This window comes from Filicampus tigris, chromosome 10, assembly GCF_054856515.1.
Source record: "Filicampus tigris isolate MCC_2025a chromosome 10, RoL_Ftig_1.0, whole genome shotgun sequence".
Lineage (NCBI taxonomy): Eukaryota > Metazoa > Chordata > Actinopteri > Syngnathiformes > Syngnathidae > Filicampus > Filicampus tigris.
In genome coordinates this window covers 9,116,818-9,188,694 of record NC_141226.1, presented here as the reverse complement: position 1 = coordinate 9,188,694, position 71,877 = coordinate 9,116,818, and the positions used below count along the sequence as shown (strand labels likewise).

General features: G+C 41.1%; 4 protein-coding genes across 6 annotated transcripts; 2 read left to right on the top strand and 2 right to left on the bottom strand.

The window, feature by feature from the left end:
- The first annotated feature begins 6,951 nt into the window (after positions 1-6,951).
- Positions 6,952-11,575, top strand: LOC147140714 (neuromedin-U receptor 1-like). Its single transcript, XM_086043345.1, has 3 exons — positions 6,952-7,633; positions 8,129-8,362; positions 11,153-11,575. The coding sequence occupies exons 1-3, from the start codon at positions 6,952-6,954 to the stop codon at positions 11,503-11,505; spliced, it is 1,269 nt and encodes a 422-aa protein (XP_085899471.1). The 3' UTR covers positions 11,506-11,575.
- A 6,980-nt stretch (positions 11,576-18,555) lies between these two features.
- cpdp (CPD photolyase) lies at positions 18,556-33,880 on the bottom strand. Its single transcript, XM_086043861.1, has 10 exons — positions 33,563-33,880; positions 33,126-33,436; positions 32,895-33,043; positions 31,361-31,543; positions 31,092-31,250; positions 28,651-28,849; positions 26,459-26,611; positions 25,478-25,599; positions 20,015-20,174; positions 18,556-19,908 (listed from the first exon to the last, which is right to left on the bottom strand). Exons 1-10 carry the CDS (start codon positions 33,583-33,585, stop codon positions 19,760-19,762), a joined length of 1,608 nt encoding a protein of 535 aa, XP_085899987.1. The 5' UTR covers positions 33,586-33,880; the 3' UTR covers positions 18,556-19,759.
- Positions 33,881-34,069: 189 nt separating this feature from the next.
- Positions 34,070-37,754, top strand: LOC147140712 (UAP56-interacting factor-like). Its single transcript, XM_086043310.1, has 9 exons — positions 34,070-34,290; positions 34,566-34,700; positions 34,767-34,903; positions 36,376-36,524; positions 36,643-36,709; positions 36,799-36,854; positions 36,973-37,047; positions 37,124-37,250; positions 37,392-37,754. The coding sequence occupies exons 1-9, from the start codon at positions 34,233-34,235 to the stop codon at positions 37,482-37,484; spliced, it is 897 nt and encodes a 298-aa protein (XP_085899436.1). The 5' UTR covers positions 34,070-34,232; the 3' UTR covers positions 37,485-37,754.
- Positions 37,755-38,352: 598 nt separating this feature from the next.
- On the bottom strand, positions 38,353-70,435 carry LOC147140711 (TSC22 domain family protein 2-like). Of its 3 annotated transcripts, XM_086043308.1 has the most exons (5): positions 68,484-70,435; positions 68,075-68,399; positions 57,993-58,067; positions 43,653-43,704; positions 38,353-42,860 (listed from the first exon to the last, which is right to left on the bottom strand). In XM_086043308.1, exons 1-5 carry the CDS (start codon positions 69,763-69,765, stop codon positions 42,501-42,503), a joined length of 2,094 nt encoding a protein of 697 aa, XP_085899434.1. In that variant the 5' UTR covers positions 69,766-70,435; the 3' UTR covers positions 38,353-42,500. The 3 variants fall into 3 exon arrangements, with proteins under 3 accessions (XP_085899434.1, XP_085899432.1, XP_085899433.1); XM_086043306.1 differs by having other exon boundaries at positions 68,075-70,435; XM_086043307.1 differs by lacking the exon at positions 57,993-58,067 and having other exon boundaries at positions 68,075-70,435.
- Between the last annotated feature and the right edge of the window lie 1,442 nt (positions 70,436-71,877).

The window sequence follows — 71,877 nt, the reverse complement described above, 5'->3', positions numbered from 1 at the left end:
CCGAATCTCCCCTCCCGACAATCGTAGATCGGAGCCGATTCTCGTAATGGCTGCAAAAATCATTTTAGCAAACAATCCTGCCGTGTGTGGTGTGCTCGAACTGATCCCGGCCGCTCGGGAGGACGTCCGACGTCAAGTCGAGGATATTCAACATGTTAGATCGTTTTGGCCCAACTTCGCAACTGTGTGTGGTGTGCCCCGAGGTCAAACGAGCACACAGCCGGTTGACAGTGACGTGCAGGCAACAAGAAAGTGAGGTGACAGGGTGGCGAGGAAGCGCGGTGGTAATCCAAAATCAAAACAGTCATGGCGCAACAGAGCCCAACGTCTTTTCTTTTTGTGTCACTTTTTTCCGCTAAAAATAATCCACAAACTAGCGCCACCACAGAGACACAATCTGAGACCCCTGTTGCCGCTTCATCCGCCATGTTGGTCTACTCCAAAATCTCGTTTAATCTTGAGGGGTTTTCCGTCTGACATGAGAATATCCGTGAATTAATCGGTTCGTGTGTTATGTGTTGATCTTGCCGTGTGGCTGCACACCACACACGGTACGTTCAAAACTGTTATACGGTTGATTTTTTTTTTCTCATCATGTGTGGGGTCTCTCAGAGTTTGGAAATCGGCCGAAAACTCTTGCCGTGTGAACCAGGCTACAGTTGCCGATGCACTTTCATTATTTCAAAATTTCATCCATTATTGAATTGGACAAAGAGTCCAACACAAAACAAAATGAAAATACATCCAAGGAGCATGGACGCTAACACTAAATTTACGGTGTGGTCTCCTGACAGCACTGACTTGGCCACTCCCATTAAAGTCACACATCACGCAAATACTAAAGTGAGTGTGTTTCCATCTGCAGGTGTTTGTGTTTGTGTGTGCCTTTCAGCTCAGTTACATTTTAAAACCAGTTTATTTCTTTACATTCTCTTTCATTATGTTTTCTGTTCATATTTTTTCCTTTTTGAAAACATGCAACAAAAACTGTGTTTTGGGGGGGAGCTGGTATGATTAATGGCATTTCAATTGATTTCAATGGCGAAAACTGATTTGGTACACAAATAATTTGCGGTACAATCTTGAACGGAACCCATTAAATTCTGAAGTCAAGTGGGGAGGATCCTGGTGCCAATGCAACAAAGCATCCCAAATAATTCTTGCAGTAACCAAACACCAATACTCTTCCGTACCACCAAAGATCAAAGATTGAGTGTTCCTTCTGTTCCATCCTTAAATCTTAGCTCACAAGATGCGACTAAAGCTCAAAAGAAGTCAGCAGGTTGTAGAGCATTATTTAGATTCCAGTACTCTGGAACACCCTCCCCACTGAAATAAGACTTACTGTATTTCTACACTCTCAAATTTTCACATTTAGTTAAACCACACCTTCTGTACTCCGATAGCTGCTTGCCCTGCCTCACTCACTGATATCTGGATTTTGGCCTGTTTTGCTGCCGTTTCTCAACCCCCCACAACCCCACCCACCTCCTCTCCTGATGCCATCCATTGCAGCCTGGACATCCCGCAATGAGGGTATCCCTCCGCTTGTGATGTTCCCCATCTGAGAGCGTGTCGGAGAAAGACAGAGAGAGAGAGAGAGAGAGAGAGAGAGAGAGCAAGAGAGAGAGAGCAAACGTATATACCACAATCTGACAATCTGAGGCAGTAGTGGCACACTAAGTCACCAAGAGCACACCATCCTACATTCTGACCTGACAGGAATACCACCATTTGAACTTCTGTCCCATACCTTCGACGTGTGTCCATTTTCTTGAAGACTACAATCTGCAGGTGTGTTTACATTTTCTTCCGCTCTTAACACAAGTTGATCGTGAATCTTGCATGTATTAATAAATGGGCACCTATGCAAGAAGTCTGCATGAATAGATAGATGGCCAGATAGATATATATTGATATTTAATTTCCGGCTATGAAAGTTTTTGCTTCAAATAAGAAATGCCACATATCTATAGGTGTAAGTCATACAAATACACCAGTTGTAAGATGTTTCTGGGGGTTTTAAGGCTCCCTATAATTACTTGTTTAATAAAGAAATCTTGTCAATTTAAATATTACTGTTCTCCATCCACCCATCATCTATAGCGCTTATCCTCACAAGGGTCGCGGGCGTGCTGGAGCCCATCCCAGCTGTCATCGGGCAGTAGGCGGGGGACACCCTGAAATGGTTGCCAGCCAATCGCAGGGCGCTATTACTGTTCTACTGGCAGAAAAAAATACTAAAGTAAAGTATTCCTCATTAGTCATTTCATAACTTTTTTCTTGTTGTGTTAAGCCCATTCTTTGGAGTGAGCAAGAGAGAGTGAGAGAGAATAGTACAACTAATGTGTGGGAAGTATAATGTTATTGAAAAAAGTCACTCATGATGGAGATTTAAAATACAGTCATTATATACCATGTGTTGCATGCACATTGAAATGTTTGGCCTTGAAATAATGAAATGTGGTGAGGTGGGTAAAATGAATGTGTATAATGTTAATCATACGCTAGGCTTGTGAATGTAATGTAACAAACACAATGACACGTTGAAGTGTAGTTTAATGAGAGGGCAGGGTTGTGTAAATACGTGTTAATGAGAATAAAAAATGGGTACATTTGGATTCCACCAGTGAGACAATTTATTGTCGGTTGCCATGGGTGAGTTGCTAGGTGTCTTAAGTTTTTAATTATAGCCTACTTTGAAGGTCTTGGTTTCCTACGATTATCTAATCCTTTTATGAACATGTCATCTTTCCATTTGAGCATCTTTTCCTGTAGGGACTACAGATTATGTACACATTACCCAATCAAACACATTATGTGCACAATGAGGAAATGACATATTTGAGAAGAGATGGATATTTTTAGGATATATTAAGTCATTTTCCTCTGGAGTCAAGGCGCAAATGGCTGGAAAAGTACATGAAATTTGAGTCATTTCCAGAAATTTTAATAACACTTTATTTGGGGAATCTTCGAAACATTCAGATCGACAAGAAGGAGACCATCCATCCGTCAATCCATTTTCTATACTGCTCATCCTGTTCAGGGTTGCAGGGTAATCGGGTTCTATCCCCGCTGACTTTGGGCAGATGGCAGACTACACCCTGGAAGTGTATGTACCACTTACAGAAAATTTGGGCCATTAAAAAAATAATAATAAATACACCCGTACCAAAGACATGCATGTAAAGTAAAAATAAATAATAATCTGACTTCATTGTTAGCATCATTATTTATGTAGTAAATATAAACAACTTTTAATAAAAACTCAGCGTACAGTCTACTACGTTAGGTAAGTTTTACTTGTTCCGTTCCGTAGTCCACCTCCCCCCAATAAAACAGCACACGTTTTTAGATGTTTTGTAATAAGAAAACTAGCACTTTATAATGTATCTCTATATCTGCTGTACGTATATCTCTATAACTGTGCTCTAGAAAAATGTAGAGTAATGACATAATTAAATGGAATGTAAAATTAAACTTTTTTTTTTTACCGTGAGTTCTGCTTCAATTCCATTGACATTATGCTGTTCTTTCTGCTGTGTATACATTGGCCACCTAGGGGCAGTATGATACAGACATATGGATATGCGTGCAGGAGCCAGTCAGAACTCCTCAGTAAATCACAGTAGTATTAGTTGCCCTTTGCAGAGGATAAAGAATATATGCTTGAAAGTATTGCTGTATTATCGGTCGACATGTGTTGCTCCACCATTTGTGTTCAAATATGTGTTGCTTGTAGGTTAATAACACCACAACGCCGATGCTATTCACTCATTCATTGCTGAGTTCATGCATTCATGCACCCATTGCATTCATGGCTGCCTTCGACAAGGAGGAGGGAATTGTGAACAGTTTGAGAGAGCAGCCAGTGTTTGCAAAACCTTCAGGCTTCTCCTAGAAAGATTAAGAAAAGAAAAAACTTCTAGAACAGCTACACTTTTTTCAAACAGAGGCACTTTAAATGGTGGTAGGTTTGTACTGACTCCCAATCAACACCAGTTTAGTACAGTTGATAGTCTTGAGATTTTTCGCACCCATCACAGGTTCAAGGCACCCTGTGACAAATTTAGCAAAGCAGCTCCACAACAAAAACGATGACGAGGGACAGTGTTCTTTTCTTTGTACATGCGTCAGAGGCAAAATTGTTGGTACCCTTTTGTTAAAGAATGAAAAGCCCACCATCATCAGTGAAATAACTTTAAACTGATGAGCCTGAAATTGTAAACTGCTAAAAATGCACACTGACGAGCCACAATGCTTCTGGGACATTAATCTTGTGATGAAAACGTATTTTTAAGCAATGGATTGAACACAAATGGTGTAGAACACTGACGCAGGTAAGGTGTCGGTGCTAGTCTTATTGGATCTCAGGGCAGCATTTGATACAATTGATCATAAAATACTGTTGAACAGGTTGGAAACTTGGGTGGTATTAAATGGAACAGTCCTGAAATGGTTTAGGTCTTACTTAGAGGAAAGGAGTTTGTGACCATTGGAAGTTTTGAATCAGATCGGATGGCCATGACATGTGGGGTTCCTCAAGGGTCAGTCCCTGGGCCCCTCCTGTTCAGTCTGTATATGTTAACTTTGAGTCAAATGCTTCAGAACACCAATATTGGCTATCACAGTTATTCAAATGACACAGCAATATATGTTAATGTCCCCAAATGACACCAGTTCAAACAGCGTATTGTGTCATTGTCAAGAGAAAATTAACACTGGATGACCCAAAACTTCCTTCAGTTAAACCAAACCAAAACAGAGGTAAATGTTTTCGGCAATAAAGAAAAGACGATTGCAGTTAGAAAACACCTGGAGTCACTGTCTTTAGAAATCAAAGACCAAGTCCGAAATCTTGGGGTGCTGATAGGCTCAGACCTGACTTTCAGCAATCATATCAAATCAATGTCTAAAACAGCATTTTACCATATGAAAAAAATACCCAGGCTGAAGGCTCCAAGCAGACCAGGAGAAACGTATCCATGCTTTCATCTCCAGTAGACTTGATAATTGTAAAGGTCTTCTTACTGGTCTCCCTCAAAAGAGCATCAAACAGCTGCAGCTAATTCAGAATGCTGCAGCTCGGGTTCTTACCAGAACAAAGAGATTGGAACATATTACTCCAGTCCTGACCTAAAGACTTTACACTGGCTCCCATTAACTGTAGAATAGATTTTAAAATGTTGCTACTGGTCTATAAATCACTGAACGCTTGGGTCCTGAATACATGTACATGAACGAAATGCTGATTGAATATAAGCCCTGTAGGGCTCTGAGATCTGCAGACTTGGGTCAATTAGTGGAGCTCAGAGTTCAAGGTAAGCCGCATTTAGCTGGTATGCTGCACACAAATGGAATAAGCTGCCAACAGAAGGGAAGTCAGCCCCAAGAGTAAATGCTTTTAAATCCAGGTTAAAAACATTGCTTTTTTTCTCATACCTTTGATTAAGGTCCTCTAAACAATTTCTAATCATTTTTTCTTTTATGTACTGTACTTTAGAAACCCACTTTTATTTCTTTACTTTTAAATGTTTTGAAGGTTTCTGCTAATGTGTTTAAATGTTGTAATTTTGGTACTTTTGTTTTCTCTGCTTTGCTTTTGAATGTTAACTGTTGTGTTTGTAAATGCTTGTAGCTGTTGCCTTTGCTTGTGTGAAGCGCACTGAGTTGCCTTGTGTATTAAATGTGCTATATAAATATAAAATATATAATGTAAACAATTTAAAAATATATAAAATATAAAAATAACTGCCTTGCCCTGCCGAGAAACGCGTAGACAGACAACTCACAGTCATTATTTTTTATAGAAAGTGTCATGAAATATATGATGATGACGATGATGATCCATCCATCCATTATCCAATCCGCTTATCCCCACAAGGGTCGCAGACATGCTGGAGCCTATCCCAACTGGCTTCGGGCAGTAGGCGGGGGACACCCTGAATTGGTTGCCAGCCAATCGCAGGGCACAGAGAGACAAACAAACATTTGCACTCTCAATCACACCTAGGGGCAGTTTAGAGTGTCCAATTAACCTGCCAAGCATGTTTTGGAATGTGGGAGGAAACCGGAGTACCCGGACAAAACCCACACAGGCACGGGGAGAACACACAAACTCCACACAGGAAGGCCCGGGCTGGAATCGAACCCACCACAACTGCTCTGTGAGGCGGATGTGCTAACAAGTCGACCACTGTGATGATGATTATTATTATTATAATTATTAGTATATCCTTTGCAAAGAATGACTAACATTAGTAATGTAGTGAACTGATGAGTTGAGATGCCTATCCATTTGTCTTATCCTGAGTGACTAATTGTGTAGCCGCGGTTCATTTACCTGACTTTGGTGCAGGCAGCATGGGTTCAGTTCCCACTCTGGGTGAGTGTGAATGATTGTCTGTCTCTCTATGTGCCCTGCGACTGACCGGTTGACCAGTTCAGGTTGTAGTCCTCATTTTTGGGACACACTCCTTTTATATACTATTAGAGCTTGTTTTAGTATTTTAGTAAAATTTCGCGGTCAGTTTATCCCCTTCCGCCTGCAGCCGGGGTACCCTCCCGCCGTCCGTCCATCTGCCTTTTTGTCCGGCCGTACCAAATAGTAATCGCCTACAGGTCGTTCCGCCTAGAATTTTACACTGGCTTCTGTTAGCATTTCCGTCTACCAACTTGCCACTCGTTTTTGAAGATGTAAAACTAGGGTTAAGAGAGTCCTCCTGTCTAGTGTTGATTTTCATTGTTGTATTGTTTCCATGTTGAAAATAAACTTACAAAAAACTTTGCCAATCCCTGTAATTTCCTACTACTCTGAAGCCACATCAACAGTCTCACAAAAAAAACAAATATTTAGTGTTTGTCTGACCTTTTACTTTATGTGACTCATTTGTGAAATTGTCTCCTCCTTATGTTCTCTATTGGAATACAAGAACCAACCTGGGGACAATGCTGGAACCGATCTGCGCCTATGCCAGTGTTTCCACAGCTAACATGTCCACTGATGTAGTCTGCCCCAACGCTGCTCTGTTGTGTGGTCTCAACGCCTCCTGGTTCCAGGAGAACGCCACCAAGCAGGATATGGGTGAAATGTGCTTGAGCGAAGAGGAATACATGTCCATGCACCTGGGGCCCCCGAGGTCCCCGGTATTCCTTCCCGTCTGCATCACCTACCTGATGATCTTCCTGGTGGGCGTCCTGGGCAATTCCCTCACCTGTGCGGTCATCTTGCGCTACAAAGTGATGCAGACGCCAACCAACTACTATCTTATGAGCCTGGCCGTGTCTGACCTCCTGGTGCTGCTTTTGGGCATGCCGCTGGAACTTTACGAGATGTGGCAGAACTATCCGTTCCTGTTCGGGGAGGGCGGCTGCTACTTTAAAACCTTCCTGTTCGAGACGGTCTGCTTCGCCTCCATCCTCAATGTCACCGCCCTCAGCGTGGAGCGCTACATTGCCGTGGTGCACCCCCTCAAGGTCAAACACATGACCACGTCGGCTCACGTCAAGAGGGTGGTCTTCACACTGTGGTTGCTCTCCATGCTGTGCTCCGTGCCCAACACCAGCCTGCACGGGATTGTGGTGCTGCCGCCGAGGTTTGGACGAGACTTCCCCCGTTCTGCTATCTGCCGTACGTATGGAATTTCTCTCATATGTCTGGTTGCAAACATACTGACACACTGTACTTACACTACACAAAAAAAAAGGTTTAGACTACATTTACGCTAGGTTATCACAACCAGGGGAAGAAACATGCTCCAAAGCTTCCTTGAGCGTTTCATCCATCGAAAGCCTAGACAGAATGTGACTGGACCATAGTTTGCCTTTGAGACCCCGTAACCCATGCGAAAACTTAGCAAGACTTGTTAAAAAAAGTTTGAAAATGGCTAAAATCCCACAATACACATTGTCTTGGGAAAACGGGTCTGCCATAGTCACCAGAATTGTGTAAACATAGCCAATTATAGTTAAACTAGGAAATGAATTGGTCCATTCATGGATCAAATACTTGGTGTGAACTTTTTCATTCATCTACTTGTTAGAGAGCGGCAAGTTGGGCAAAAATGATTGAATCATCGAACAGTTGGGCATATTCTATTCCTCATTGCTACTTTTCAATCCTCAGAGTTGGTCAAGCCCAAATGGATGTACAACCTGATCATCTTGATTTCCACGCTGGTCTTCTTCATCCTGCCCATGCTGATCATCACCATCCTCTACCTTCTTATCGGATTGCGACTGCACAGGGAGCGGATGCTGACCATGGTGGAGGACACGTGCAGCTTTGGACCAGAAAGCCTCAGCAGATCCCACAAGCAGAAAATGAACAAACGCAACCTTCAAGTCACCAAAATGTTGTGTAGGTATCATAAAACTATTCCTGACGTTTTGATTAAGCAGACAAGTGCAGTGGATTCCCAAGCTTTAGTCAGTCAAGGTACATATTTAACATTTTAAAACTGTCATGGCACAGCACCAAACAAAAATGTTTCCAAGACTTGACTCACAAGTACCCCAATGTGCAAGTTTTTGGAGTTACAAGCATCACCATGGTTTTTGTTTGCTTTGCGCTGCGAGACAAAATTTGAGTTACAAATGAACTTCAGAGACTTTCAGCCATTTAGTAACCAGAGCAGTCAATTACATAAAGAGAACATTCATAAGGAGCTGCTGTAGGCCACAACTCACTGCCAGACACTTCCACACAGACCGACCCAACTCTAGCTCCTGCCGTCACTCATTAGGCCATGCCCCTTAAAGGTTTTATACAACAAAGTGCTATTTATTTTATTTTTTTTAACAAGAAGGCGAAGTCAACGCCCCGAAAATAATTACAATAATATGTTCTACGCAGGGCGGCACGGTGGGCGACCTGTTAGCACGTCTGCCTCACAGTTCAGAGGTTCGTGGGCTCCCTGTGTGGAGTTTGCATGTTCTCCCCGTGCCTGCGTGGGCTTTCTCCGGGTACTCTGGTTTCCTCCCACATTCCAAAGACATGCATGGTAGGTTGGTTGGACACTCTAAATTGCCCCAAGGTGTGACTGTGAGGGCGACTATTTGTTTGTCTGTGTGTGCCCTGCGATTGGCTGGCAACCAATTCAGGGTGTCCCCCGCCTACTGCCCGAAGACAGCTGGGATAGACTCCAGCATGCCCGCGACCCTTGTGAGGATTAAGCGGTATTGATAATGGATGGATGGATGTTCTGCGCAGGATCACTATTGTCTAAACTCTGATTAATATTGTGCTTGTGGAATACGAATTGAGCAGCAACATCCAACTGTTTTTATCCATCTCAAGGGGCTGCCATTTTGTCACTTGCTGTCTACTGAAAATGATATCACAGTCGCTCAGGGCTCAGGTAACGGCCATCATGGCTCAGCTTAAAAAAACAGGTGAGCCATCATTGGTTGTTACCTGAGCCCCTGAGCAACTGTGATGTCACTTTCAGTCAACAGCAAGTGACAAAATGGCCGCCCCTTGAGATTTATAAAAATGATTGGATTTTGCTTCTTAACTCATATTCCACAGACGCAATTGCAATCAGAATGCCGTGTTTAGACAAGTGGGGGGCGCATACAACATATTATTGCAAGGAACACGCTTGGGTCGACTTCCCCGTTGGGCCATCCATCCATTTAGTGAACAGCCTATCCTCAATGGCGGTGGTCCGTGGGGGACTGGGAAGGATTAATGGCATTTCAGTCTATTTCAATGGGGAAAACTGATCTGGTACACGAGCAAATTGACTCACAAGCATCGACATGGAACAAATTTAAGTTGAAAGTCAAAGTGCGACTGTACGGTACACTATTAATGATGATGTCTTCTTAATTTACTCACAACATACAGTGTTAAATCTGGGCCTGTTATTTAAACAAAACACTATATAATTCAGTAGTATGAATAACAACATGTTTATTGCAACTTCTGCCATTTAGTCTAATAGCATTTACAGTACAAGTAGTTGTTCTGCCTGCTAACATGCCGCTGGCATAGATAGATGGATGGATGGATGGATAGATAGATAGATAGATAGATAGATAGATAGATAGATAGATAGATAGATAGATAGATAGATAGATAGATAGATAGATAGATAGATAGATAGATAGATGGATGGATGGATGGATGGATGGATGGATGGATAGATAGATAGATAGATAGATAGATAGATAGATAGATAGATAGATAGATAGATAGATAGATAGATAGATAGATAGATAGATAGATAGATAGATAGATAGATAGATAGATAGATAGATAGATTGAGTCACTCAGACCAAGTGAGTGAGTTATGCAGCACAATGATTGGGAGTGACTGTTCCAGTCACCCATTGAGAGAACTGAGTGCAAACCCCCTCGACCTCCTGGGTTGATCATCTGCCATTCACTGGGTATTGTGTGAATGTGTGACATGCCTGTTTCATGAAAGACATCTTTCAAAAGCTCTACAGTAGGCTGCGGCACCTAATTTATAATAATAATCTTTATTTGACAGGGACAATGCAGTCAAACATAGACACAAACTTGCAGCTGATGTGATGCATGTAGAGGTTATAGCTAATGCTAGTTCTCAACTCCGGTCCCCAGTCGCAGTACAGTATAGGACATAAATTATACATTAATTAAAAAAGCAGACAACTCAGTAACCAATAGTCAAATATCGCGATTACAGTATATAACATAAAACCTTCACATAAAATAAATAAGAGCAAGCACAACATGTTTCATGATTCAATAAAACCACAATTACATACATTTAATGTATGAGTGTGCGATAATGGGCTTTTTCCATCATTCCATTTTCTATGTATTCAACTCAGGTCGATCGCAGCTGACATTACTACAGCACAACAATATACTCAATTGTACAGGGTGTCCATAAAGTCTCTTTTCAATTTTAAACATTTAGTGCAAAAACAATTGATGATATATGTTAAGCATAATTTTGGTTTTATGTAGTGACAGTTTTCAATCACACAGTGTGTCAAACTAAGTCAAACATTTCTAGACCGGTCATTGGACGGGATGGCCAAATAGGAAAACCCACCACTGTCTTAAGGCTAGTGTATTTGTGACCCTCTCCCCTGCTCCCCCCCCCAGGGGACCCCAATCTGAGAACCCCTGCTCCATCTCCCCTGTGTCCAGGTGTACTGGTGATAGTTTTCGGCCTGTGCTGGGCTCCCTTCCACGTGGACCGTCTGATGTGGAGTCTCATGGACATGTCCCTCGAGCAGCATCTGCAGATCTTTGAGCATATCCACATCGTCTCTGGCGTCTTCTTCTACCTGAGTGCCGCCATCAACCCCATCCTCTATAATCTCATGTCCACGCGCTTCAGAGAAATGTTCAGACACATATGGTGCAACGGCGGCACTTGGTCGCTACGCTCGAGCTTAGAGATGACACCGCGCAGCAGCTTGAGCCAGAAAGCACAGAGAAGCACCAAATGGACTCGAACATCTACATTAAAGCAAAATACATTGAACAGGGATGGCTGAATAATTCAGACAACAGTGCTGGGATGATAAGCGAAAATGATCAAAAGCACATGTTATGACCTTGACAAGAATTTTTGGGGTCCAGGGAGCCCCTACAGGGGAGAAATTTTCCCAAGGACGCCCTCATAACATTGACATTAATTAAACATAACTACCATGTGCACCACGAAATACAAAGTGGATTATTTATATTTTGTTCAGTTGACTTTTGATCCATATTTTTCCAGTTTTTGGTCAAACTCCAAGTTGCACTATTTGGGGACATTCAACTTTGGAGGTTCCACTGTACATTTTACATGTCTCACATTTTCCTGCATTAGAGAGGACCTGTGATTCTAGAGGGGTTGAGAAGATGATGAGAGAAAAATCACCATACAAATGTTACATCATCATTTCAAATTACCTGGAACATTTACCAAAATATTGTGGCGGAAATGAATCATTTCTGGGGAACTGAGTGTATTCATTGTATATAGTGCCTAATGTGACATTTGAGACCCTCTTATAATGGTGGCGATACTTGTATCCAACCAAACATATAAAGACAATCAAGTGTGGACTGAGATGTGCTTGTATTTATTGTATTGTTGCTGTTGTTATGATACAAAGTAATAAGAACAACTGTCATTGTCCTCCTGCAGCCAGTCATTGTCCTTTATCCAAGACTGTATGTATATTTTCTATATTTAAGGCATATTAATTTAAAAATAATGACCAACTAGTCTCACAGTATTGTGCAATTGCATGCCGTTTGTGCTTGAGTTGAACTTTTCAATTATAGCATTCATTAAAATGTATCATATTTTTGCCAGATATGATGAACGCCGTTCCTGCATAGCATTTTTGTTTCAATGACTGAAAGCATATATGCTCTCTGGCCTTGGATTTATGGTTTCATGACCTCCCTTCTAAACATTGGTGCAGCTGGTGGGATAAAGCAGAAGGTTTATTGCTCTTCGGAAAGCAGTTCTGCATTAATGAGCCTTGGAACTAATTTTTATATTCACAGTGCAACCTGCTCCAGGATGAAAATGCCTCCTGCACAAAGCTGTTGAAACTCGACTGGCGAAAGGACTTAATTATAAGTACCTTTTCATCAGGCATTTTCTTTGCAACTCTCTGTGCATCACAGTTTAGAAATTGTTGGAGCTCCAATTATGTTAAAGCTGAATGGACTACGAAGGAGAAGAAGCATGATGAAAAGTGACATCGGTCAACAGCCATCATCAGCAGCTAATAAAGTATAAACGGATTACAAATAAAGCCAACAACATTCCTCAAGGGCACAGCCTATGAATTTGTACTCAGCTTATGGCCCCCGCTTCCCGTTCCTCCATGTTGCCGCTGTTTGCTTGTTTCCCGCTTTGGAAGACACCAAGATCTCAATCAGTCAATGAAAATGTGGCCCGTAAGTGACTTAACCGCTCTCTATTTCCATCCTTTCCATGTAGTGTCATCGTCAGTGGAGGTTGAACAACATTATGAGACTAATAGACAAAGTAATCAGTAGAAAGTATACGTAGTAGGCTCATCTGTTTTCATATGTATGGAGTAAAATTTTCAGAAAATTAAATACTCAAGTAAAGTACAGAATACAGCCATCCACCCTTCATTTAGTGAACAGCCTATCCTCAAATATCTAAAAAAAATATAAGATCAGTATTTGTATGCTACTAAGTTCCAACCATCGCTTTTTAGACAATAACAAATCCAAGGACACCACACTGAAGTGTGATTGACTAATTGTTGTCCTCAAACGACCGACACACCTGAAGATTAACAGAGAAATAAAAACAGAAGGCACACAATCCAATAAACTCAATGGAAGAAAACAAAAGTGTTCTCCCCTGTCCCACTAATTTTGTAAAGCGATCCCCAATGAAATGACACTGATGATCCTCAACCCACGCATTATTAACTCCCAGCAGCCTGAGCAAGGACAACTCCAATAAATTTGGGAGATAATTACCACCCCTCATCACCATTATGACACTAAGCATTGACTCTCCTCCGTGGAACAGGAAGTAGCCTACTAACTAACAGATGGACAAAAAAAACAACTCACAAATACAGAGTTGAAGTTCCAATGTTTTTTTAGTTTTGCCTTGATCGGTGACATGTGCTTGACTCAATGACATTCGTCTTAAATTTGCTCATACCCAGTAGCATTGCCAAATATTAGTACTGGTAGGCCTAATCAGTATCATTCGGACAGACTTGTTAATATGTTCATATTGTCTTCTTTTATGTTTAATAGCTTTGCTTGTAGTTTTTGAAAGCATCAAATTCTGTTGCCCATGCCAATGGATCGGTTGATGCAAAACTGCCGCCTGGCAAGACATTTTCCTGCCTGGGACTGCAGTTCAGCAGATTTATGGCCGTCACATTGATGTTTTCAACAGCGGCGGTTGTGGCAGGCCTTCTGCTGTGTGGTTTGGAAAGAACAGATCCTGTTTCAAGAAACTTGACATGGATAGCATAAATTGCATTATGCATTGGGGCAGTGTGATTAAGCCTCTCAAAGTGGCGCTGAACTGCATTCGTAGGTTGAAAATCTTCTTGCCATGTGACAGCAATGTTGTTCCATGGGGAAAGGGAATGATAAAGGTATGCTATTGTGAAACGTCGCTTTGCCTCACAATTCTCACAGGAGTTTGAACGTAGCTATTCCATTTGCTGTATGCCACAATGGAGAAGAAGAGGGGCTTTCTCCTCTGACAGAAAAAATTGTTTGAACCTTGCTCACCAATCAGCAGAGCTGGGCACTTGACCCTGATTTGCCGGTCCGGCCGCGACCCTCCACCCTTGACCTGAGTACCCTTCCGGCCACGACCCCCCCTTATTCATAAAAATGATCACCCCCCCCACCCCCTTCCGCCCCACCTCACCACCCCCCAAAAAAAAGAAAAACGTGCATGTCGCCGCCACGGGAGAGATGCTAACGGAAAAGGTTTATTTAAAGATCATTAGCTGGCTAATTTACTATTCAAACCCCTGGACAAACATGCTTCAAACACACCACTAGTACTTACCCAGCTGCGTGTGCTTGCTCGCGCCGACGCGGGAGTAGAAAGAAGCCTAAAAAGAAGCCTTTCACTAAGTAGGCTGAGATGAAATTTGGCCGCCTCACGACAGCCTCACACGCATGAGGGCCGATTAGTGGGCCGGACTAAAATCCACTTCCGGCCATGCTTAGTCCAGCCATTTTTTCAAATTTAAAACATTTCATGTTTTAACATGAAAAGTTTCAAGCAATAATGTGATAAGTGATCATGTGACATGGATAGCACTCCTAGCATAGCAAACTATGTTAAAGTATTTCTTTTTATCTTAAAAATGGCTTACCTTAACTAGTGTGGTCATTTGGCCTTCACATTCAGAATTACAAAACAATTGGCAATTGCTTCTAGTCTAGGTTGTTGGCGGAACGCTGTGTTCTTTTTAAATCTTAAAAATCATTTTAAGCACCTTTTTCTTTTTTGGTCTCATTTCCTTTAATGTATTAGTAGTTACGTAGCTAGTAACTTTTATTTATAAGACACAAAAAGGACTCCGCCAGTGACCTGAACCAGGTAATTGCTTCATATTGTTATGCTGATTGAGGAAGCCAAACTTATCGCCATTTAACGTGACGAGTTTCACGTTTTAACATGATAAGGTGTTATATTTAAATGTGAAATGTATCATGTTGTAACGTGATGTTGAACTTTATTTTCGCGGTGCTTCCGTAAGATGTCAACAAAGTCTTTGTTTTGTAAAGATTGCCTTGGGGCAGCTAGCTAAACAACACAAGTATGACAAAAAAAGGACAAATAACCAGACAAATGTTATAACCTATATGCACCTGGCACGAATGACTGACTCCCTAGTAGAGGGAATGGATTGTTTCAAACTGATCCATTTTGAATTGAATGGGTTTTCATTTTGTTTGTTTTGTTCTATTTTTAACAGAAGTACCCTGTAGGAGTGATAACATCACTACTGTGTAATCCTCCGGCCTCAATGTACAGGTGGTGTACCAGAACCTCCCTACTGAGCTGGCGGCGCTGCCCATGATAACAACAATGCAGGGACGTACGGTCATCCCCTGCATGATGTCACAAGGGCGTAAGAACAGACAAGAATGTGAATTGAGGGTATATCCTGTCTTGAAGCGGCAAAGAAATACTTGCTCCGTTGAAATAGACGATTACAGCGCCTCCCTTTAAAAAATACCACCTTCTACCCGATGGTTGTTCCTGTATGGCCTCTTTTAAAATCTATCAGCTACACATCTGGGTGTGGGGTTGTTGTCAAATATCAAAGTTCTCTCTGTGGATGGCAACCACCACTGACGTGCAATCTCCTAATCTGGTGATTTTCTCCTTTTTTTTTTTTCAAACTAAGGACACTTGAATTTAGAAGAAACCTGAGATAAAGGCACACAGCAGTGCTCAACATAAATGCACTTTGGACACTAATACTTAAACTTCCTAATTTTTTTTCCAGTAACGTTGACGATCAGATAGTGTTTTCAAAAGTTAAACTCCCAAGCTTTTGTGCTACAGTGACCAGGAAGTACTCGGGCTGCATCATTTTTTTTGCTGGATGTCTATCCCTTTCCATGGCATGTAGCTGTTGGAAGCTGGATGCGGTATAAAGCTCGACATGCCCACAGATCGCAATGATTATTTTGCCAACTATTGTTTCTGCACACAACCTGCACGGTTCGAGGTGTGTGTGCTGTTTGTGTGACGTAGTCAGTAAATTTTCGACACTGACTGGCGGTCACAACATGATGTATGTTTTGCAGTTCAAATGTCAAGTCAAACACATCAATTGTGCCACCTGGCATGGATTCGCACCTAACAAAGCAAACGGCATTGACTATATATTTAATTTTATCTATATTTAATCACATCACGAGAATAGTTCTCTCTGGTTTGACCATTGCATTAATCTTATTTCTGCCTTTGCCAAAACTGCTCAGGCACAATTTCTGAGAGAACTGCAGTTTCTAGTCATGGTGTTATTTTGAGATATAAATTCATACTGTCACTTTAATAATTGAATCCCTTTTTACTCAACTCAACTCAGCTTTATTTAGAGAGAACTTTGAAAAGAACCATAGCTGCACCAAAGGCCTACAGTGCACGGATCTCATCACATCCAGCTAATTAGTGCAAAACAAGATCTAGGAGGAAATTTTATGTTTCAAAAAAACAGCCCAGAGTAGTTTCAGATAGTTGTTTATGAAATGTGTGCGGCTTGCTCAAAGGTAAAGTTAGCCCCCGCTCCTCCACTTAGTGTAATTAATTAAGACTTTACGAAGGCTAAAGATGATCAGTGTTCACTAAAGCTCCTAATGTAATTATGATGCAACTCACTAACTCAGTATGTGAAAACAACACTCTAAAAACAGTTGGGTCAAAAATAACTATTTTGGGGTTAAATTTGACCCAATTGTTGTGTTGTGTAAAAAAGGACCGACCCAGGCTTGGGTCAATTTGAACCCAAAAATTGGGTTATTCAGTTTTGACCCAACTTTTAGGGTTAAATGAACACAACAACTGCGACTGGCTGGCGACCAGTCCGGGGTGTAGTCTGCCTTCGCCCGTTGACGGCTGGGATAGGCTCCAGCAACTCCCCGCGACCCTGTATAGGATAAGCGGTTTGGAAAATGACATGACATGACATGAACACAACAAATTGGGTCAAAACAATGCAAATTATTGGGTTATTCCACTATTTTATTTATTTATTCATTTTATTTGTAATGCTAAGGATACTGCCTCTTCCCCAAAAATGTATTAATAAAAACAACTGAATGGTTTAAAAAATGTGTATTTATCCCCACGTACATCACTCCTGACATTGACATAATTTCAGCAACAGTAACAGTAGGGGACGATGTACATTTGGTCAGAGCTGGGCACTCCGTCCCGGGGCCGGACCAGCCGGACGCCCATTTTTAGGGGTGACAGGTTTGAAGAATTTGATTAAGCAAGGGCAGAAGTGGATTTTAGTCGGGCCCACTAATCGGTCCTCATGCGTGTGGCATGGTCACGAAGCAGCCAAAGCTCATCTCATCCTACTCAGTGATATGCTTATGTTAACATGGAAAATCTGAATTAAAAAGTAGTGTTTAGAATTGTGGCAAATTGACCCAAACACAAACAATCCAAAAATTGGGTTAATGAAATAACCCAACTGTTTTTAGAGCACCGGTATACACATTGTAGATGTTGAGAGACAGGTGATGAGTATATTTTGGCTACAAAGCAGGCACGGCGCTAGGATTTTTTCTTCCCAAGCTAAGGGGGGACTTGACGATATGTGGGAGGGCTGAGGGAAAAAAATCGATTTTCATGACTCCACTTACTTGAGAGGTTCTCATGTTTTTTTAAAAAAATATAATATACACTAGTGGTGCAGGTGTGGTACCGACGTTATGTGTTTTCCAATATAAGTTATGAATTTGCCCGAAGGTAGGGATTTGGATCCTACTGTCCAAGCGCGGTAATTGATTGTCTTTATCCTTTGCTGTTTTCTCTTGCTCTCATGGGCGAATGCGTGTTGCACAATATTTTGAAGCCTCCGCAGTTAGGAACTGTGGGTAGTGCTACTTCAGGAGTTTGACCTGACTCTTCTTTTTGGTTTGTTTTTTCATTGAATTCGGTAGTCGGAAACACTACTGGAAAGCCCGTTTAAAATGATTGAATCGGCCTATAGATGATTACTATTTGGTCCGGCCGGACAAAATGGCAGATAAATGGATGGCGGAAGGGTACCCGGCTGTAGGTGGAAGGCGATAAACACACCGCAAATATTTAGTAAAATGCTGATCTCTGGTGAGATCTAGAGCTAGAGCACCAATCCGAGAGCGGAGATTATTTCCGAACGCAGCCATAATTCGCATGCAACTGAAAGACTCAAACCCGCCGAAACAGGAATTGTATTGGAACAGAACGGCTACTTGCTTGTGAACTTTAAAAAAAAAAAAAAAGTTTTTAAACTTCAACAAATATATAAATAAATGACTGATTTTCAAATATTTCAGACAAACACTAGTGAAGACTAAAGACAATGTTTTATTGTGTTTCAAACAGTAATAAACATACATGTAATGAAAAATTATACATACAGTCCTTCACAAATTTACTAGACCAGCTCACAATGTGTCAGCATCAGCAATTATCCGAATCATATTTTAGGTTTCTGTTATGGTTAATCCTTCAGCAAAAGCTATTTAACCGACATTATATTTAAAATGCTAATCAATAAATTTTCTAATTTACCGTTTTACAAAAAATAGGAAATAATTAAGTGCTGTAGTGCCTTGAGATACAAGTTTAAATTGTTCCGTGTCCACACCCATAACTCGAATCACCTCAACTCACCTTTTTCCATTTACGTGAATGGAGATGCCATTCATCCATTACAGCACCCACGCCCCCCCCCAAAAAAAATCTTGCTTTTTGTATTATAATGAAGAAATATAGCACTCCATAATATTGCACTTTATAAAAACATACAGTAATGACATAATTCAATATAATTAAAAATAAAGAATTTAACAATTTTTTTGTCACACTGCATCAACGATCATTGGGCTGCTCTTTCTGGTATAGTATAAGAGACCGGTGGCTGGACTATTCATTGAGATGTATCAACTCTTCTCAACTTATCAGTACAGCACTAACATTAGTTGTACTTCACAGAGGGAAAAAAAACAGACGCATGGCTTGGTATTCTTATATCGTCTGTCGACATGTGTTGCTGCACCGTTTGTGTTTAGTTTGACAGCTGCTTGTTGGGAAGTTTGCTGCCACCAAACAGCCCTGTGCTCGCAAGTGAAAGCAAAAAACCCTAAGTCGAGTCACTCGTATCTCAAGGCACCGTTGTACATTATTAGAAAAGTGAATTAAATTCAAAATTTCTCATTCCAGTTCAAAATGGTAAACGCTTACTGAAATTGAAAGAGCCCGCGTTGAAGTAATTCATGAAGCTGTAAAGCCTCTTCTCGTTTTATGACTCGTGGTCTACTAAATGTGTTAAGCATTGTACTGTATATTAATATGAAAATAAGAATAATAAACCCTATGGTCCACATAACTAACTACAGATACTGATACTTACAATAAATGAACATTTGTATCAAAACATCAGCACCAAAGATTTTGACCTGCATGTCACAACATATCACTATGCTCTGTAAACACAGCCAGTAAATCACCTGCAAACAGAGAAAAACCAAAGAGGCAGAACATGCCTCTCAAAGACTTTTGGGACAATATTTTTTCTCAAACTTGGGTACGTCAAACTTGCGAAGGCAGCCTTTGTAGTTCATGTAGCGGATCTTTCCAAAAACCTCTCTCTCTGCCCATCCCTGGTCGTGAATGCCACAAATAGACCACATACAACCTAAAGGGAGGGCCAAAGACACCAAAGAGCGGAATCAATAAAGGAGAGGGCGATTGGCTTAATTTGATACTGTATGTTGAAACGAACAAGTAAAGCTGTGGCGTACCCACAAATCCGTTTGGGTCCTGGCCGTCCAACTCGTAGCGATCGTTGAGGTAGAGAGCGATGGAGAGCGCCTCCTCTGGTGAAGAAGTCCACTCGAGAATCTTTTTGGCCCAGTACATCCGCAGGAAGCCATGCATCTTACCCTCGGAGACCATCTGATACTAAAGAGAGGAGGTAACATTCGGTGACTAAAACAAATACACACAAAATTTGTCATTTCCATCAAAAATTCGCAATTAAATATATTTGCCAATATTAACTAATCCACTAGCAGCCATTTTCAAAACACAGCTCCCCGTATTGCCAGCCATTATAGAACATTTTGACTCATCTTTTAAGAACCATCGAATGCTGTTTTGTAACAATATAAGCACCCAACCTCCAAAAAAATTTGACTCTCTCCTTTCACCAGACACCAAAGTTTGTTTAGATTTTTCTATTCTTCAATAATAAGCAGTAGAACGTTGGTTTGGTTGGTTTCACCAAAAACAGACATTTCTGACCAAAAAGAAGATGAGATTTTTGAGAAAAAAAACAAAACAATGTCAAGCAGAACAGTTACAGAGCCCATAAAGTGACATGGAAGTAAAAAAAACAACAACAAAAAAAACTGCATTCCCTCGCAAAGATTGCGAGATAACGCACATTTTTTTTGCGAGGGAATGCATTTTGTCTTAAATGTGTGTTTATCTACTTTCGGGTCAGTTTGGCAGCTAGCCTAGCCTAGCCTCTAATGCGCGGCTGTTTGAGAGACGACAGTACGTTGGAGACGGCCGGCAAGAATAATGGAGGAGGACTTGGAACGCTCCTTGCGGTCAAGAGATGTCCTTTATTGTTTAGCACTCGCTTCAGATGTCTTTCGCTTATTTGGAAATCGTGCTTAATATCAAAAACTGATTTTATGTCTTTGTATTCCAAGCGAATTCAAAGCAATTCAATTAAACTCGCCTATGGCTGGAAACGCTCCCTTTGTTGCTTTTGTTTGCCCGGAAGATGACCCGTTGACACAAACACGAATTTTAAAAAATGCATTCCCTCGCCCAAAAACTTTGCGTTACCTCGCAATTTTTGCGAGGGAACGCAAATCTTTGCTAGGGAACGCAATTTTTTTTTTTTTTTTTACTTCCATGTCACCTTAGGGGCTCCGTAGAACAGTGACTTTGATGCTATCGTTTTTTTTTTCTTACTTTTGCAACACCTCAAACTATGAAAAAAGACTGAAGAAGGGATTTTGATAGCAAATTAAGAAATGAGCAATGCGCAAAGATCAATGCTGGCTTAACTCATGGCTTTAGTTTGAATTTACATGGTGTACTGTTCACCATTCACTCATTGAACATCTTTTGTTAAGATCACAACACATACTTTCTACAAGGTCTGGGCAATTGATTGAAATTTAATTGTGATGTGGATTTGTCTTTTCTCAATCTCAAAAACATGATAATCAAAGAAAAACAATTGTGGAATGGCGTGATGTGTGTGTCAATTCCTGACTTTGTGAAAGTACCCTGACTACACCAGGCTACCTGCGCAGCAACTGTCTGACGTTATATGATACTACCCTCATTGAGCGTGCTTTAAACTGTTAAATGACACCTCAGTTAGAGTTTACTGTAAAACTAAACACCAGAGGTGTGCATTCCGTCAGTACTGATGAATATTTTGTGAACAATTACTCCCAGTTTGGGTCACATATGCCAGATGGTGTGAGAGAGTCAGACAGAGATTCCTGGAGAGGGAGGCAAGTGCGTAATATCGTGTGATGGACTATTATCTTCGATTTATCTTCTACTGGTTTACAAGGCACACGGCATGTTACAATTTGTTTATTTATTGAACGTTTGAGTCAAACACATGATTGTAAATATTTGGATTGATTCATTTATAACAGACAATAGTGATTTTAGGTCGTTTAATTACCTGACGTGTTTCGGCGTGTTACTTCCGCCTTCATCAGAGTGTCACTGGTGTAGTTGTGACGCGTCTTTATCAGCTGGTGTTCCATGACTTACCTGTCAAAATTGACAGGCAAGTCGGTTCACCCCTGCAGGATGCTGCTCCAGGTGGTAGAGAGCATAAAAGCACCCTCGTCCCTGTTGATGGTCCTCGGGCCTCGCTTGCGGATCTCAATGGTCTCCCTGATCCAGCGCTGATGTTTGTTTTCTTCAGTGCGGATGACTCTGGCATTCTCCCACTCCATGATGTGGTTTTCTCTTTTACAGTGGTCGGTGATGGCTGACTTGTAGTGTTCCTGTTGTGCTTGTTCTTTTATTGCTCTTGTTTGTCTTGTTGCTGTCTCTTTCTCACACTCTTTCTTATGTTCATTTTTGTAATAAAACTCCTTCCTGTCTCCCCGATGTGTGATTTATTGCATGATTTGCACGGAATTTCATATATGGAATTGCATTTATTTTCCGGGTGTATTTTGTCTTGGCTGGATGGATGGACCCTGGATGAACCAAAATCTGGCGGAGGGTTGTGTGTGGTTTGACGGGTGTCTTAATGTTGTATTTTTTCATTGCCCTTTGAATACGTTCCCGTAATCCCTCACGTATGGCAACGTTACCATTCCTCTGTGTTCTTGTTTGTTTTTTCCTTCCTCTCTGTGTTGTGTTATTTTTGTTCTTGGCCTGCCCTGCGCCTTTGCATCCTGGAGGGGTGAACCGACAGCGGGGGCATGACTTGCCTGTCAATGTTGACTCTAACTGACTTGCCTGTCAATTTTGACAGGCATATCACGCCCTCATGGAACACCAGCTGATAAAGACGCATCACAACTACACCAGTGACACTCGGATGAAGGCGGAAGTAACACACCGAAATATGTCAGGTAATAAAATGACCTAAAATCACTATTGTCTGTTATAAATGAATCAATCAAAATATAGATAACAAGGAAGACAAAATGGACTTAATACAACTACCGGTACATGATTGCAAACATTGATCAGAGTAGACACACTGCTTGTGCTGCGAATGCTTGTAACATAGTAAGTAGTACGACAACGGCATGCCACCGAAGAAGAAGATTAAAATGGTCTGATGGTCCTAAAATAGTAGTGACAAACTGTAAATTAGCTATGACAGAAGCGTGGTTAATATAACAATGACGGACTGACGATGACCGATTTGGTCAGTAATGACGGACTGACTTTTTCCATAATTGTTTATAACATTCATATACAGTACATCATCTGTTGGAGCGTCAGGTGCCTAATCTTGCGCAACTTCCAACATGGTGGCATTTTTCCTCCCTCATAATCAACATGACAAGCTGGGATTCACCGCCTAATCTTTACCTTTGACTCATGCGCAGTTGATTTCAAATCCAAAGTGATGCACTAATTGCGGTTTTTCACTATTTGCGGCAGGACTCTATCCCTGTAAGTGTATTGTGCAAACTTTCCACAAATTAAAACATTTCTCGAGTGGTTTAATAAAATGTATACATCAAGGATCAAGAATTCCATCACACCCCTCAATCAAAAACTTCACAGTACATTCCAAGTGTGTAATGGATTATCTGACTCGAATGCTGATAAGACTCTCTGATGCATTTCGATGCATCCAACAACGCTGCAGATCTGATATGACATAAACGTGTCTCTGTGTTGTCTGGTCAGCGTTTGTAAGAAAAGAAAAGTAAAAGTTTGGATTACAGACACATTTTCTAACAGTGGCTGCTCACAAATAAATGGCTCTCTGTTAATTTCACAGTTGATGGCTTGGCAGAAGCTCCAGAGACACAATTATTTGTAAACAAGTTAAATTAAAAACTTTTCCGTGATTGCCATTCATTCAACTTCTATCCTCATTAAGGTCGCGGGCGAGCTGGAGTCTAGCCTAGCTGACTTTTTGGTGAGAGGCGGGGTATACCCTCGACTGGTCACCTGCCAATCGCAGGGCACATATACAGAAACAACATTCATGCACATATTCACACCTGGCGGCACTTGACAGGGTGCTCAGAAAGTATTCATCCCACTTCACTTTTTCTGCATTTTGTTCTGCTACAGCTGTATTCCAAAATTGATTATATTCATTAAATCCCTCAAAATTAACTAAATCAATTAACAAAAATATCTTAAAAAAATACCAACAACAAATAAATAAGTATTACCTTACTGTCACCAAATATACAACAAATATTGCATTACTTGCTCAAATATTTGTTTCTTCAAAAAAGTTGAAATATGATTCAGGCAACTATTTTGTCAAGCTAACAATGGACAAAAGTATACTAATAGCTGCTGCCCTCGCACATTCATGGGTCAGCATGCACAATTTCTTCAATTCATTGTTTCTTTTTGAACCTATTCTCTTGTTATTTGCTGAAAAATTATTTGCTGTTTTAGTGCTCAAGGTAAGGTAATAATTATGCTTTTCCATTAGCCCGGTTTCACGCAGAGACGGAGACAGTGACAGTGACTTTGCTTGGTCACTTTTCTATTGGACTCTATTGGTTCTAAAGCTCATGACGTCTGGGACCGTGTCAACACTGTCACCTGATTGGCCGACAACGATATAGCAAGGGACTCCGCTGCAACACCCATTCCTGGTTTTAGACAAGCGAGACAGAGCCACCCCCCGGCCGTCTCCAAAGTAAAAGAAATACAGTACATACAGTAACCATAATAGTATTTTACAACAACGGTGAACCATATTTACAATTTCATATGTGCTAATAGTTAAAATCCGCAAGTTTGGGGTAAAAATGTTTGCGAGCGCATGCACTGAAGCATGCTAGGAAGTCACTTGTGAAATGTTATTGCAGAACCCTACACATCGCAAATTAATGCAGTGCAAGCTTGCAAAGTTCAGCTGATCCCGCCCCCAACCTGTCCCCTGTGCCTGTTCTTATGGAAAAGCAACGGAGGCCGCGTGGTGTGGTGTTGTTTCGGGCTGAAGGAAAAGCGGCATAACAGTATTGCTTTGGGCCAATTTGGGGGTATCTTGGTGCAGGAGTGAGTTGAGGAGCTTCATTAAGACTAATATGGTCCTTTTCTGCCATCTTGTGCCATCTACAGGTAATTACAGTAAATTATATCTTTTAAGAGGTGCACCAATTACTCACAGATTTCTACTATCCGCAGCAGGCCTCAGATTGCTTTACCCCAAAAACAGTGTCTAAAGGGTTCACAGTACTTTGTTGATGCACCATTGGGGCGTTGCGTGTATAATTTTGAGTAAAATTAATCAACTCAATGATGGAATAAGCCTACAACAATAAAATGTGGCAAAAGTGAAGTGCTGTGAGGAAATTCTGGATGCAGTGGAAAGTCTGCATTTAACCGACCTTTGGGGATTGTTATCGAAAACATACAAACTACACCTAGGAGTACCTGAGCTGAGATTCAAACTCAGCACAGCTTGACTGTGAGGCCAACATGCTAATCGCTACTCTGTGGTGCTGACCTTTCCAGAATATTCCCCCCTTTTATTTAGGTAAAATTTTATACAGTACCTGAGCTGCATTCCACAGCTTATCATGCGTTTTGGCCTTCTCCAGTTGCTCTCGGGTGTACAGATATGGCCTCTTGTCCTTGGCGTGATCTCTCAAGCTCTTTTGAGCCCATTCATAAGCACCTGGAAATATACGGCATAAAAAGAAATTAGTCATTTCAGATGTACTCAATGGACTGACAAAGAAGGAAATCATCTACCACTTAAAAATATGTCAATTTAAGAGATGAAAAACTGTTGAATATTAAAGAATTTACTGAATCCTAAAATTAAGTTAGAATGTGGATATCTTGCTTTGCTTCTTTACCACATTTCAAATCAATGGTTTTTACCCTCAATGCAACAAAACCAAATCATGTTACAAAGCTATCTTTACTTATAAGACGAACATTGTTTGATTTGCATTACTTATATGAACAAACTAATCCCAAAGAGTTTGAAGAATTAAAAATACATGTCAAACAAGAGCTTATGTTAAAAGGGGAATCAAATTTACAGCAGGAGTCCAACAAATCTTTTCCAGGTTGACTTCCAGGTCATTGGAATACACATTCACAGGTATTCCAAACTACCGGTACTCAACATGAGCAAGACCAACGGCGTATAATAAAATGACAATTACGGTAAATAAAATAACTCCATCCATCCATCCACTCTCTGTATCGCTTATCCTAAAGCAATGGTCATCTTGTGGCCTTTTATAATTTTCTAATGTTAAAAAAAGCCTCGTCTGTTTCAACTATTCTCACACTCACATTTCACGATTTATATAATATTACGATGTACAACTGTAATAGTTTTTCGGTATGCATTGGTTCTTTTCTGGTTGTATCGTTCACATTGGACATTTCCTCGGAAATCATGGGTACCCTTTTTCATAGTGGTATGCCCCAAAAAAAATCAAAAATAAAAACACAAAACTCTTGCAAAGTTAATGTTTTACTGCATACTTGGAAACAAAACCTGAAAGATCTCAACTGACCCTCCACGCTGTCGTATTTTTCGTTGTAAAAGCAGAAGTTGTCAGTCAGCTCTCGGCGCACCACCAGCTCTTCGATGAAGGGCGCTACTGACTGACTGGCGTTCTTTCCGCCGCGCTGGACTTGCAGTGCCACACGCTGGGCAGAAAGGTGTCCTGTTAGCAGCAATCACAAAAATCACAATATCAGTACGGAGTATAAAGAGCAGAATACACTGATCCTTTGAGCCCATTCAGAAGCACTGAGGCTTATGATTTTTAAGCGATCCATTTTTTTTAGGGGTTTCTACAGAGTTATGCGCCTTTGGTGTAGTACCACGTTGTGCCACAACATGCCAGGCAGCACCGAGCTCTACTGGAAGACATGCAACAGAATTAAGAGCAAGACGAAGAGCCGATACGCTCTTTGTGTCGTTGCTTGGTTCGTGATGAAGTAGCAGTTGTTTGAAGGTTTGTAATAACCGTAACATCCATGCTAATTTCAGTTAGCCCATCTATGTCTTATCTCAATGTTAGCATTAGGCTAGCAGACTTTCAATAGATGAAATGACATGGATTGGGTTGACAAGTTAGTGTTTAAATGTTAAAATGTTGAATTCTCATATATTCTGTGTCAGTCTTACAACTGCGAGTGACAAGACAGCTTGAGCAAGAATGCTTACTCTCTTATTCAGACAATTTTGCAAGCGAGGAAGTCTTTGTTTGCTCAAAATGATATTATACAATGGTCTACATCTTGACAACAAGAGAGTGACAACAGGCAAAGAATACTTTAAGAAAAAAAGGGTATTTGAATAGGTTAAGGTATGTTTTAATACAATTAAATGTGCTTAGAGCATGTGGGTGGGGTAAAACTATAACAGATTAAAAAAAAAATACCTATTGTATCTATGGTCTCTTTATACCACAGATTTTTACCTATTGCGATTGGATCTGGAACATATATAGGGGTTCAAAGGCACAAGTAAAATCAGGGCCGCGCTTATGCCACGTGGAAGCAAGCGACAAGCACTGGCGCCTCTTCATGATACACTGCTGAGATCAATGGTTCTCTGGAGAAATCAATAGAAGAGCACTGTGACAAAAGCAATCCAGGAAAGGCAGCAGCATGATCACACGGGAAAGTGCCACACAGCCGCATTATGGATGGAGGCGGCGTAGAGCGACCGCAACATCGGCCTGGCTTGAGATCCATTTACACAGAATACGCTTTTATTGAGCGAGCCCCTTTCAGAAGCACTTAAAGCACCATGTGAAGCTGTTTACTTTTTTTTTTTTTTTTTTTGCGCATGTTGGTCGAAAACAGACTTTGGAGTGGAAAAGTTACTCAGTTTCTTTACATATGTACAGTATAAACATCTTGAGTTCCCCCACATATTCGCTACTTGTGAATTTCCTTATTCGTGATTTTTTTTTTTTCTGACCTATCTGCTTTTCAGACCTATCCCTACCTAAAACTCACCTACTTGCAGTGTCTGTATTTAGCTCAAGAACTTTCCAAAATAAAAGCATTACTTTTGTGCCATAATATGAGTGCAAGAACTACATTAAATCATACCCTAGCAATGTCTAATTGAAAAAAGTGCTCTGCATCTTAAGGCCTCTATATGAAATTAGAAAGTGTTTTGGGTGGGGGTCAATATTCAGTATTCATGGCAGAGCTCAGTCTCTATCCTGCAAGCATAATGCGGTAACACAGTACAGTGGTACCTTGACTTACAAGTCAACACAAAATAAAGAGAATTACTTGTGTATTGAAACAAAACACATAAACTGTGCCTAATGAAAACTAGCCTCGATGCTGCGGTAGTTATAACCCTTTACGTAATGAATATTTGAACACAAATGGTGCAGCAACACATGTGGGCCAAAAATATAACAATACCCCTATATTTTCAGAAAAGACGAGACTGTATACTGTATTCTTAATGCTCATTGAAACAAATGAATGGCATTTCCGTTCATTTCAATGGGATAAGCTTGACTTGCGATACGAGTGTTTCGGGTGGAATCAAGGCACTGCTGTAAGTGCATATCTTTGAAATTGTGGTAATACCAGACATACAGAGGTGCATAAATCAACTATTTAAGAAGCTTTATGTTAACCAAGTATGATTAGGGTTCAAACCACGGAGAAGAATGTGTGCAAAGTTGAGCAAGTGTTCAAATTTTCTTTCTTCAGGGGTTCTACTAACCAAAGCGGATCCAAGGGGACAGCTGGCTGAGCGCAGCAACGTTGGGGTCATTACGTTGAGTGCCAAACAGCTTGAGGCGGACGTCGATGAAAGATTCCAACATGGCCATTCCCGACATGGTGCCCGGCTGGGCCCACTCCGGCTCGTCCACGGTTCTGTCCACCTGCAGGGAGGCCACGGTTTTGGCCCAATCTACTGGCTGGGGAAAAAACACTGTAGTATAACAACATCCTCATCTTTACCAAAAAGAAAAAAAAGACCACATTTTTTCCTGGAAAAAGATGTAATTTTTTTAAGGATATAGTGTGTTTTTCCAAGATAAAGTCGCAATATGTCAAATATGAGGGATGTTATGAGTTGTACTTTCTAAGAACAAAGATGTATTTTTTCGGGGTCAAAGTCAGAATGTTTTGAGAGTAGTCATATTTTTCTATGATGAAGTCATAATATTAAATAAATAATAATAATAACACATATCGTGACAATCGATATTAATGTCAAAGTTTAACAAGGGAAGGGATTAATAAATTCTTACTTTTTCTGCCATTTAAGAGTATACTTGTGTTTTTCCAAGATATTCATAATATTGTATTCTATTTAATTTAAAGTTTAACAAGGAAAAAAGTGATATTATGAAAAAAATTATATTTTTGAGGGAAGAAAGCTGTAACAACAACTTAACTCTCGACATATACATTATTATGGAAAAGGACTACTGGTACTTTATTCTCTCTCCCCCAAAAATTACTATAACCTCGAAAATAAAAATCACCTTTTGTTTCCTAAAATAATGGGAATTCATTCCTGTCATAATATGCTTGCTTTCACAACAAAAATGACTTTATTCATGCAGGGATGTTTTCATGTTTGGTCTGCTTTTTTTTTTTTTAAGTTTCATGTTTTACTCAGTATTCTGTCTGTCCCGTCATGATTATTGTGTCCACCTGTGTGCCGCCCACTCCCTAGTGCTAACCAATCAGATCCCTTTTACCTTGTGTGTCTTGTCCAGGTGTTTCTCGTTGTCTCGTCAGTGCTTGTATTTAGGTTGCTAGTTTTTGATCAGTGCTTGTCGGGTCATTGTCGTTGTAGTGTGTCATTGTAGTCGATTGCCGTCGTTTGAACAAAAATCCTCAGTTTACGGTCACTTTTATTTCATTACTTCTCATTTCATTAAAATCTTATAAACTGCCCTCCTGCCTCGCCTCCCTGCGTTTCGGTCCTCCACGCCCTTGTATCATGCTGAACCCTGACAGAATGACCCGACCAGCAACGGACCCAGCAGGCCTATGGCCAACGTTGCTGCCTCCCATGCCCATGCTGGCACCTCGCCGGCTGCGGTCCCCCGCCGAGTCTGAGTCTTGTCAGCTGCAGTCCTCCGGCTCCTCGGCAGATGAGTCGGCCCTCCAGTAGCTCATTGACCACTACCGCCCCTCCCCTGTCGACGCCGCCTACCGGCGGCTCCTCGGCAGCTGCAGCCATGCTCCGACTGCTTCTTGGCAGCTGTCCTCCATTCCCGTCCCGGCGGCGCCAGCGCAGCGGCCGCCCTTTGTTCCCATTCCGGCGGCGCACATCCTGCGGCCGCCTTCCAGTCCCGTCGCAGCGGCGAGTGCCCTGCGGCCGCCTTCCAGTCCCATTGCGGCGGCGGGTGACCTGCGGTCGCCCTCTAGTCCCGTCGCAGCGGCGAATGCCCTGCTGCTGCTTGTCAGGCCTCTGGGACGACTGCCCGACAGCCTGTGTTTCGTAGGCTGTGATCCCGCCTCCTGGCCCCCGTCCGCCCAAACTGTCTTTTGGGTTATGTTTCTGGGGATGTCTGGGAGCCGTCCCTTGATGGGTCACCGTCATGTTTAGTCAGTTTTTTTTAAATTTTTTTTAGTTTCATGTTTTTGCTCAGTGTTCTGTCTGTCTCGTCATGATTGTGCCTTCCACTCCCTAGTGATAACCAATCAGCTCCCTTCCACCTTGTGTGTCTTGTCCAGGTGTTTATTGTTGTCTCGCCAGTGTGCTTGTATTTAAGTTGCTAAGTTTTGTTCAGTGCTTGTTGGGTCGTTGTAGTGTGTCATCGTAGTCGGTTGCTCTCATTTGAACAAAATTACCTGTTGTCCAGTTAAGTCTAGTTTAGTCTTGTCGCCAAGCCTCAGTTTCCAGTCACTTTTATTTCATTACTTCTCATTTCATTAAAATCTCATAAACTGCCCTCCCTTGTATCATGCTGAACCCTGACAGATGTCAGTTTTACAGTATGTGATGATACATCACAATCTTAACAGAGCTTTTAATTGGCACAAGGCTACGGCTGAGAGGAGTATTTAATTTAGTATTTTTGCTTGTTTTATTAATGCTGGTCTCCATATGTAGATATGAATGTTCCTAAATGATACCACACGACTCGCAGACTTCCGGGGGTTCAGTGACTACAATTCGAGAAAAATGGTTTAACTTACTTTGGCCTTTTTTGTTGCCATGTAGGGGTGCTTCTCAACCACGGGAAAATCAGTGAGGAACTCTGGTAAAAGTTTTGTAATTTTTCCCCGGATTGTCCTGGCAGCATATTCAAGTTTAGGAGACGCTACCCAGCATGGAACAATATTGTGGGCATCAACCTGTAGAACAAAATCAGGTGCCCAATTAAAATGTCAGTAAACTGGGTTTAGAAATCATACAGGCAATTCCAATAATCCAATTCCATTTATCTCCAAGATTTTACATTTACCTGAATGAGAGGAACATCATCTGGTAGACCCTTTTTCACATCATCCAACCACTTCAGAGGCTCCCTGAGCGGTGAGAAGTCCGTCACGACCGCCCCAAAGCCGTGATCGGACACAAAGCCAGGTAGCACTTTACCCGCGGAGCCGTGCAGCAAATGGAACTGGATGTCTAAAGATTTGCATTCCTGTTTGATGACAAGAGATGTTTTAACTAGTGGCAGACAGGCTGTGCATTTGGTAACCGGGACTTTGACTTGGGACTTACCCAACTACTTAACACCACCTCATGACACAATGATAGCAAAAATACTCAATCTAATAACATGACAAAATCCTAAAAATGTTTTAAGAAAATGCATCCTACTCACCAAAGATGCTGATTAATAAATGCATTGTGTACAGATCGCTGCAGATGTTTTTCTCATTTAACTTTAAAGACAAATTTTGTGGCGGCACGGTGGTCGACTGGTTAGCACGTCCGCCTCACAGTTCAGAGGTCGTGGGTTCGATCCCAGCTCCGGCCTCCCTGTGTGGAGTTTGCATGTTCTCCCCGTGCCTGCGTGGGTTTTCTCCGGGCACTCCGGTTTCCTCCCACATTCCAAAAACATGCATTGTAAGTTGATTGGATACTCTAAATTGCCCCTAGGTGTGATTGTGAGTGCGGATGTTTGTCTCTGTGTGCCCTGCGATTGGCTGGCAACCAGTTCAGGGTGTCCCCCGCCTACTGCCCAAAGACAGCTGGGATAGGCTCCAGCACGCCCCGCGACCCTTGTGAGGAGAAGCGGTACAGATAATGGATGGGTGGATGGATGGACAAACCAATCAGAGGATGGAAAAACACTGATATCGAGGGCTAGCAGTCTGGGACGAATATGAAACCTGATTGGCAGTCCCATTTCTAATCGAGGTGAAGTTACATGGGCCAGTACTACTGATTATGTGCAGTGGGCAAATCAAATGGTCATGGCAACATATGCATGCTAAAATTTGATTGGACAGAAAACTACATTCACGTTCACATACTGGAAGCAGTGAAGAGAAATGCTACCCAATTAGGAAAATAGACTGTTGGGAATAAATTGATACAATTTCATGGGGATTAAATACAAAACCTATTAATCGCTTGTCATTAAATCCAATTTTTCAACAGGATGGGAGAGTTTGTGTGCTAGTATGGATTCGGCCAAAATAATGCTGCAAGCAAGAGTTACCGTAAAATGGATGTAGTTCACCTTTCCATAACACAGTAGCTCCCAAACCTTTTTGTGGGACACACTTTTTTTCCAGATACAAAATAAATGTTTTGCATTCAAAATAAAACATGCTGCATGCTTTTGGTTCATAAATCTGAGAATTGCTTGTTTATATATTTTTTAGCAATTTTGTGATAATAAAGATATAATTGTGATGTTAAATGTCCATACTGTTTTCCTCTCTAAGTGACACCCACAAATGTTTTCAAATTCCCAAAACAGGCTTGGCAATATTTGCAATGTACTAACTGATCCAGTCCTACATATAAATGTCATTTTGTACCTTTTCTACTTCTTTCAGACCCTTCAGCATGAAGCTGTAATGTCTCAGTGTGGACAACTCGGATTTGGGAACAAACAAGCAGACACAGATGTGCAGAGGCAGATTCTTCATCAGGGCAAGGTGTTGGGCGTGGATCAATGCCCAGTTATCTAAAGAAAAGGAGATGAAATTAAAATGACCAGAAGGAAGTTTCGTTTTTTGGAGGCTCAATGCATGAGATCATGTGTTAACCTTGTATTCTCTGGTCCCTAAGCATCCAATAAAGGACCCCTTCTGACTCCTGCTTTGCCTCTTGTAGGTCTGATATAAATCGAACACGTTTCTTGTTGACTGTCATGTCTTTATTGTTGGACCTGTGTTGTTTGACAAGGTCTTGGAGCCACCCTGCTGCTTTTTCCTTCTTGCCTTCCTTGGTGGAGGCCAACTTCAGCTGCTTGGCACTGGGCTCAGCAGAAGCAGCAGCAGCAGCGGCAGTTGTTGCTTTGCGCTTCTTGTCTGACATGATGGTATCGAATGACTTGGTCAAGAAAGAGAAAAATGAGCTGTGAAATAAGAAGACAAACGAGAAATAATTATTCAGTGAGTACTGTACTACAAAACACTACTGCAAGACAATGCCACAGACTTTAATATATCAGCTATGAGCGGTCACTCATGTTCCAACTTACGTCCTCGTAACACGATGCCTCATATACGGTGAAAAGTAGGTAAGAGGAAAAGACGTCCAAATCGACAATAAGCTAGAATTTAATGAAAATGCTCGCTGTAATTTCCAACTTCACAAGATAAACCCACGTGAGTGGTTTGCGTTTACACAAGCTCATAATAGTGATGGCGTATATTTTGTAACAGCGTGGGGCGCGTTCTATTTGGCTCGAGTCGGCTCCTTGCCTTCAGCTAGAATGAGGGTAGGTCCGCATGAAAATGTTTAAATGTGTGCATATTGTTAGTTTGAAATAAAAAGTGTGTTTTATCCATCTATCCATCCATCCATCCATCCATCCATCCATCCATCCATCCATCCATCCATCCATCCATATGGCAAAGCTGTCGTCCTAGCCTGTTTTTAGTTAGCTATTATGAGCTGAATGGGACGCGACCAACCACACGGCCCGCCCACTTCCGGGTTGCCACGCGAAATACATCGTCCACAATGCAGCAGTAATATTCGCGCACGCGTACTATAGTTTACGTTCGAGGGGGTGGGGAAGGGCCCGGACAACAATTTAGCTTGCAAGGGTTAGCAGAATCAAACGTCACCCCGTATTTTTTGTCTGTTTGTTTGTCCGTTTTTTATTTAATTTTTTTTTCAGGCGTTTATCCGCGCTGTCTATCGGAATGAATAAACGTCATAATAAAAAGACGGTGGTTCGCGATAAGGTGGACATGTCACTAGGTAAGGTCCCCAGCATGGACGCTTTAGCCTAAAAATGGATTCTTGGCTGTTGCTGTCAGTCAGCTGGGTTCAGTTCTGTTACCTTCATTGTACATAGTTTTGCTCCGATGTTTACTTTTCAATTTTATCCGCCATTAGCCAGGTTAGTTACACACACATCCAATTATATTAGACCAGCAAAAACTATGCATACATTTTGATTGGATACACTTCTATGACTTTCTGTGACTCTTCCAGTCTCTGTTGCCATTGCAATTCTGTTTGATTTTTGACAGATGATATCATTCGGTTGAATAAAAAAGATCAACACACAAAAGGGAAACAACCCAACAAAAATCAACAAACACTCCGCCAGCGAAGGACTCCTATAACACAAGGAAGCATGAAAGCTTGGTCCAGAAACACAAACGGTATTTTACATTTCTTCTTCACGCTGCCTTGTCGACACATTATCCGTACCTATTAACACATTACAGGCAGCGTGTTCCGAGTAGGAGGAGGAGCAGCAACTAAATTAAGAACTCGGGTCATCTCTGGTGTGCGGCGAGGTCAGGGGGTCATCGCTGGTCTGGCAGCCCGGAGGAATGCGACCCTCCTCAAGCGATCCACTCAGGTGACTTCTATCAGGATGTAACCTTATTCACATCCTTTCATCCTTAGATACAGTAATAATAACTTGTATTTGCAGACCGCAAAGTTTGGGTCCTTATTCGCGTTACATAACTTGACTTAAGAGTTTAATTTGTTTTGTGACCACACTTGTAAAGAAGACACTTGTATCTCAAGTCATCTTTCCCCATTGAAATGCTATTGATTTATTCCAGCTCCCATGTTTAAAAGAAATAGCACTGTTTAGTATTGTGCCTCTTAAAAACACACAGAAATGAGATGATTCAATAAAATGTAAAGAATTCTAAAATTGATGCATCATTATTTTATGCCTTAGCCACAAGGAGGAAATTTAATACTTAGTAATTAATTCACAAATAAGACAAAAAACAGTTACAACTGTTCCATAAGCTACAGTAATAGTTGTTTTTCACAGAGGATGAACAATGTATACCTGTGAGTCTTGCCTTATCGTCTGTCTATGTGTGTTGCTGCACCATTTGTATTCAAATAGCCATCACTTAAAGGGTTACAACACGTTTGACCATTGATGGCATTTTTGCATTGTATGTTAGTGTTAAGTTAGCATCATGTTGAAAGGCAAAGTTATGTGGTTGTTTTCAATATGTAACATGGAATTTCAGGGCAAAGTACCGCTGAGGTCAAATGATTACTGGTAAGCTTCGAGGCAGAGATTTTGCTTTGGCTTTATTGTATTACATTTTTCGCAATCGAAATACTGTATACCGGTTATTTGATTAATCATTTCAGTCCTAAATCTTACCACATACTCAACTGAGATAGGCTTTTCATCAATTTTGTAGTGAACACAAGAACAATTTTCTGGATTTATGATGATTCACCTCAACTGTGGTTAAATTGTGGCCAATTAAGTGTTATTCTAAAATATAGCCTTCCTTGACTTTCATTGTGTACTGATTTTTGCGACATTGAATTAACTTAGAGTGTCCTCATTTATGTTGAGCACTGTGTAGTGTATTTAGATTATATCCATCCATTATCGATACCGCTTGTCCTCACAAGGGTCTCGGGGGAATGCTAGAGCCTATCCCAGCTGTCTTCGGGCAGTGGGCGGGGGACACCCCGAATTTGTTGCCAGCCAATCGCAGGGCACACAGAGACAAACATCCGCACTCACAATCACACCTATAGGGGCAATTTAGAGAGTCCAATCAACTTACCATGCATGTTTTTCGAATGTGGGAGGAAACCGGAGTACCCTGAGAAAACCCACGCAGGCACGGGGAGAACATGCAAACTCCACACAGGGAGGCCGGGGCCGGGATCGAACCCACGACCTCTGAACTGTGAGGCAGACGTGCTAACCGGTCGACCGTATTTAGATTATAACATACTGCAATATACATTTAATTAAGTCTTACTGAGCTGTGGAAATGCTATTTATAAAGTTTTCTTTCATATGATTTGAAGATTTGTATGTTTTATTTGTTTTAGCGTACAAAGCAAAAGCCCCAACCTTTTCTTCAATACACTCTGCGCGTTGATGGAAAGGTTGGTGCTTCTGCTTTGTATAGAAACGCTGACATCACCAGGACGGACCCCAGTGGAACGCCAGTCAACAGACCATTTCAAGTGGGACGACGGTGAGAAAACCTTTGCTACTCATCCACAAAAGTTGACAACAGGACAACTTGGACTTGTTTGCTGTCCAAAAAGAAAGCATATCAAATGGCATTGATATTCTGTGTTCCTTTCATGAAGAAATCTCCCCTATGTGCATCAGACAGATGCACGCCAGGCCACATTTCTTCATCACAGAGGACTCAAGGTGATGGGATACGAGTGTCTGGTGATGAATCTAAGCATGTCGTGTCAATAACACCGTTTTGCAACTTTCTGTTTTTTGCTCCACATCAGGTTCAAACTCTTGTGCAGAAGCCAAATCCTCACACTCTTCCTGTCAGAACTCGACCGTTAGTCGTCGTTCAATATCGTTGCCGTCGGGTGGAATCCTTGCATTTCCAAAATCACTACTTTTCAGAAATCCCAAAACGCCCGCAGTATGTCTTATCTTTTCTGTTTGTCCACTAGGTGGCGCACGTCAACTAGTAGCACTGGAGTCTTGACTGTATCCATAGACAACCCCACAGCCATGACTCAGCCTGAGTAAGACTCATTCGACACAAACAATTCTGACACGCAGGAGGAACATGACTTGTTCGATCTGCTTTCTCTCCCGTAGGCCTCCTTCTGCTTGGACTCTGCACCCCACGACGGCTCACTTGGCCGCAAGTGACGTGGAAACGGCAGAGAAGAAAATACCTAAAGGAGTGCCACTCCAATTTGACATCAACAGTGTTGGGAAACCGGTAAGTTATAAAGCGTAGGAACCTACATACAACTGGTCCTGGTCACTGAACTTTGGGATAACATTTTTAGAATGAACCTGAAATTCACTTGGTTAGCTAACATCACACTTTTTTTTATTTTTTTATTCCTCCTTCCAAAAGCAAACATCAATGACCTTGAACGAGAGATTCCGCATATTAAAAGAACGACGTGTACAAAAAAGTAAAGGCAGCAGATTTGTTGTGGTGGACTAGACTTGAGGAGGAACTGCAGACAATAAAAACGAGAGCCCACAGAAGCCCAACTCTCCGTGTGCGGACTCCTTTACTTTCCCCCCCAATAACAGGTTGTGTGTCAACTGAGAACTAAATGCAACAGTGTGGATATCTGTAGACTTTTTATACTGTCGTATATTCAACGGTTGATGTTTCTGTCGTTGCTGTAAGAACCACATGTCTTTTTTTTTTAATGAACGTCTTTTGTAACGTTTATTCAATTAAAGGACATTCCTCGTTAAATTGTCATTTGACTCAACTCAACTTTATTTGTAGAGCACGTTCAAAAACAACTACAGCTGAAGCAAAGCAGTATACATAAAACAAATATAAAAGATAAAGTTGACTTTTTCTCATAAAAATATACTTTAAAAAAACGAAACAAAATGAGTACCTATGTTGGCTGGCTGCAAATAAGATTACAATTGAAATTAAATTGTGCCTACATGTGGCAATACTACATTTTGCATCGGCATGGGTGAAGTAATGGTTACTATGTCTGCCTCATGTTTGAGAGGTCGTGGGTTCGGGCCTTTCTGTGTGGAGTTTGTATGTTTTCCTCACAGGTACTCCCATCGGCAGTCCAAGAACATACATGATACGGCCAATTTAGAGTCTTCAATCTCAGTCTCGTAACGACACACACAAAAAAATGTCTTATCCACTCTTAAGTCACAGTAGGCTACTCATATCTCAAGGTGTACGTCATTTTAAAAATGTGACAAGTGAGAATGAATTATCTTGTTAAAAGGAACATCTGTCCGTAAAAATCTAATGTGGTTTTCAAGCACAAATGTTTATTAAAGTTAGATACTCGTCAAAGAGGTTACTAACAACAAAAGCGAACTGGAATTTGAATATTGCTTTTATTTAAATACAATACAATTTGCAATGTAACAAAACTATTGGCATATGAAATTCAAACACCTTTTTAATGAACAAAACATGGCTCACTTCATTTTGTGTGACTAGTGTCCGTAAACACGAGTTTTTATTTTTCTCACTGCTGGCGCCAACTCTACTGTGATTGAACCCCTTTCCTCCCTCATACCCTGCTTCCCACTTACACGGTTCACAGACTGTCTAATAGTAAGAGTGCTCAATAAAAATGAGGTAAGAAAGTGGTTTGAAGGTTACAGAACATGCTGAATGGCAACAAAAATATTTTGTGGTGGCGTCAGAAGAAGAAAAAAGAAAGAAAATACACTACCACGAAAAAGTTAAGGATATTGGGCTTTGGGGTGAAATTTCTGGATGAACCTAAAATGCACTCGAACATTTTCAGGTGAACTTCATTTGAACGTAACATTTGAATGACTCAAGCCACTTCTATGCCTTTCTGAGACTGGAAGAGTCACAGAAAGGCATTGAAGTGGATGTCCTGGGAAATGTTAATGGCTTTGTGCGAAAGCCTACTCAAAGAGTTTGGTGTTTTCAACATTAGTGCGAATAGCAAGCCTTACGATGCATGATTCATCAAGAGCGGATCTTATTTTGAGAAACTGGCCCTGTTTTGTCAAAATCTGTCAGTGGCCACTGAATTTACAGTGTCAGCAACAGGTTGCAACAGAGAGAGTGGAACGGTCACAGAAAGGCCATTTTTTTATTCATCCTGAAATTTCACCAGAAACCCCAGTATATTTCCGAGAAGTGTACATGTGTGCATTAAAAAAACCCCAAAAAAAACGTAATCACTTGACACAGCTTTGCATCTTTGGTTACAAAGTAGGTTGAATGATTTCACAGCTTTCCCTCCACCCCCGCACCCAAGTGAAATGGGCGGAGGTGTGGCAATACCAATTCACTTTTAGCCAACGACTTCGGTTTCAGATGCCTCCTCTGGGGCACCAGATCAGATTTAATATCATCAGCAGGTAAGGAGTCACCTATCAAGGCTTTTTATGATTGAATAACATACATTCATACCGAGTCTTAACTTGAAATTGGCAGTGGCAGCATGAAATTTGAGTTAGTGTTTAACGTTTGTCAGAATTCCATGTCGCTTTTTGTTTTTCACCGCTGCGTGTAAAAGCAGGGGTTCTCAAACTTTCTGGGGCCAGTGGAGAATTTTTTTTCCATTCCATTCCTTTTCATAAGGCTGCAAGAAATTATCCAAGTACACTAAATTGGTCCAAAATAATTCTCTTTCAATAATGTACCTTTTCTTGTCTATGCTAGTGAAATACAGTGACAGGCGGAAAAAATGAAATCTTGTCCACTTACTCTTCCAAGATAGTACACAAACCATGTATACACTTTTTGTTTAGTGGTGTGCCATGAGATTTGTTTTTTCAAATTGGCCCAATAAAGGGTGGGAAACACCGATCTAAATACTATAGGGAGTAAACCTGCCTATTTTCAAGAAATGATATTCATGTTACTAAAAATTCAGTACAAATTCATATTTTCTCTGAAAGGAATTTATGAGAGCAAATGAATATTTTAGAGAAAATTTTGAGAATAATGTCGCATGCAACAACACAAGTTGCAATCATTACAAGAACGGAGATGTATTTTGTCTCCATAAAAAGTAATCAATTAAAAGTAATCTCATGAGTATTAAGTGGTATTTTTTCCCAAAATAGTCTTAAAGTTATCTTAAAAATAAATTCAACAGGAGAAGAAAATCATATTTCAGTAAGTGCATTTTAAAAAGACAACTTTTTTTTCCGGAACATTGTACCTTTTATTTTGAAAAAGTTGCCTTTACTCTTTGAATTACAGGACTATCCAGTGGTACCTTGACTCCCGAGTTCATTCATTCTGTGAGCTCAAATTAATTACTCCCATCTCATATTGCTCTGCCGATGTAGTGGCGTTCGCTGTTGCCATCTATTCACAACAAAAATGTTGGCTCGCAACACTAGGCATAAAAAAAATAAATAAATAAATTAAAAATTGACCAAGATAATGGTCTAATTTATATAGCGTGCTTCTAGACATTACAAGACACTTTAAATGGCTCAAGAAAAAAATGTATATATCATTATTTTTTGTTCAGATTTATCTGCGCTTATAATTGACCCAAAGCTAAGGTAGGGAGGGTAATTGGTTTGTTTAATTGGACTACGTTTCCCATGTTGTTAGCCTAGTAGCATAATTGCCCAAGTCAAAAGCCCCCCCCCCCAATATTTATTTAAAATGCGCATGTGTCATCCAGGTCATGGTAATTGGCAAAGGTTTATTCAAGGCAACTGGACATTGTTGGAATTTGTTGTGTTTCCTGTAAAAACAAATTACTTGAGCAATTTAGCTGTTGAACTATGCACTTCTTAAAAAAAAAAAAAAAAAAATGACATCCCGTAATTGATACACATTTTGCAGACCCAGACTCCAGTTTGAGAACCCCTGTTGTAAAGCATTGCCCACCTGGGAGGGTTGGCCAATTTTTTTTCAAAAACACTGTTGTTTAAAAAAATAAAATAACAGGGCTATTGTTTCATTCAATTAATTTATGAATATAGCAGCCCCTATAATAAATAAAACACTTGACAGCAGAAGTCAAAAGTCTGACGGAAGGGTTGATGTACAATGACAGAGGTGGCGCTCCATAGACGAGACTTTTTCTTTACAAGGATTCAGCAAGGCTTAAATGCCCCCCCATTCCCCCACCCCACCCTACCCTATTTTACCCACATGGATCTTCTTAAAAAAATATTATTTTTTGACAATCATTCGTCCGTTAATGTGAGGCAAAACCCCTCCCTTTATCCTCTCGTTTACGGACTTGTGCAGGTCTCAGATCAGTCTTGGACCCCCGCAGTCGTCCACAAGTTGGGGTGAGGAGGGGGGAGCCAAGTTTCAAAAAAGAAACATCACCCCGAGTTCTCTGATACACGCTGTCCGATTCTGTCTCCTGATGATTGCATTAACACTGGAAAGGCCCACAGTACAGGCACGCACGCGCACACACACACACAGCCCGAGACGAATCTCACACACACACACATAACATGCACACACAAAAAAAGCACTGCACTTTGTGGTCAAGCTGGTGGCTAAAAGGACAAAAGTTTCTTGAAAGTTTTTTTTTTTCTGTAGAATTCACACACACTACAGTGAACCCCCACCTTTCCGCAGAACTCGGGTGTACTTTTGTGCTCTTTCTGTCATCATCTAAGATGCCACAAGGTGGTGCCAAACACCTGGCCAATAGGAAAGTTGGGTTTGGTGTCGAGGAAGCGCATTATTCAAAAAGTTTGGGAGTTTTGGTTTTCGTGAAAATTTTGGGTTAAGCCTAAAAGACACTGTGACTGACCTTTTATAGCTGACTTAATTTCACCCTCTCGGCCACTTCGATGTCTTTCGGTGACTCCTCCAGTCACACTCCGAGCTCAGTGGGCACTCCCCTCTAAGAACAACAGGATATCCTCTAAGGGAAGTGGTTACTTCCTTTTGAGCTTACAATGTTAGCAAGTTGCAACAGAGAAACTGGAAGACTCACAGAAAGAAACAGAAGCGGATATCCCTGAAAATATTGTCTCAAACACCCGTCGAGAATTTTGCTGTTCTGTCCCAAGTTAGATCCCAATTTCCCCGTTTTTTGTGAGTAGTGTACGTTAAAGTGATACATCTTGTCTGAACTTGTCAGGGAGGAGCTATGTTTAGCTGTGGTTGTTAGCGGAGAGTCTTGTTTGAGCTAACACATTTCTCGTCACTTTACTGTTTCTAGTACAACTTTGTGCTGGTGATTGTGGTTATCATTGTTTCATGGATTGTCTCCGGTTTTGTCAAAGCACTTTGTCAACACTTTTTTTTTTTAGAGGTGCTATAAAAATAAAATCATCATTTGTATTACTTCCGGTGCTTTTTGTGTAAATCAAGTAATCCGTAAGCTAATTCATTTTAAGGGCAATATCGAGTTTCAAGTGAAATTCAAGTCTTGGGTTGGCATCATCATTGGCCGCAGGGCTCCGTCCCTATCCCACGTGAATAGCGGGGGTTGACTGTAATTGTAATGCATCTTGTGGTTGTCTACACCCGTTGCACAATTTTTCAAGCTGAGGTGACGTTGGGTTGCTGTTGGCTTGCGTCGAACTGAGGATGAGTCTGCGGGGCCTTCGGATGTTGCTGCTGATGCTGCTGCTGCTGGAGCAGGGGCGGAAGCCCCACCGCCGGCTGCTGGGGGGGCTGCGAGGGCTGAGACTGAGGCGGCGGTGCCGTCGGTGTGGGGCCGGTCGAGGCACCCGCAGATTGGGCGGGAAGCTGCGAGAGCTGCTCGCTGTTGGCCAGAGATTTCAACACGGCGTTCTCCCGCTCCAGCACCGAGTTCCTCTCGAAGAGCTCTTTGATTTGCTCCTTTAAGACCTCCACCTCTTCCCGCACGGCGTACATCAGATGGCTTTTCACCAGGTCCTGACGGTAAACACAAAACACAGAGTGTCTGATACAGTGGTACCTTGATTTATAAGTTGAATTTGTTCCGTGATTAAGCTTGTAACTAAATTCACTCATATAGGAACTCAAATTCCCCTACTGAAACGCTAATAATCTGCCATCGGCGCTAGCTGATGTGCACTACTTATACTAACAGGGCGAACATCGGCAAGGACATTTATACAGTATGTTGCAAAAACGGCGCCTTTTTATCTCAAAAGCACAAGACTTTATTCAAGTAATAATATGCCTTTTGTTCTTAAAAAAAGACTATTCATATAGGAGTGTGAGATTTATGTGACAGCTCACAAGCACATCAGGGCTTTAACCGACCCAAAGCTAAATTTAGGCAGGAGAGCACATTTAAAAAAAATATGACAATTTATTGCAAATGATTTTTGCAGACCTGCCTTAAAGTTACAAAAAAAAATCCTCCACAACTCCAGATTAACTCCTTCTGCACTAAAGTTCCTTGATAAATGATGGGGAAAATTACTAATGAATTAACATTCAAAATAAGTTATTTGAAAATCTTTTTATTTTTAGTTGGATGTGTGAATCTTTCTGTGAATGTCCGGAACCACTCCTGAACACATGCCAGTGTCATGCCACCTTGCAAAGGGGGTTGCCATATCTTGGATGTAGCGTCAACTTCCCAAAGCTGGCATCAGATCAGACACATTTGATTTCCTAACTTGTCAATTATTACATTCCTACAGAATGTGTGCTGACGTGCAAAACCTCAATATCACTCATAAAGCAAGTACTCACCATGGCCTGTTCTATTTTGTTATCAATGGCAACAATATTGGTTCCAGAGGCACTGTAACAGAGAAAAAGAAGGAAAAGAAAAAAAAAATCTGTGAATTTCAACAAAAGTATCATTTTACACATCTAGGTCAGATGCTACTTCCAATCAAATGTGGGTCAGACTTTATAAAGAAACGCAGACTTGGTTAGTGCAAATAATGCACATTCCCATTCTGTGGTGAGAGTCAAACCAATCCAATACATCGTGACCTATACATCCAACAAGTTTGAATCTATTTTGCAATTCCAAAACCTTCATCGCCATTAGGTGTGGAGTCGTGCAGCCAGCATTTAAATACCTGCAATGCCGGCGAGGGGAGAGCAGCGGGCTCGTCCCTCCCCGGGCCGGGCCGGCGGTACAGCATGGGACCTTGTAGGAAAATCTACACGGCATGCTTTGTCTGCCGGCACCGACCGCTTCGTGGGCAGTTGCGGAAAAGAGAGCCACGGTGGCGGACGGGAGGTATTTAGTGGGTGCAAGTGTGACCGCATTTAGAATAAAGAAACATGAACCCACCGAGAGCGAGAGAGGGAGAGAGATTGGCTGAGTTCAAAATCACTCCCTTGTTGCTCTATAGTACCCTACATTGTGAGTTGGACATGTTGTGGTAGCTTTTTACACCACGGGTAATGCGGGCATGTGCCACCTAAAAAAATACATACCTTACCAAGTACCAGCAACATGACTTACATTTAAATACAGTCGGCCTAAGTGTTCATCAAAACCAAGACCGAGGTTAATGATGTAAGTCACTAGGACATTTTGCAGAGTTTCAACATTAACAGTTAAGCCTATAAAATATAATCTCCAACACAAGTGTTTTGCCACTTTTCATTTTTTGCCTGAAAATAACCATTAACCATGTAAAAATCCACTTCACGTAATTGACCAAAATAAGAATACTTAAAGGGTTTAACTGTACATCAAGTTAAAAGCATATTTTACCTTGACAGGAATGTTTTTTTTTTTAATTCCACAGTATAAGGATGCATTTTTTCCATTGGAAAATGCCTTGACTGCTGATAAATGAACCTTGACTGCCCTCTACTGGCCTAAAAATGAACGGTGCAATGGCATGTTGCTATTGGTTGACAGAGGGCAATAAAACACTGCTGCTGCCCAGTAAAGCTGGGGGTTTTCCAGCATATAGAATTTGCAGTTAGCCGCCTCCTAATTTCCAACCGTCTCTGTCTCTAAAACCTCTGACATTATGAAAAAAGATATTATTTGACCAGAGCTGCACTCAGTTGGGTGTCAACTGCTATTGTGGTTTTAGGCCGCAGCCTCGGGGTGACGCTGAATCACTAACATCACAAATGTGCGGGGATCATTTAATAGATTTTCCAAGATATAAATATTGGCTCTTTTGTAACAAAGCGCATCTGATTTCTCAGACAAATATTAAGGCAATATTAGTTGAGTAACGTTACAATCCCATTATCTTGGTGAGTTCAACTAATTTACGGTGATAAGAAAAACATTTATTCCTGATCTTTCTGGATTTCACTTTTCAAATAACAGCAAATGTAATCTTACAATTTTTTCCCGCACATCACCTCACTGCAATGCTTCCTGATCAACATACTCAAGCCAAGTGTAATGACAACTACTGTGATTTTCGGACTACAAACGCACCTGATTGAAAGCCGCAACGGCTAAATTTAACCAGAAAAAGAAATTTGCACACATTGGCTGCTTTGTATTAATAGCCACGGGTCTCCACGTTATATAACATGGGATTTTTGCAAAAAAAAAAAGGTCACACAGATGGACTTTTAAAAATGTATTTACACTTAGATGCTCCCCTGAAACGTCGAACACAGCTATTTACAAAGTGCCGTTCCTGAAACCTCTCAGTCACTCTTGTTGTCGCACATTGCACACAAGTACATGGCAGTGCGGCCTTTGGAAAGGCTTTTGCTATGCGTGTGGGAGATGTAGGGAATGTCGCTCCATGGCCAGAAATGCTGTCCTCCGTAGTCATTGGTGCCAGCAATGGTGCCATCCGGTAGTGAAACAACAGAGAAATGGGGGGCGCACTGCAAAGATAGCTGTATTTATGGCACTCGTTCCCTAGGCTCATTAAACTCAAGATGCTTATTTTCGCGCTATTACTGTATGTATTATATCCTCTATATTTGCTCCTACACAGCCACGAACAGCTACATACAGACTTCCACATTTGTCAGGCAGCCCACATGCGCACTTCCACCACAAATGGCTGTCGAATATTCAGTATGAGAGCAGACTCGGAACAGTGCCACTGGTCCACTGTAATGTGTTTGTTAACCCATTTAGGCCGGGAGCGCATAACCGCGTTTCAACCACTAGAGCCGGGAGCGCTGTTGCGTCTTTCTACTATTAGGGCCGGAAGAGCGTATACGTCATTTTCTTTTTTGGATCCAATTCTCTGTCTTTTAGTTAATGAAATGCATCAGAATATAGACATGACGGTGTTGTGAGCCCTCGGAGGATGTCCCGGAATTTTTTGGAGCCGTAATGGCAGACGAAGATGATCGCGGGAGTTCTGAAATAAGTAATGGTAGTGATAAAAGGCGACACGCTTGTGGACTTTGAAGCGGTGAAACCGGTCGATCGTGATATATGGTTAAAGGTCAGGGTACAAACATTGAAAACTTTTCTGTAACCCTCTAGAACCCCATTTACAATCCATAAGTCATTAAAATGTGATTAGGTCATTGGTAGACAGCAGTTTCATCACTAAATACAATTTAGAATGTGTCGTCTTCCGTGTGAATCTCGCGCCCCTTCATCTTCGTCTTTTTCCGGAGATGTGACATCACAGTAGCCGTAGGATTCAGTGACTACTAATCATGAACGGTCTAATAACGTCCCCTTTTGTCGGCTCGTGTGTTTCAAAATCCTCTCATTCCAAAACATCGCTCGCCAATGAATGTGCTGTTTGTAGCACGTCTATGGTGTGGCGAGCTGTTTAGCTATACCTACGTCACTTCCGGGGGCTAGAGCCACTATTCCTTAAGCTTTTGATTTTGATTTTTTGATTGAAACAGTTAATAATGAACTCTGGCCTGTGTGAAAGCAACATGTCTAAGATTTAAAATTCTTTTGCCTTATGTTTTTGTTTCTTTCTGCTACAGGGGCTGAGATATCAATTCTTTTGTAAGTGTTGAATATCTGGGAAAACTTTAGGTTTTAGAGGGTGACTCCAAAATCGCCCTTAGGCTTTAGAGAGATGTTTCGCCGGGTGATTCAGGCCTTAATGGGTTATTTTCATTGGTCAGATGTGACGAGACTTTGGGTAAATCTACTGGCTGCTTGAAACTGCTTAGTAAAAATTTTTGCACGGTTGGCACGAGGGCTCAGGCTCTATCAAGTAGTGAGGGAACACTGTGTACTGAACACAATGATCTTGTCTCAATTCACTGACATATTTGCATCGTGTGGATTCTGGGCCAGTTGAGTTAAACACAAAGCTATCACTCTTTTGTATAAATGGCAACAGGTGGGGAAATAATTGTACCTTCTTCCATCTAAAGGAAGAGCATGTAATCGTTCAACATATCACTGTACGTCACTGGCATAGATAGGTGAAGAAAGATGCATTATTTGTAGTGTACAATAACGAATTTTCCGAAAAATAAAATTGGATTGGATAATTTCTCGTGGCCCACCTGAATGGCAGGTGGTTAGTTATCGCTGCTCAAATAAAAAGGTCGATTTGGCATACGCGTGAGCAGAATTTTTCTTCAATTTAGCTGCCTAATACCATAACCAGAAATCAAGTCAATCAAAGATGCATTATTTGTAGTCTACAAAAAACAATTTTCCGAAAAATTAAGTTGGATTGGATAATTTCTCGTGGCACACCTGAATGGCAGGTGGTTAGTTATCGCTGCTCAAATAAAAATATCGATTTGGCATACGCGTGAGCAGAATTTTTCTTCAATTTAGCTGCCTAATAGCATAACCAGAAATCAAGTCAATCTTTAAAAAAATAAAAAAAAATACAATTTTGGATTCAGTCAGCAGCATGGAGGTAGATAAAAAAGAAACACATTGCTTTAAAAACACCCAATTATTCTCCCTTTTTGGACAAGATGTTCTGTTCCTTACTGCCGTTCATTTTATGGGAGTGAGGTCAGTAGTGCTTTCATTAGATGGTAGTCAAAAGGCTGCACTGATGGGGCTTCACGATGCTCCCCCATCAAACTGTCACATCATTTGTCTTGAATGACTTCATTGGAGACGACTGCGTGGGCTACGCAGTCATTGCACTGTCCAAAAGGCAAGTATTGCGACTGAGATTTTCAGTGACTCAAACTAAAGAGAAACGCACACACACACACCTAGCATAAATCACATGCAGGAATGCACACTATAGGAGCCACAAGTTCCAAAGTCGGGCCCATACTGCGCATAAAGTATAGTATAGGACCCCCTAAAAGCCCCACAAAGTTGTTACATAACCAATTGTTACATAAACTAGAATTAATACATTTCAAATCATCTTTTTCCATTGAAAGTAAAACGAACAAAAAAATGTAATGTGTATTTTAGCAAAAATAGCCCTCAACACTATTGTCATAAAGAAGCATACATACAAAATTAAATAGAATGTAAGGGGTTAAACCGTTTCTGCATCACTCCTTGGCCACCAGGGGCAGTATAATAAACATGCATATACACAGTAAGAAGACTGTCACAAGTTCTCAATATAGAGCAGGAATGTGTGTGTAATGTTAAAAGTTTATCTATATGTTCTTATTCCTTTCAGAGAATAAACAGTATGCCTAGGAATGGGCGAGTACCATGTATCGGTATCGGGCCGATGTCAGCCTTATTTCAACGTATCAAATAGCGGTCCAATACCAATACCCTCTTGTGGCTGTTTTACTGTCAGGGATTAAATGGCATGCATGGCTAACAACATTTTCTAAGTGAACTGTATCAATGTCAGTCCTCTCATATGCTCATAATGCCATTTCTATAAGTACAGGTATGTGTATGCCTAGATAGTTTATATGAACCCATTAAGGCCTAAAGCGCTGGGAGGCAGCTTTATTTACATAGCACATTTAATACACAGAGCTACTGCTTCACTTGTGTTTATATAACGTTAATGGGCTCATAGTAATGTTACAAGTAGTTTTGAGTTGAAGAAGAGCTGTATATTACAATTCTGCCAACGTCTGTAGCCTTAACTTACCTTCGCTCACTGGACCGTTTGCAATATTTTATCTTCTTACGTGCGTGCGTGAGTCTTGAAACGCAATGCTCTTGCTCAACTCTCGAAGCAACAAGCAGCTTTGACTGCTGTTTGGCTGTTACCCACTGCAGCAACCAATCAGATGGTGCTGTGGGCGGGTCAATGCCGGACACAGTCACAGCCTCAGGAGACAGCGGACAGAGATGTGCGTTGCGGCTATGAGAGCCAAAATAATTGAGTTTTTAATTGATAGCATATCGGCCACTAAATTAATAAAAAAAGGCAGATGCCGATAATCGCCAAAGTGCCAAATATCGGCCCCGATAATTGGTCCCTCTCTATTGCCGATCATTGAAGGGATAGAACGGGGGTCTTTAGCATTATAATCTGGCTTCACTGCGCTCTGATCACCGAGAAGAGTTTCACAATGGGTGGGATTCACTGTGTGTGCCTGTACCGGGCATTTGGGTTTGATCGGTGTATTATTATCAACAATCAGTTTTGTATTTTTTATTCATTCACTTTATTTTCAGATCAGCACACAGTGCATGATTCCAGATTAAGTGTTTAGATTCAAACACCACAGTTGAATTAAACGGTGCCTTCAGAACAAGATGACAAACTTGTGTTGCTAAAACTCTGGTTAAATGGTAGGTAGGGGTGGGCGATATGACGATATTAGATCGTTAAGCGATTCAACTTGTTCACAATCTCATAAAGCCGGAAGATCGTTTGATTGTCTACATGGCACATTCTGTACAGTTTAGCTGTATGGCTGCGCAAAGCTGCTAACGCGTATACCCGACCACCCAATCACAGCACGCACAGTGCACGTACGTGACACTCCCCGCCTCCCTGTTTGTTTGAATAGCAGGGAGCTATAGCGGAAAGTCATCACAAAGCAGAGTTGGTCCCAAAAAGTAATGCCACATCCACAGTGTCGATTTGGTTTGGCTTTCCCTCGGAGAAGAAAGAGTAAACTTTGCAGTTATTTGCAAAGTTTGCAGAGACTCAGTTCGGACGTCAGCGCCGACAGCCAAAGCAAACGGAGATCAGCCAGAGGCAGCCGCTAGCTCCAAGCTAACGCAACCCACGGTAACACAGTCATTTTAACAAGGGCATTCCATATGAAAAAACAAGCAAGCAGTGTAAAGAAGTAATTGAGCCAGTGATTTATTACCTTGCTGAAGACATAATTCCCATTAAAACAGTGGAAAACGAGGGGTTTAAAAGACTCTTCAAAGTACTACACCCGCGTTACGAGCTGTGTTTTTATGTTTACGTTATGTTTACATTCACTGCACATTTTGATAGAAATTGTCACTATTCAAATTAAAACCTGTTCAGAAAGCTTAGCTAGCTTAAAATGTCATTTTTTTCTTTTAGAGTTTTATATACATTTTAAATATGTTTTAAATGTTTAACATGAGGAAAATGGTCAGAAATGTGCAAATTAGTCTTAAAAAACGAAATATGAAATGAAAGAATCATGATAAAATCGTGATCGTAATTTTATTTTTTTTAAATCGTGATATGATATTTTTGCAATATCGCCCACCCCTAATGGTAGGTATTCTAAAATGTTACTTGAAGCACTGTTGTATTCTATTTAATTCTTTGCACGTCACTGTATGCCTTAAAAAGAATAAAACCACATCTTTTGATTGTGAGTTTTTCTGGCCACTGGATATTTGCATTTCATTTGATTTATTTACTTGAATTTATTTTTTGTGTGTTCTATATCGACGCTGTCCTGTGAAAACCGCTTATCTCCAATTTTGAAAACTTTATTTTCACAATGCGATGTCTGTAACGCGGAAACACCATTCATGTAAAAATAAAAAAATGAAAAAAAATGGAGATAAGTGTTTTTCACATGACAGCGACGATATGAAATATGTATTTTATGAACAAATGGGAAAAGCTAATAGAAAATTGCCATTAATTTAATTTTAAGAAAAAATGCTATATTGGAACATATATGTCTTTAAAATTTGCTGTTATTGGTTTAATAGAAATTTTATGGATCAAAACTACTAGCGTAACAGTTACTTGGCACCTTCACCTTTGAGGGGCGTTGTAGCGTACCCCTGGCTACCAACGCTTCCTTCCAAGTTGTTTATTCTGAGTGCCAAAAACATGTTTAATCTGAAGTGACTGATGACATTTAACTACTGTGTAGTCAAGAAATACTGGCTTACTGTTGTCAAAATGTGTTACCACTCATAAGGAGTTTCTATTTCATCACATTTAACGATAATCCCACATAACATAACAGCTTTGTGAGGCATAATTCACAGCGAAGGTACACAGCAACTGATGGAGCTGCTCTACCATTTGACTTAAGACCAAGCTCACTGGCCAAAACAGTCGAAAGTGAAGATCTACACAAGACAAAAACTATGAGCCAGATTGATGTGGGTGCGTTGTCTTTAAAATGATTAGGTATTTGGTTGAAAAGATATTTGAACACACTGAAGCAAATCAGGACAGCAGTCAAGCCAAACCCATATTAGGACAGCATCTGGAACTGAGAGTTGAACTTCCAGGAATAGCTGGCACAAGGCAAAGACTTTTGAATCAACAGCATGAATGACTTGTGTTTTGTAGAGTGAAAGAGAGAACGTCAGAGAGAGCCTGGCAAGACTGCGTCTCCTGACACACATGATCTTGTTTAAGCCGACAGATCTCATGTCAAACTAACAAAGGGCTTGTTTGAGTGGCTGACTTTCAAAACAAAACTCGCAGTGTAACTCACTGGGTCATGGCAATGTACAAAGTAAACAGTGGCCATGCATGCGAGGTCAAGCACCCGCCGCAAGGGGCTACTGAGGAGAGGAGACCGCTAATAAGGATGTGAAGTTTTCCCGCAGTTGATTACGCACAAGCAAGACCTCTCCTTCTATTACAGGCATCAGTGAAGATCATTTCTCATACACCTGTAAATCAAAAATCCTATTAGAGAGATTAGTCAGTACTGTACGTGGGAGCAAAACCATGCTGAAGACATGATATATTAGGCTAAAAAAGTGAAACCTTCCAAAGATAACATTTGTAAAACATTACTATATGTCTTTGTCCATTATTGTGCTGTATTTTTAATCAGAGAATGTAGAACGATTGGGCCAATTTACAGAATGAGCCACTCCCTGTCATTGACAGGGGTGGGCATTTTACTCAATTTTGCTGGTCCGTCATTCGTCATCCGTCACTGGCCTGGGTATCCGTTTGTCATTTGTCAGTCTGTCATTTTTCGTGACGAACCAAATTGTAATCATGAGTTGATCAGTCCGTCAATTACTCCGTCAGTTAAGTCTGTTGGTCCATCAGTCGGTCCCCCCCGCCAAAAAAGTCAGCTAGCGGACGCGGTTAGTGTTGACTACTCAGACGGACGAAAATCCACTTTCGCCAGTGATTAGTCCGTCTTTCTTAAAAAGAATTTTAGATTAGTACCTCATTCACTGCCGTGGATGTTTATATTCGTCAACTGAAGTTTACTGCCACTGCATTCAATATACTTGTATACTGTATAACTCCTATGTGCAGCGACAGTCTATTCTTAATCCGTATTGTGAAGTAAAGCACAGCAAAAGAGGAAGCGGGTGAACTTAAAAACAAACAAACAAAAAATGCACTACCAGTACACCTGTGCCAAACTGATGGACAGATGCCCAAACGGGAGCCTTTTATTTTTGACAACAAGCGCTGTGCATCAGAAATAGTTGCACTTAAGGCCAGTAGGTCAGACGTGAAATAAGAACCACAGAAATGTAGAAGTGCAGATGACTCAAATATAAGAGCAAACCGACCAGGGTAAAATCACTTGAATACAATTCACATTTATTTCCATTGCTGCTCTATTACTAGCAGACTATGAATATCGAATCGAAAGAAATGTTGAAAATGAATGAACTAAAACAAGGCATTGTGAGAGGGTTACGGTTAAGTCTGCAGGGGGAAAAAAAAACAAAAAGGAAAGCGGATAAAGAAATATGTGCCCATGTGACACAGTTAACACTACTAAAAGTAAAATGTAAATGTAAAAGTTTGTATATTTGTGGGAGGCTTCACAGTGGTTAGCGACTGGTTAGCACATCTGCCTCACAGTGCAGAGGTCGAGGTTTGAATTAGGGCCTTCCTGTGTGTGGTGTTAGCATGTTTTCCTCGTGCCTGCGTGGGTTTTCTCCGGGTACTCCGGTTTCCCCCCACATTCCAAAAACATGCATGATAGGTTAAATGAACACTCTACATCAGGGGTGTGCGAACTTTTTGCGAAGAGGGCCAGATTTGCTGAGGTGAAAATGTGGGGGGCCGACCATTTAGACTGACATACTTTTTTTACATGGAACACAAGTCCAAGCACATTTTAGCAAACCAGCCTGCCTTTCGTTTTTGACTTTTTTGACATTTAAATTTCAAGATTCTTAAAGAGAAAGTCAACCCAAACAGATTTTTTTGAAGAATTTGTTGTAGGCAGGCCCACTAGTTGAAACATGACATTCTGACTAATATTGTGTTTGTGGAATATGAATTAAGCAGCAAAATCCACCCATTTTTAGCTATCTCAGAGGGAGGCCATTTTGTCATTTCTGTCGACTGAAAATGACATCACAGAATGAAATCACGGATGCTCAGGGCTCACATAACGCCCAATCATGGCTCAGCTTCAGAAAACAGGTGAGCTGTCATTTTCATCATGATTAATCCGTGTGGCTCCGCCTGGTGTGCACTTCTTGACCAGAGTTTCACTACTAAGTTACGCAGTAAAACTCAATAAAACTAGTCATTTTTTGCAGAGGATGAACATGCCTGTGAGTATTGTTACAATGTCTGTCTACATGTGTTCCTGTACTATTTGTGTTCAAATATTTGTTTAAAGTGTTAAACCATTAGAAAATTGATGCTAGATTCGTTCTAGCATTCGCCTGTCTATGGTGTTAGCTAGGGGTGTAACAAAAAACGATTTGAATCAGAAAATTGGGACTGATTTAAAAGATGGGAGTGCATCAAATCGAACCGAATCATTCCACCTGTAAATAAATCAAGGTACATATTGAATCGTCTCGCACCCCATGTATTGAGACGCGTTTCGAATCGTCTTTTAACGGGAGGGATGCACACTCCTTGTGTTAGCACTAAGCAAGTGGATTTAAATATCCAGGTTATGTGCTTGTTTTTAATACACAATGTGAAAGTCTCTATGGCTTGGTTCACACCGTAGGTCTTAATGCTGTATTCAGACATTTTGAAAAAAAAAAAGTTTTTTTTTTGTGTAAATGTTCATATTACATTATAAATGCAACCTCGGTCTTGTCTGCTGTATGGAACACATGCGTCGCCAAAGTGACCCGCATGCGCAGGAAAGACGACGTCACTCACGACGTATTGTTTACGGAAGTAAATGTGGTCCATCGTGTCGGGGCATTTCTACAGTGAAGCGATTCGCTAGGAGGTAGAAATAAATACAGTATTTGGGTGAAATTACAAGGCCTTTTCTATCTCATTTCATGGAGAGATCACTAACGATGACGTCACATCATAACCGTGCGTAAAAAATGAATCGATCTGTTACTGTTACTCAAAGCAACTTTGCAGAGTCAAGCTCCTTGCTGCCAACACTTTCCCTCTGCCTGCGCGGAGCACATTTTGGGCCCCGATGACGTCAATGTCGGTTATATGACCTGGCCGTTTAGATTGCGGTCGCATTGCAAAAAATCCGATACTTATCCGATGTAGGACCACGTATAAAAGCGGCCCAGGTAAGATATGAAAAAAAATCGGAATTGAGCCATTCAGACTGTCATAAAAAAAAAAACGATCCAGATCGCATATGGGCAAAGAAATCCAATCTGGGGGTATGAACCTAGCCTATGGCTTATGTTTAGTTTACATCAACTTCTCTGTTAAGAATTGCACACTATCTACTAGGTATGGGTTGATGAAATTCTGATGATGTTATGATAACCGTGAGCAAAAATATTGCGGTATCACGATACTAAAATTATAGCTCCTTTTTTTAAATATGTGGGGTTATAAAAACAAGCATTTATTTACATTTAACAGATTCGATTTCATTTTTAATCAAAAAAGAATCAATTTGATAATCAAATAGTTGTTGATTAATTGTTTCACCTCTAGTCTTGTATAGATAGCTGCAATGTAACTATCACTGAGTTCATCAGACAGAAGCACAGTAGTGCATCAAGTTGAGCATTTGGTTGAGAAGTTAAAAGCTGAATGAGCATTTCTGAAAACTGACAAAAACAAGCCGAGGGATCCCAAATAACAACATGAACTGCATAGAGAATAATCAAATTCATTCATGCCGCATGAGCGGTCATATGACCAGGAAGGTTATAAAGGGTTTGAGCAGCTTGCTTACTGGGAAGTGAAACCTGATGCGAGTGCTAAAATTGGACAAGCGTTTTACATGTCATGATTCGGAGCTGCTTCCTAAACTAATCCCCTCTCAATTTTAATGCGGATGCCAGCTTGTTGTGGAAACTACTTGGAACAATGTGGCCATATGCATTAAAAAAAAAAAAAGAGAGCGAATACAATGGAATGTCTATGGTCTAACTAAATATGTTGCAGGCCTTTGAATAGTTTAGATTTGGAAACAATATAATCCATAGGAAATAATGGAAATGGAAATAATCATACCACGGTCCTCTATCCTAAAACTTAGTATCAACCTGTACAAGAAATATTTTATTAAACGTCATATAAGAGTAAAAAAAAAGTTAAACAAATGACGTACATGGTTAAGATGGACTAAAGAACAGCATCGTGACAGTGAGGCCCGGGGGTCTCACTACTTGGAATGCAAGTCGTCTTATTTCACGAAACATCTGGTAAATTGTTCTTCTCTTCTGCTCATACCATTCCTCGTTGAAGCTAGTCATTTGTGAAGAATTACCACAGCAAAAAAAGCCAAAAGAAAATGCAAGACATGTTAATCCTTAGGCGCTCATTGAGCTCCGGCAGATTGTTGCATGATATGTTGCCATCACGCACAACAACGGTCCATCTCTTTTGATACACACTGAACCAGGTGACTTCTTGAAATGATTAAAAACATCCAACATTTAAAGGTTCAGGGGGGTGAGAATTTAATTATCGAAGTTGATGCATATTTATTTTAATAAATGTTTTTTTTGGTTCCTCACTACTTTTCAACCAGATTTGCTATAATCCATATGTGATAGAAAGAAATTTCAGATTTATTTCCACTGACTTTCATTAAAACACACTGGAAGAAACAAGTAGTATAAATTACAATGTAACATTTGGCGACAAATGTTTCTTAGCATTGCAAAAAGCGAACAACCGTATTTTGTAGATATAATTTCTAGTCTGCCGGTTTGGGTTTTGTATCGCACATAGCATTATTGTGATTGTGGGAGGAGCTACAAACAGGAGCTGGGTGTCACAAGAGATATTACAATTCCAAATTCTTAACGCTAACTATAAACTACAAGTTTTTCCCCTTGGAAAAACACACTTTTTCAGCCTTCTTTGTCATGCCTTCATGCACTCCTATAAAGATTTCTCAAGGATCCTCCGCAGCTCCAGCCATCTTAATGTTTAAGCTTGGAGAAGGACACCCAAAAAAAAAAAAAAAAAAAAAAAAATCAGGTTGGCTGAGTAGGGAGGTTGCTTTAGCACGTCGCTGTTCTTGCCAGCCAGGAACTGTCCGGTGCTCACGGTACTGTGAGCAGGCTGTCATGGTGAAGCACCTATGAGATGTCCTGTCTCAACTTTTGCCTCTTATCGCACTGAAGGGGAAAACTCGCAGTTAGTAGTTTGGGTTTGAAATACTGTACTGTATATCTGTTGTGAAACCAGTCCTGGAGCTTTTGTGACCCACCAGCTGTTATATCGGAGTTTTTGTTGTGATGTTGGGACAGCACTCTGTTCTGTTGACTATTTGTAAAAATAGAGAGAATCAAATGTACATCAGGAGAATGTAGCGATCAAATATTCCTCCCACCCTATTTTAAGGTTGACATTATTGCGATATTGTATGTACCTTAAGAAATTACATTTTTATCTGACAATTTTTTTTTCATGCAGCAAAATTAAGCAGGCTGAATGTATTTTTTGCTATTTGATTCGCTAGCTAACTTAGACTTACAATTTTATATATATATTTTAATTTTATATATATTATATATATTTTAAATGTATTTAGTGTTAGTAATGCCTTTAGATGCCGTTCTCTTATTACACAGTAGTGATGTAACAATAACAGTGATATCGCAATAATAAAATTGCCACAATATCGTCATAGTCATGTCACTATATCAAAAGCAGCATATCTGTCAAAAAACATTACCTTACCTTTTGCCCGATTCAGCCGAACACAGCATCATGAACTACATAGACCATGATACTTTGCGCTGCTGAGCCAATAGGAACACATGAAAATGAAAGAACTGGCCAAGACTTTGTCACTGCTGTTATTATGTCCAAAAACATAATGTTGTGCAATTTTTCCAAAATTATATATATATATTTTTTACAATATCATACGTTTTTATACAATATCATGAGATTTTTTTATATCACCAACCTCCCCACAATATCGTTATAATTATCGTATAGTGAGGTTCATACCGTGATAAAATCATATCGGATTGTTTGGATATCGTTATATCCCTATTAGACAGCGGTGCACATTTAAGGTTGCATCTAATTGGTCAAAGTCAGATTAAAAAAAAAAAAAAAAAATTCGTATGAAACTCATTGCACAGGCCACCATCACGAAGATATATATTTTTTTGCTATATTGTGCAGCTCTACTTAAGGTATATATTATGTTTGCAATCAAATTTGACGTGCAATCAACTTTATAGGTATCACTTGTACAACAGCAACAGTGTGTCAGAGAAAGTGCAAGAGGAAGAAAAGTGAGAATATCGCAGCGAGAGAGAGACAAAGATGTCATTGAGAAGTCTATTGGCCAATTCCGCTTTTGCTGCCAAGCTTTTCCAAACTCATTTCATGCATGTGGCGAACAGCAAAACTCCGGGCTACCGAATGAACACTGCACACACATTGCTGCACTCTTGCAAGGCCCCGGTCAGTCCATTCCAGTATAGTACTGTACCTATCACTGTGGGCCTTTGAGTCCCTTAATCTGGTGCCAGACTGGAAGGCCTGGTAGAAAGCCTTGGAGGGGTTCCTGTGTCAGCCAGATTCAGGAAAAGGGAAAAGAAAAAGAAATAAGGACAGATGAAATGGGGAAACAAGATGTTTGTGTCATCGCAAATAAGCTTCTTAGAAATGGCAATTCAATTTAACTGCTTGGCCTAAAATGTGACTTTGGAGAAAACACCTTCCGTGTCATTTAAAAAACTGGACATCCTCGATTTTTCTGCTCTCGCAAAATGTAACTTGTACAACTGTTGACGCTAGTAACCCAATACAAAAGCAGCTATGAGCTGATGTATCTTCAGGTAAAACACGAGGCAACAATTTAGTCAAAGATGACTAGAATGGCACTTAGAGCACAAACCTCCATCTAGGCCAAGCAATACTAAGCAATAAGCATGTTCTTCACCGACCACTCTAAAGGCCTAGATATGCCAATCTGATGTCGGACGTTGGCAAGCGTCGGAGTGTCTGAATGCGCCGTCTGATTGCTGTAGCAAACACCGTCGTAACATCAGACTGCGTCAGGAAGCGTCTGCTGGGCGTTTCAGCATTCGTCGCCAGTCGTGGCATTTGGTCACTCTGATTGGCTGTTAGCTAGCGAAGCAGCACACGGAGCACAATCGGAAAATGACAAACGTGGATGAACATAACGCACAATACTGTGTGCCAAGAACGTGAGGGTTTACTTCGCGTGGGAGTTCGTGAGCAAAAAATATAGCTAAATGCATTGTTTACGGTTTTACAATCCGCCCACGGCCAATATCTCTCCGGTTGTTTTTTTCTAACCGTGATGAATAGTGACTACTGCCCCCGATGGTATGGACGGGTATTACATCTCACTCATGCGCAGAAGGTACTTTAATGGTCAGCGTCGCTGTCTGTCGTTGCGGTGTATTTTTCCAGCGTGACGTGCCGACAGTCAGCCCGGCGCCATAGGGGGTAAGCGTCGGTCACAGTTGGCCAACGTCGGATTGGTCTATCTAGGCCTTAACAGTGTTCTACTTCAGTCCTGTATGTAGCAGTACGCAGAAACTCATTGAAAACCACTCTGTTGGGTTTAACAGCAACATACATCAGTTCTTCCTTGGCTATTGTGTAATGGTTACTGTGTACCTAATGAAGTGACCAACGTGCAGATATTCCTGATGTTTGCCTACGAGAACACTGTGTCCTGCAGTAACGGATGTGTGCTAGAAAAGGGAAAGGAAATCCCCACACTGTCCCCTTAGCCCCAACGCCGCCCCCCCCCCCAAACACAGCCAAATATTTGCAAACTTTATAAAACTATTTTACAAACCACAACGAGCAAATCCAAACAAACAAACATACTGTAACTTAGCAAACGGTGAGCGAGAGGACATACATCAGCTCAACACATGCACAATACACACAGGAATAAGGAGTTGATTTACAGCATGTGTGTAAGCACAAACACAAGGCTCTTTTCCTAGAAACCTAACACACACACACACACACACACTTCCTCACATTACCTCATGACTAAACACTCTCACAAACCTCCCCCTATGCTTCTGCACACTTTTACTTTGTGGGCAACCATGCTTAAGACCCTAAACACACGCACATGCAATTCCACGCCACTCCCCCGAGACAAACTCTCCCTTCAGAGCTTAAACCTCAGAGCTCAGAGAAAGCCAGCGAAGGGCTGAAATGATCAAGGTCAGATGACTTGGAATGAGTCATAGCTGCTTGTTTTCAAGTAACAAACAATACCATGAAACTAGGGGTGGGACAGAACAGGTAAACCATGGGATGATCCGTGCGTCGGTTTCTGGGCCGCAGTTCAGTGCATTCTTGGTACGTGCCACTCATTCCTTGACAAATTGGATACATGTGACAATACAGTAGTTGAAAATATGTATACCAACACACGTATATCCAAAATACAAAAAAAACAAAACAAAAACACAAAAATGTCAATACAAAAATGCTACTTGGGTAACAGTTGGAATAGGTGTGGCTCAGCTTCAGAAAACAGGTGAGCTGTGATTGTTTTTTTGCTGAGCCCTGAGCAACTGTGATGTCATTTTCAATCAACTGCAAGTAACAAACGGCCGCCCAATGAGAGGGCTAAAAAAAAATGGGTGGATTTTATTGCTTAACTCATAATAATATTAATATTAATCAGAATTTTGACTAGTGGAGGCGCATAGAACATATTAGTATAAAGAAAACTTGCGGGTTGACTTCCTCTTTAAGTACAGAACATGTTTTAAGCGACTCTTGCAGAGCATAAAATGCCTGTCAACAGTTTTCACTATCTCCTCATTGTATTCAACAGTGAAACCAAAAATAATCCACACCAGAGCTTTGAATGAAGCGTCTTCAAAGTTTTCAAATCCCTCGCTTTAGTGCGTTCGTGAGCTGCATTGAAAATGTCGGATACTGTTACAACTGGGAGTAGGCGAACGTGCAACAGGCACACCTGGCATCGATGCAAAGTGAATTAAAAAAACTGAAAAACTGTGGCCCATAAGGTTGGATTGTCCCATGCAGGGTGTACCAAACCGTCTCCTGAAACCAACTCAAGGAGTACAAAGGGAAGACTTGCTGTTCAATTTTGGAATGCGAGGACAGAAACAATTTGCCTTTTTATGAATACTGTATCTTCCACAAGCACCAAACCTACAGTGACACAAAAATGTGTGCAAGGAGAAACAAAAGTTTTGTTTGTTTTTCTTCACAGCAAAAAACAATATGATACATTCAATAGTCACAATATTAGATATACTAGCAAAATCTGACAAGGGCCAATACACATTTATGAGGCTTCAAAGTCTTCGGAAATGGAGGACAAAGTGTGAGGGTAGATGGATCGGTAGAGTACCGGTAATCGGAACGCATGGGGCACAGGTGGGCTAAGGGAGGGATTAACTGGAGTGTTGAAAGCTCCTACTGCTGGTGCTCATGATGCTTCACGTCCTTGCAACATCCATCCACTTGCCACTGAGAGCAAGTAGGTCAAACCTATTTGGATTGTACTGTTTGCCTTGTTTCTGTGTCTTGCCAAGGGTCTTGATTCTAGGCGAGAGATCATGGGAAGTCCCATGCTACAAACTACCCATCATCCCATTCACACAGTGCACTTCCAAGGGGAATTCTCTGAGGATGTGATGAGTTCAAGGCCATACAGTAGTTTCCAATTCCAAGAAGTTGCACGCCAGAACACTTCTGAGCACAGGGCACATTCCAACAGAAAGCAAGAGCTCAAAGTATGAAGTCATTCAGACCATGGGAGGATAAAATGAGAACATGAGCCCAAATACTGACCGACAAAACATTGGGCTGGGTTGGATCATAAATTCAATGCGTCTGTTCTCGCTACAGCAGAATGCAAATCAAATCAAGTGAAAAGTGAGTCTCACTAAACTTGCAAGCCATTTCATTGCTGTGCTCTATACACAAAATGAAGACTACATTCTCAGCAGGGTACATTATGTCCCCTTGTTGAAAGCATAACTCGTTCCATTATGGGACACTTGATTGGACTTATACAATAGGTCTGTATGTAAAAATGTCAGCACTAAAATTCAACACCCCCCTGAAAAATTCAGGACTGATGACTTTCAGCACAAGTTGTAATGCCCATTAAGTGATTCCCCCCATCTCATCCTGATTTAGTTATTGTAGGAAGGAGGCAAGCATAGTGTTTCCCGTCTTGCTTTGTCACGTTCTGTTGTCACCCAGTGTCTGAAAATGTTGACCATCACCTGAAATCATATGCACAGATCGACTCATGTCCACTTCAACCTGTGAAAATATAAAAGCGATCGGCACAATATTTTGGATTTTATTGACATTAAATTGACTCCTATGAGGAAAAACCATTATCACCTCCACAAAATCTAAAATATTGTGCTGATTATTTTTCTATTCTTACTGGTTGAAGTGAGCTAGAGTAGGAATTTGCATATGAATTTTGGTGGTGATTGGTTGTAGTTTTCAGACAATTAGTGACACTTAAGTTATGTTAGACTACATTGGCAGGTAGCCAGCCTTTTTGTTCATAGTAGATAGAAATTTAATGTAAAGCATAATGACCGATGAACAATTCATCTTATGAAAAGCCTCTAGGAAAGCATTGCATTTGCATATCTTGGTGACTTATCAAAGAAAACAGATCCGGCATGCGAGAAACTGCAGGTAAGCTGCTCATTGCCTCATTCTCTCCTAAGCGAGCCATGGAGGGGATAATTGTTGTGATATTTTCAGAGGTTGAAGTGAGCATAAGACATCTACATACATTTTGGGGCTGGCTGATTTCTGTTTTTTTTTTTTGTTTTTTTTATATACATTTTTAGCGTTGTTTGTACAATGATTTTGAACGGACAAATTGTGTCCTGTTTGTCCACTGACTCCCAACAAGACATGGGAAGGGGGAGGGGGCATGGTTGTATTGCTGAGTAGAAAGGACTGTTTTGTGAACGGATAATTACTGATTTTCACAAAACAAATTGATAAAACTGAAAATAAAAGCCAATACAATTTTACTGATAAAAAAAAAATACATAAGAGTTTTTGTGTGAAAAATGGTCCATCCCGGCCGGATGGTCGTTTTAAACTTTGACTTTGTTGTTCGAACAAGGGAGGGCCTCTCTACCTCATTTTGAGGGTGATGCCGACAGGCAAGCAGAAGTGTCATTCCAACCTGAACAATTAATCTTCCTTGTGAAATCTTCTTTAACTTTGAGGGGTGATGGTGTTCGCAGAGCGTTGTTTGAAGTGTTGTGTTTAAAGGCTTAAAATCACTATCTTTCGAGCAGCAGCTATCGAATATATTTAGAATCGATTATTCTATCGAGGATGCCATGGATTAATCAGGGGGAAATTGTTTTTGCATCGTTAAAACGGTAGTCACCCTCAAATGAACTTTTTTTTTTTTTGTGCTGATAAACTGTATAAGTACGGTTATATGGGTTTCTACTCATGCGGTCTTTATGTCCTGGTCATTATGTTTGACATTTTAGCACATATTTGTTGAAATCTTCAATTTAGGGAAAAAAAAAACGTCAGCACGGCGACAGCTTCAGGTTAAACACTGCACTGCGTGTGATATGAATATAATATGAATAAGATATACCATGCATTAGCGATCATAGGCATGCTGCTGCAGTACATTAGTTCTGCTTTGCAGTATACACATTGCACTTTACCTCCTGTGAAATGATCCCAAACTTTAGACATCCTCTTGTCTTTTCCACACAATTTCCTCCCTGTCTGTCCCCATCACCAACTTATTCCTACAGAGTGGTGCGTGAGTCTGCAGTAACATTAGTCTCTTTGGAAAAAAAAAAAATATCACTCAAAGCTTTGAGGCGGAGACTTTACTTATTTTTGTAATACAATTGTTCGTGATTTCCTTGCTCAGTTGTGTTGCAAATGCGTGACAATTTAAGTTTGATTTGATTGGTCATATTCATGCAATGGTGCTCAATACACCTACGGCGGGGATGGCCAACCGCTCAAAGGCAAAGAGCCACAATTTTGACTGTGTTACCGCAAAGAGCCACAGCATACGCACAAACTTGGTACATTGATTGTCGAATGCAATCCTTTCCATCAACACGTTCAAACAAGCCCTCCACACACACCGTATTGCTCACTTTGTGTAAAACAGAAATTTTTCCTCACAATCCTATCGTGGGCCGAAATTACATTTTCATCAGACAAACCTAATTTAACAATATCAAAAGCTCATGGTTTGGTTTTATCATGGTATTGATGTCACAGTATGATATCTATTGCAATATTGTGTGAAAGCTCACACACCCTAAAAACAGTTGCGTTAAAAATAACAATTTTGGGTCAAAAGTGGACCAATCCACTAATTGGGTCAATTTGTCCCGCCTTCTTGCGTTGCTTTGTACAAAAACGCCCAATTTGGAAGGTTTTGTACAAAACTACCCATTTTGTGGGTTGTTTACCCCAAATTGTGTTTTATACCCCAAATGTTTTTAGAGTGCAACACTGCAGTAAGCCTCACCCTATTGCTGGGATGTTCATGGTACACGGTCTGTTCACTAATTTCACATTCTCATATTTCTTATTTTTAGCATTTGAAATATGATACTGTCGACTAACGGTTATTTCTTTGCGTATCAATTCAGAAACACAGGAACACTGTGAATAAAGACAACAGGAATATAGAAAGAGACGCAAATTGCTCATGCAAATTACTATACAAAAACTGAGGTAAACCCAGGAGTATGTTATTACAATGTTGCATTGTTCTTTTACACCTTGGGTTGTCAAAACCATTCAGGCAACATTAAAGCAGAGTGAATAATATTCCAAGTATGCAAGCAACATCTTGGTTCTCATGCCTTCGGTATCTCCGCTGTTTAGTCTGAAGGACTGCGGTGGCAAGGTGAAGGAGGAACTTTATCCACAGTGTTGTGTTGCATAAACTGTATTAGTATAAAACAACAGAGTGTGTGAGCCTTGCTATTTAAAACGCATTCGTATGTCATCAACATAAATCAAGCTGGAAGGTAAAGGGTGTTTGCTATAAAGTGTGGTTTGTGTTAAATAGAGGATGGAAACATAAATAGTGCCGAGGAAATGTAGAAAATAGAGCAGAGTGTGGAGGGGTAACCGAAGCATAGCTCAAATGCCTGTCGAAGTAGCACACAACAAGTGTCCTTCTGCAGCTTCTTTGGAGTACAACAGTTACTGCAGAAAAGGAATGTCATTCGGCACCTCATCTGCACATCAACGACTGTCACTGCTCGTCTGTCAAGCGCTGATCTCCGCAGGTACCGATAAGACAACAGCCAGTTGTTACATATTACCGGTAGATACAGTATATACGTTTCAGGAGGGCCCTCAAAGAGAATGTATAGAAAATGTAGGCAACAAGTACAGCTGGTCGGCACACCCGACTGAGAGAGCTCTTATCAGCAAAATAGTATCATAGTGGAAAGAGTGCTGCTTCATGTCCATGTCCGATAGGGCTTTGCTGAGGTAAGGGACCTCTGCTCTTATCAGTTAGGGAGCTGAGTCCTTCTCAGAGAGAAACACAATTCAGAGAAGGAAAAAAAAAAAAAAAAAGAAGGCCTTCACCGGGGTTGTCTTCCAACCAAATGTAAAATGCATACATTAAGAACAATGAACGGTGCTTACACGCTGCACTTGCTTTTCACAGCGCCAACGCAGAGTAGGGCGCAGGGACGGCGGCGGCACAATGCATGCTTGCCCTTATTTGGTGCTGGCGAACAGGAAGAAAATGGCTGTGTAAAGCAGCCTAAAGCTTGGTAATGCAGTCTATATTTGTCACCATTTCAACTGAAAGCCCTAACTTTGCTAATAATGAGGAGGAGTGAGGAGACGAACATCAGCGAAAAAGATAGCATGAGTTCATGAGTTGTAACGGCACGGTGGAACCTGCGGGAGTTTAGGCTCAGAGAGCTACAGCTCTATGAAAGCCGCTTTGAGGTGTATTTTAGGGTGAATAGGGGGCAGTTTAGTTTTTGTCATCTGTCTGGTGTCTAAGATCTCAGGACACCATACAGTACTACTGTAATTAATGATTCCTCCACTTTCTGCTACATGCCGTTTCCATTGTACAACTCCACCAAAATCTCTTTCTATTTTGACTCTGCCACCATCTCCCTTATTGCATTTGCTGATACGCCAATGTGCACTGCCCACCAATTGAACATATTTGAATTCGGGCGCACCTTCCACATAGAACGGGTTGGTCGACAGGCACTGTGGTAACTGCACTATGAAAGGGCCTTAACTCTTGGCATTAGTCTGAAGACGCTTCTGATATAAGCCATGGATTTTATCGTGAATCATCACATCAGCGTAGGTTAGGTTAACTGTAGCTGTATGCTGTTGTTTCCCATAAAAAATGGTCATTTGAAGGAACGCCAGCAAGGGCAAGAACCCAAAAAGTCAACTGTACACCAGATGACAATGAAAGCACAAGAACTACGCACTCTATCAAGTACAAGGTGAAGAAGTGCATACGTTTATACCCGATTAGCGTTGATTTAAGATATGGTTTGTAACAATTTCAAATTTAAAGGTCCACCATGATGCATTAAGTGTGAGTAAAAATCATGAATCTATGTATTATGTATCCCCCCCAAATGATGATGGACAACCTGTGTAAACATGGTACAAATACTTAACTATTTCAGCCAGTATTGTGACAATATTTACCTTCAGGTAATTTCATAAAAACTTGAGTAGATGGTGAGGATACGTAAATTTCATGTTGCTTTTAAGTGAACAGAGTATTATTGCTACAATTTTCTAAACTAAAAAACTTAGAAGATACACACACTGAAAGCATTGTAACAAGATATAATCAAAATTAAATCAGAAACTAAGTACTTTTTATGAAACAAGGCAACTTAGATGGCAAATAATTTTTCCACCTACAAGGAGGATTAGGGAAGAGATGTGGGTGTTTTTTTGGGGGAAGGGCAGGGGCACTGGGCAATATCTCAATCTTTTCAGTCATCTCTGTGAATAAAAATGCATTGATTGGTCAATCTAGGCCTTAACGTACAGAAATGACTTATTTCCTGCAGGATGATAAGTGAAACAACTTACTGTACACGCACAAAAACGCCCACTTCAAATGTGAATCATGCGCATGATTGTGTTTCTGAGTAAGTGGAGGAAGTGATGGTTGTCTTCCACACATGCGCTACATCAATTTTTGAGCACAAGTGAGAAACATCTGACATATTTCCTTCCTCTTATCACTTCCTCCGAAACATTGTCATCCCCTGCACATCTCACTGAGACTACGGGAAGTCCCTGCTTTTTTTAATTTTTTTTTTTTTTTAAATATTAACACTTTGGGAAAAGTGCATAGAGCCAACCCACACCAGGGAAACTTTTACATATTTGAGTCAGTATCACCATAAGCTGCCTTTGAGACGTCCCCATTTCACCAGATTTGAGATTTTCCTTTGAACTTCACACTAAGTGTACTAAGCAGATGTGAAGCTGTTAGAAATGGATATTGGTCAAGCTCTCACTTTTTTTTAATATAACTTAAATGCCAAATATGGGAGCTTGCTGATAAGCATTTTTTGCTGATAACATTTTATTAGCAAGTAATGGACCTTCACTTAGCATCATGATTTGGTTAGGAAGCTGACTATGTATTTTGTAACTAATATATTTTGAATTTCTGAAAGGTTCATACAATGCTTAATATTTTACTGTGACAGGGTGGACATGTTAAGCTTGACAGCGTCCAACTACACACATACCGTAATATGATGACACTTGTGAAACATTAAGTGTAAATATTTACTCTGCAACTAGCCACTGTTTCAGCCTCCATTGAGAAAGACAAAATGCTGGTTGATAATGTCACTGAAAACATGTCAATAAAGGGATAGTTTAGGAACCCTACAATGACTGGGTAGACACGTAAAATATTGAATATGATAATGAAAAGAGAATCTACATGAGCAATTTGACAAATTTTATCAAAACACTTGGTGTGGACAGTGAAACCATATAAAAAAGATTTTGTATAATTCAACCACTTAATAATCATGCTCAGTCAGCATAGCACCACTGTGTGGGACATGCCAAAATCCCATGCAGCCAACCAAGGGGAAAAAAATAGAACATGAAGGAAATACATTATCAGAGACTTGACCAGTTCAGAGTCTACCCTGCCTCTCGCCCGGAGTCAGCTCGAATAGGCTCCAGCATGCCCACGAACCTTGTGAAGATGAGCAGTACACGGAATGGCTGGACGGTTGGATTATTGTACTCTAATGTGTGCAAATGTTTGGCCACTTATAATAAGACCTTTGAGTTTCATTATCCTGCTCCATTTTAAATGATGACAAAGTGATTCTGATCCGGACGCACTTAATAGTGATACTGACCCATTTGTAACAACAATTCTGCAACAGCATGGTGTTGTCAACGTAAATCTCACCATTGACGTGAGCTTTCTAACAACACGCAATTTGTAATGTAAAAAAAAAAAAAAAAAAACTTAAAGTGCATAGCAAGAAAATAGGATGTTACCTCTCCTCATCCCCGTCGACAGGTATGTGGATTCCAAACAAGCTGTTGACTGTTGGAGCGGCAAGCTGCAGGCTCTCGGGCATGAGGGGCTTCACCAGATCCTTCCCAAACGACTGTGCATTGACAACCCCATCCGATTTCCTTACACCGCCTCCCTCTACCTGTCCGAATCCAGTTGCAACGAGGCTGTGACCTGCCAACGCCCCTGGAGTTTTGCCTTGGCCCATCAGACCTGGTGTCAAACTAGCAGCTGTCATCTTTGGCACAGCTGCAATGGAGGCACTGGGCACAGCAGTCGGCGCAGCGGGGGACACGCAGGAGATCGCTGCAGTGACAGGCACATTTTGTACACCAGAGGATGCGGTGTGGACGCTGTGGGGTTTGGACTGTCCAGTGGCGGCATACTGACCGTGAGGAGAGCCACCGCCCAATGCGGGGACCGCAACGTTTCCCATTACACCAGGCTGGCTTGGAGCCATCTGTCCAGGGATTACCTTTCCGCCGCCAGCGACGTCCCCAAAATGACCGAGAGTGGAAACTCCTGTAGAGCCCTGGGGCATAGCGGGAGAGGTTGCTTGTCCCATTGTCTGTGGCGCTGCAGACTGGCCGGACACCGACAGTGACTGACCAGCAGTGAGTCCAGACTGCTGTTGATAGAACTCAGTCTGGTTCTGGCCAGGTAGGTGTTGTCCCACAGAAAGTTGGTAAACTTGCGTCTGGGCTGATGGAGGCAAAATGGGGGACTTCTGCATGTGAGGCAATCCGTTTCCGACGCTCTGGGGAGCGGCAGGCTGGACAATCGCCACCGCAGGCTGCACTGGGACGGATGTGGGCTTGCTACTGGTGAGTGCAATCTGCGGGCCAGACCCGCTGACAGCATGTGGCCGGGTGATGAAGTTCTGCTGCGCTGACGTCTCAGCTGGATGCAAGCGGACGACATCCGGTGAAGGACCAGAGGCCTGATTTGTGTGCGTTACCGGGGCAATCGTAGAGCCGCCGGTCTGCCCCAGCCCACTGTCTCTGTCTGCAGCAGCCTCGGGCGTCACGCTGGCATCACGCCTTGTGCCATCAACAGTCCGATTCCCTACCGAACCATCTGATTCTTTCTCGTAAAACTCTGTACACATCCACCGGCCTCTTCGGAAGGGTTCTCCAGTACCGTGGTCAAGTTTGATGACCCTGAAACGGGAAGTACAAGTCACTGTGGCAGGGGCAGGGGCAGGGGCAGGAGGAGGACCTGGATTGGGCACTGTTGCGGGTTGGGATACATTTACGGACACAATGATAGGCCCTTGACTGGACGTCGGGACAGCCTGTTGCTGTGCGCCGAGAGCCATGCCGCCAATCCCTGCTGGCTGTTGAACTGGACCGGACACTGGTGCTTTCCGGAACTCTCCCAAGGGATTGACTGACAGTACAGAGAAGTGAGGTAAGTGCGACGGCGCCACAACTCCCGTCGCTTCTGGCTCTACGACGTTATTCAGCACTTCTTCGGACGAACTCATGTCACACGGCGGCTCGAACTCAGTTCGGGACACGTCGTACATCTCTGACGACACATCCTCCGTATGAGGCTCATCCGGGTCTTCAAGGCTCTCTGTGTCGTCCGCGCCCCCAATAGCAGCCACCTGGGCCTGGGTCACACTTGTGATCTGGAAACAGCTCTTCTTCTTGGCCGGCATTTTCGACATAGTGGCAGACTGATTCCTCACCTCGAGAGTGTCTATATCCTGCTCCACCAGAAAAGGAGAGGTTGACAATTACTCTGTAGGCAAATTTACGTCCTGTCCATCAGGCGGTGTTGTGGTTTTCTGGGACCAAAATTGATCAAAGAGTTACTGAGTCGTAGACTAGTATATATTTTAGGATTAAGAGTAACTGAGGTGAATCTGCGCCATCCCTTTCGCGTCTCTGGATGCGATTCACCACGCAGACCGCGTCCAAACGCCGGACGGAGTTGCCTCAAAGTCCCCGGGCGGGCTGTCCGCCTGTCTTGCTTGCTAGTCTCCCCCGGTCGGTGCAGTTGTCACCAAGTGTGTTCCACCGCTACGGAAGGGAGATACTCGAGGGCTGAGGAGGGCCCCACAGCCCTCGCAAAAAAGCTAGCGAGTCAAGCCAACTGGCTGCCGCACACTCCCCCTACGTCGGAACAAGTAAGCGAGACATCTTCTCCAAAGCACTCCCCCTACGCACTACTACTCACTTACTTACTTACTTACTCACCGTTCGCTTATCATAAACGAAACTACGATCGAGGGAAGGATAGGAAAAAACGTCCCAGAGTGTCACAGTTTTAGAATAACGTGGATATAACGACGAGACCCGCACTGTTGCCTCCCACACTCCTCGACAAGATGGCTCTGTTCGTATGTTGTATGCTACCGCGGTGCATGATGGGTAGACTAGTGCGGTTGGCGATGCCTTCAAGTACCACGCGGAAACGTCGGATACCTTAAGTACAGCCATAGAAATGTATTATTATTATTTATTATATTTCAGAACGGGGGCGGCAGACCCATGAGACACAACGAAATCGTTCTTTGATGTGCATGTTTTATCATTTCGTTTTTATATTTCATGTTGAAATGGACGAAAGTGCTCATACTTGACTGGGAGAATAGTAAGTATGGAGTCGACTGCGGTACTCACATAAGACTTATACTGCCCCTAGTGGGAAGGTAATTATTAAATAAATAAATGAATAAATAAATAAATAAATAAATACAAACTGCAGTAACATGACAAACATTTTGATTTAAAAAAATGCAATTTTCCTCTCTCATTATTGTATGATTTTATTATAATGTTATTATAATAAATTAATTTAATCAAATTAATCAATTTCATCTTATTTTCATGTAAATTTGTTTTAGACTTTTACAATAAATGTAATCATCCAATTATAATGAGCTAAATGAATAATATTGTAATTGTTTTTTATTTAAATGCGTAAAAATAATACTGTACATCTAATTATCTATTTAGTTACATCATAATTCATTCTTATTTTTATTTGATTGTTTGGAATTATTTATCTAATAAAAATAAACAAAGGAATCTAAAAATGATTAAAGGTTAAAAACTGTTAAAATTGATGTATAAAATGTGTAATCAGAATTGATTTTGATTATAAAGTAATACATGATTAATAATTTTATTTTACTTTGGTTACTGTAACTGTAATTAATCATTCAATTATTTACTAAAAATAAAAACATGTCAAAATTGTTTATTGATATTTTACGGGAGCCACAAAGCTCACAGCACCAAATGACTTCACTGTCAGCCTCTCATTTCACAGAACATTACACATGTTTATTACATCATACATACATCATTAGTCACATAATTCAGATTCACATCAGTACACCATCTGGTATCGGTTAGACTGCATCTACACCCTGGGAGTACAAATATATAATCTACTGAAATACAGTGAGCAAGTTGACTGCAGTACATTTGCTAATTTCTTGGATTGTTTGGTGTGAATGGAAAAATGATTAAAATTACATCTACAATGGTGTTCTTGGCAGTTTGATTAGACACATTCCAGAAGCTGGTTAGGTCCAGTCACTCTCTGTCCAGCACCTTCAATCTACAGTATTTTTAAGTAAAGTGAAAGTGAAGTATACAGAATCTTAGTAGGCAGGCAATAGTCAGCATGCTTATTTAAAGTGGAGGTCAACCCAAACATATTTTTTTCATGAATATGTTCTATGCAGACCGGCTTGTTGAATCAAAGCATTCTGATAAATATTGAAATATGGAATAAAAATTAATCCACCCGTTTTTAGCCATCTCTG

Excerpts from the sequence above, each read along its gene's own strand:
- LOC147140712 (XM_086043310.1), top strand. The coding sequence starts at position 34,233 with ATGAATAAACGTCATAATAAAAAGACGGTGGTTCGCGATAAGGTGGAC. Across the intron at positions 36,855-36,972 it reads CTTCCTGTCAGAACTCGACC|GTGGCGCACGTCAACTAGTA; the intron begins GTTAGTCGTCGT and ends TTTGTCCACTAG. Across the intron at positions 37,048-37,123 it reads ACAGCCATGACTCAGCCTGA|GCCTCCTTCTGCTTGGACTC; the intron begins GTAAGACTCATT and ends TCTCTCCCGTAG.
- LOC147140714 (XM_086043345.1), top strand. The coding sequence starts at position 6,952 with ATGCTGGAACCGATCTGCGCCTATGCCAGTGTTTCCACAGCTAACATG. Across the intron at positions 7,634-8,128 it reads CCCCCGTTCTGCTATCTGCC|AGTTGGTCAAGCCCAAATGG; the intron begins GTACGTATGGAA and ends TTCAATCCTCAG. Across the intron at positions 8,363-11,152 it reads TCAAGTCACCAAAATGTTGT|GTGTACTGGTGATAGTTTTC; the intron begins GTAGGTATCATA and ends CCCTGTGTCCAG.
- LOC147140711 (XM_086043306.1), bottom strand. The coding sequence starts at position 69,765 with ATGTCGAAAATGCCGGCCAAGAAGAAGAGCTGTTTCCAGATCACAAGT. Across the intron at positions 58,068-68,074 it reads GTCGACGGGGATGAGGAGAG|GAACCCCTCCAAGGCTTTCT; the intron begins GTAACATCCTAT and ends TGGCTGACACAG. Across the intron at positions 42,861-43,652 it reads ACAAAATAGAACAGGCCATG|GACCTGGTGAAAAGCCATCT; the intron begins GTGAGTACTTGC and ends GTTTACCGTCAG.
- cpdp (XM_086043861.1), bottom strand. The coding sequence starts at position 33,585 with ATGAGGCATCGTGTTACGAGGAC. Across the intron at positions 28,850-31,091 it reads TGGCAACAAAAAAGGCCAAA|CCAGTAGATTGGGCCAAAAC; the intron begins GTAAGTTAAACC and ends TTTTTTCCCCAG. Across the intron at positions 20,175-25,477 it reads AGCTGTGGAATGCAGCTCAG|TATCAGATGGTCTCCGAGGG; the intron begins GTACTGTATAAA and ends TCCTCTCTTTAG.